The 68,623-nt window shown below is 43.4% G+C and overlaps 3 protein-coding genes across 5 annotated transcripts; 1 reads left to right on the top strand and 2 right to left on the bottom strand.

Moving 5' to 3' along the window:
- Positions 1–7,976: 7,976 nt before the first annotated feature.
- Positions 7,977–35,066, top strand: LOC118399914 (dnaJ homolog subfamily C member 16-like). Of its 3 annotated transcripts, XM_052473209.1 has the most exons (17): positions 8,623–8,643; positions 8,802–9,019; positions 13,135–13,201; positions 13,533–13,675; positions 14,042–14,220; positions 14,638–14,822; positions 17,574–17,678; positions 17,766–17,924; positions 18,069–18,199; positions 23,005–23,182; positions 23,295–23,477; positions 24,172–24,248; positions 30,241–30,321; positions 32,192–32,281; positions 32,382–32,552; positions 32,821–33,171; positions 33,231–35,066. In XM_052473209.1, the coding sequence occupies exons 1-17, from the start codon at positions 8,638–8,640 to the stop codon at positions 33,379–33,381; spliced, it is 2,475 nt and encodes an 824-aa protein (XP_052329169.1). In that variant the 5' UTR covers positions 8,623–8,637; the 3' UTR covers positions 33,382–35,066. The 3 variants fall into 3 exon arrangements, with proteins under 3 accessions (XP_035652026.2, XP_035652027.2, XP_052329169.1); XM_035796133.2 differs by lacking the exon at positions 8,623–8,643 and adding an exon at positions 7,977–8,115 and having other exon boundaries at positions 32,821–35,066; XM_035796134.2 differs by lacking the exon at positions 8,623–8,643 and adding an exon at positions 8,135–8,192 and having other exon boundaries at positions 32,821–35,066.
- On the bottom strand, positions 34,995–43,932 carry LOC118399915 (cytidine deaminase-like). The gene is made up of 4 exons (XM_035796136.2): positions 43,652–43,932; positions 42,584–42,695; positions 35,707–35,764; positions 34,995–35,530 (listed from the first exon to the last, which is right to left on the bottom strand). The coding sequence occupies exons 1-4, from the start codon at positions 43,839–43,841 to the stop codon at positions 35,390–35,392; spliced, it is 501 nt and encodes a 166-aa protein (XP_035652029.1). The 5' UTR covers positions 43,842–43,932; the 3' UTR covers positions 34,995–35,389.
- Positions 43,933–45,496: 1,564 nt separating this feature from the next.
- si:dkey-33m11.8 (trypsin) lies at positions 45,497–50,992 on the bottom strand. The gene is made up of 5 exons (XM_035796058.2): positions 50,888–50,992; positions 50,447–50,597; positions 49,907–50,048; positions 49,513–49,770; positions 45,497–46,367 (listed from the first exon to the last, which is right to left on the bottom strand). The coding sequence occupies exons 1-5, from the start codon at positions 50,940–50,942 to the stop codon at positions 46,215–46,217; spliced, it is 759 nt and encodes a 252-aa protein (XP_035651951.2). The 5' UTR covers positions 50,943–50,992; the 3' UTR covers positions 45,497–46,214.
- Between the last annotated feature and the right edge of the window lie 17,631 nt (positions 50,993–68,623).

The raw sequence follows: 68,623 nt of genomic DNA, 5'->3' as shown, positions 1-68,623 counted from the left end.
CTCAGTAAAAGACACATACTTGGAGTTTGCCAAAAGGCACCTAAAGGACTCTCAGACCATGAGAAACAAGATTATCTGGTCTGATGAAACCAAGATTGAACTTTTTGGCCTGAATGCCAAGCGTCACATCTGGAGGAAACCTTGCACCATCATTTCGGTGAAACATGGTGGTGGCAGCATCATGCTGTGGGGATGTTTTTCAGCGGCAGGGACTAGGAGACGAGTCAGGATCGAGGGGAAAGATGAAGGGAGCAAATTACAGAGATATCCTTGATGAAAACCTGCTCCAGAGTGCTCAGGACCACAGACTTGGGCGAAGGTTCACCTTCCAACAGGACAACGATGCTAAGCACAGCCAAGACAATGCAGGAGTGGCTTCGGGACAAGTCTATGAATGTCCTTGAGTGGCCCAGCCAGAGCCCGGACTTGAACCCGATCTAATATCTCTGGAGAGACCTGAAAATAGCTGTGCAGAGACATCCCCATCCAACTTGACAGAGCTTGAGAGGATCTGCATAGAAGAATGGAAGAAACTCCCCATATACAGGTGTGCCAAGCTTGTAGCGTTATACCCAAGAAAACTTGAGGCTGTAATCGCTGCCAAAGGTGCTTCAACAAAGTACTGAGTAAAGGGTCTGAATACTTATGTAAATGTGATATTTTTTTATACGTTAGCAAAACAATTCTAAACTTGTCTTTGCTTTGTCATTTTGGGGTATTTTGTCTAGATTGATAAGGAATTGTATTTTTTCATAAATTTTAGAATAAGGCTGTAATGTAAGAAAATGTGGAAAAAGTCAAAGGGTATGAATACTTTCCAAAGGCAATGCTTCAGTAAGGTTATCTTCTTAGCAATCATTGCAATGGTTATCAACTGTACTGCAAAAATTGAAAAAAAATAGATGTTGTGGTGGCAGCTGCAGAGAAGTACACTGCTCAAAACAATAAAGGGAACACTAAAATAACACATCCTAGATCTGAATGAATGAAATATTCTTATTAAATACTTTTTTCTTTACATAGTTGAATGTGCTGACAACAAAATCACACAAAAATGATCAATGGAAATCAAATTTATCAACCCATGGAGGTCTGGATTTGGAGGATCTGCCTTCTTGTAGCGCCTCAATGCTCTGGACACTACGCTGACAGACACAGCAAACCTTCTTGCCACAGCTCGCATTGTGCCATCCTGGATGTGCTGCACTACCTGGGCCACTTGTGTGGGTTGTAGACTCCGTCTCATGCTACCACTAGAGTGAAAGCACCGCCAGCATTCAAAAGTGACCAAAAACATCAGCTAGGAAGCATAGGAACTGAGAAGTGGTCTGTGGTTGTCACCTGCAGAACCCGTCCTTTATTGTGGTACTTCCGGGTTGGAGCGAGCGGTCGCATCGGCACTTCGCTCCGCAGGTAGTATAACTTTTTCATTACATTTCATTATAGTACAACGGTTTGATTTGTCTAATCTTAGCAATTTCTTCTTAGCTAGCTACATAGCCGTCTTTGTATCAAAGATAATTGCATAATTATCGTATTTCGTCGTCCTAACGTAGTCTTCACTGCTATTTGCCCAGCAGCTAGCCAGCTAGCCAGCTAGCAAACGCCCACCGATTAGCAGCACTGTAGTAACTATTACACTCAACTGAACGACTTGATTAGTGTAGTGTTAGCTAGCTACATAGCTGTCTTTGCTGTCTTCGTATCCAAGATAATTGTGTAGTTTAGAGTGTGTAGTCTTAGAGTGATTATCTTAATTTACAGAGGTTAGCTAGCCAGCTATTTGTCGTCCTTAACGTAGGAGACTCTGCTAGCTAGCCAACAGCTAGCCAACAGCTAGCCGACAGCTAGCCAACGTCTACCGAATAGGACTCAACAACCCGGTCGCATTCACAGGTAGTATCACATTTTCATTTCATTTCATTACAGTACAACGGTTTGATTTGTTTGATCGTAGCTAGCTACACAGCTAGCTACATAGCCGTCTTTGTATCAAAGATAATTGTGTAGTCTAGAGCGATTTTCTAGGTTAGCTAGCCAGCTATTGTCGTTCTTTTAACGCAACGTAACGTAAACAACACTGCTAGCTAGCCAGCTAGCCCCGAATAGCAGCACTGCAGAAACTATTACACTCAACGGAACGACTTGATTAGTGTAGTGTCAACAACGCAGCCACTGCCAGCTAGCCTACTTCAGCAGTACTGTATCATTTTAATCATTTTAGTCAATAAGATTCTTGCTACGTAAGCTTAACTTTCTGAACATTCGAGACGTGTAGTCCAATTGTCATTCAATCTCCTTTGCATTAGCGTAGCCTCTTCTGTAGCCTGTCAACTATGTGTCTGTCTATCCCTGTTCTCTCCTCTCTGCATAGACCATACAAACGCTCCACACCGCGTGGCCGTGGACACCTAATCTGGTGGTCCCAGCGCGCACGACCCACGTGGAGTTCCAGATCTCCGGTAGCCTCTGGAACTGCCGATCTGCGGCCAACAAGGCAGAGTTCATCTCAGCCTATGCCTCCCTCCAGTCCCTCGACTTCTTGGCACTGACGGAAACATGGATCACCACAGACAACACTGCTACTCCTACTGCTCTCTCTTCGTCCGCCCACGTGTTCTCGCACACCCCGAGAGCTTCTGGTCAGCAGGGTGGTGGCACCGGGATCCTCATCTCCCCCAAGTGGTCATTCTCTCTTTCTCCCCTTACCCATCTGTCTATCGCCTCCTTTGAATTCCATGCTGTCACAGTTACCAGCCCTTTCAAGCTTAACATCCTTATCATTTATCGCCCTCCAGGTTCCCTCGGAGAGTTCATCAATGAGCTTGATACCTTGATAAGCTCCTTTCCTGAGGACGGCTCACCTCTCACAGTGCTGGGCGACTTTAACCTCCCCACGTCTACCTTTGACTCATTCCTCTCTGCCTCCTTCTTTCCACTCCTCTCCTCTTTTGACCTCACCCTCTCACCTTCCCCCTACTCACAAGGCAGGCAATATGCTCGACCTCATCTTTACTAGATGCTGTTCTTCCACTAACCTCATTGCAACTCCCCTCCAAGTCTCCGACCACTACCTTGTATCCTTTTCCCTCTCGCTCTCATCCAACACTTCCCACACTGCCCCTACTCGGATGGTATCGCGCCGTCCCAACCTTCGCTCTCTCTCCCCCGCTACTCTCTCCTCTTCCATCCTATCATCTCTTCCCTCTGCTCAAACCTTCTCCAACCTATCTCCTGATTCTGCCTCCTCAACCCTCCTCTCCTCCCTTTCTGCATCCTTTGACTCTCTATGTCCCCCATCTTCCAGGCCGGCTCGGTCCTCCCCTCCCGCTCCGTGGCTCGACGACTCATTGCGAGCTCACAGAACAGGGCTCCGGGCAGCCGAGCGGAAATGGAGGAAAACTCGCCTCCCTGCGGACCTGGCATCCTTTCACTCCCTCCTCTCTACATTTTCCTCCTCTGTCTCTGCTGCTAAAGCCATTTTCTACCACTCTAAATTCCAAGCATCTGCCTGTAACCCTAGGAAGCTCTTTGCCACCTTCTCCTCCCTCCTGAATCCTCCTCCCCCTCCCCCTCCTCCCTCTCTGCAGATGACTTCGTCAACCATTTTGAAAAGAAGGTCGACGACATCCGATCCTCGTTTGCTAAGTCAAACGGCTGGTTCTGCTCACACTGCCCTACCCTGTGCTCTGACCTCTTTCTCCCCTCTCTCTCCAGATGAAATCTCGCGTCTTGTGACGGCCGACCGCCCAACAACCTGCCCGCTTGACCCTATCCCCTCCTCTCTTCTCCAGACCATTTCCGGAGACCTTCTCCTTACCTCACCTCGCTCATCAACTCATCCCTGACCGCTGGCTACGTCCCTTCCGTCTTCAAGAGAGCGAGAGTTGCACCCCTTCTGAAAAAACCTACACTCGATCCCTCCGATGTCAACAACTACAGACCAGTATCCCTTCTTTCTTTTCTCTCCAAAACTCTTGAACGTGCCGTCCTTGGCCAGCTCTCCCGCTATCTCTCTCTGAATGACCTTCTTGATCCAAATCAGTCAGGTTTCAAGACTAGTCATTCAACTGAGACTGCTCTTCTCTGTATCACGAAGGCGCTCCGCACTGCTAAAGCTAACTCTCTCTCCTCTGCTCTCATCCTTCTAGACCTATCGGCTGCCTTCGATACTGTGAACCATCAGATCCTCCTCTCCACCCTCTCCGAGTTGGGCATCTCCGGCGCAGCCCACGCTTGGATTGCGTCCTACCTGACAGGTCGCTCCTACCAGGTGGCGTGGCGAGAATCTGTCTCCTCACCACGCGCTCTCACCACTGGTGTCCCCCAGGGCTCTGTTCTAGGCCCTCTCCTATTCTCGCTATACACCAAGTCACTTGGCTCTGTCATAACCTCACATGGTCTCTCCTATCATTGCTATGCAGACGACACACAATTAATCTTCTCCTTTCCCCCTTCTGATGACCAGGTGGCGAATCGCATCTCTGCATGTCTGGCAGACATATCAGTGTGGATGACGGATCACCACCTCAAGCTGAACCTCGGCAAGACGGAGCTGCTCTTCCTCCCGGGGAAGGACTGCCCATTCCATGATCTCGCCATCACGGTTGACAACTCCATTGTGTCCTCCTCCCAGAGCGCTAAGAACCTTGGCGTGATCCTGGACAACACCCTGTCGTTCTCAACTAACATCAAGGCAGTGGCCCATTCCTGTAGGTTCATGCTCTACAACATCCGCAGAGTACGACCCTGCCTCACACAGGAAGCGGCGCAGGTCCTAATCCAGGCACTTGTCATCTCCCGTCTGGATTACTGCAACTCGCTGTTGGCTGGGCTCCCTGCCTGTGCCATTAAACCCCTACAACTCATCCAGAACGCCGCAGCCCGTCTGGTGTTCAACCTTCCCAAGTTCTCTCATCACCCCGCTCCTCCGCTCTCTCCACTGGCTTCCAGTTGAAGCTCGCATCCGCTACAAGACCATGGTGCTTGCCTACGGAGCTGTGAGGGGAACGCCACCTCAGTACCTCCAGGCTCTGATCAGGCCCTACACCCAAACAAGGGCACTGCGTTCATCCACCTCTGGCCTGCTCGCCTCCCTACCACTGAGGAAGTACAGTTCCCGCTCAGCCCAGTCAAAACTGTTCGCTGCTCTGGCTCCCCAATGGTGGAACAAACTCCCTCACGACGCCAGGACAGCGGAGTCAATCACCACCTTCCGGAGACACCTGAAACCCCACCTCTTTAAGGAATACCTAGGATAGGATAATTAATCCTTCTCACCCCCCTTTAAGATTTAGATGCACTATTGTAAAGTGACTGTTCTACTGGATGTCATAAGGTGAATGCACCAATTTGTAAGTCGCTCTGGATAAGAGCGTCTGCTAAATGCCTTAAATGTAAATGTAATTGTGGGTGTCTTGCTAATTGCCTATAATTTCCAACTGTTGTCTATTCCATTTGCACAACAGCATGTGGAATTTATTGTCAATCAATGTTGCAGAAGTGTGATTGACTTGGAGTTACATTGTGTTCTTTCAGTGTTCCCTTTATTTTTTTGAGCAGTGTATTTGGGTATACAAGATTTGACTTCAGGTTGTGTTGAGTGGTGGTGTGCTGTCCTTCCAGGCCATTGGCTTTGTGCAGGGGTAGATAGGGTCAAAGTAGTGGAATGGGGTAGTGGGTTTTTAATCAGAGTAGGTTTAATTGGAAGGGTGTATTTTTTTTATAATTATGTTTTTTTCTTCCCTTTTACCATTTTGTATCACAAAGTATAATGGTTATATAATATTTGTTTTTATTTATTGCAGAAAAAACAGTATACATACAAGAAGTATACAGACAATGGGTTCGATTCCCGGGACCACCCATACGTAGAATGTATGCACACATGACTGTAAGTCGCTTTGGATAAAAGCGTCTGCTAAATGGCATATATTATATTATTATATATTATATTCTCCAGAGTGATGACTCCAGCAGAGCATTCAGAACCATGAGAGAGCCATACATCATTACCCCACTGAGATCTCCAGAAGTTGACGTCGGTAGAAAATGAATGAGACTCTTGAAAAAAATATAAATCTGTTTTAAGCTGTTTGCCAAATAAAAATAATGCTTTGCGCTTGACATTATTTCTTAACCCCCTAGCCTTCACTGAAATTATAGACAACGACAAAGTGGAATATAGAACAGAAAGCACTACCTGCTAAACAGCAATCGAAAATCGAGTAAGAATGAAAAGAAACCAGCGTTGCACACCATATAGATATAAAAGATTCAGTGAGAGGTTTACCTCAGCAAAGATAACTGCCAGAACAAGAAACAACAGAGCTTGCTCACGGCCTATACTGCAGGTAAACATAGCAGAAGTGAGATTTCAACAACAACAAAGTAAATATCCATATTACTCCAGTAGTCCTGTGCAGTTAGAACGAAAGTTTAATCACCTTGGAGCCGGGAGTGAGATCAGCTCACATCAGAGGTAGCTATCTAGGTAGCCTATGTTGACCACCAGGCACAGTCTATGACAGTCCTCAGGGAGGAAGGTTGATTTCAGATCTGTTGATGAATGCGCGCACTCCGATGAAAAGTAAGCCGCTTTCCCCTATTTTCGTGCTTTTTTTCTCACAACTGGCCACAGTTTCTCTCTCTTTTCGAGAGGTCTTCAAAAAACCAACCAGGTTGTCACTAGGAAGGCAGATGCATTGTCTGCTTTCCAAGTGGCATCCCTGTAGATCTGTAATGTGAACTGGAGAATGACACCTCTGGGCTTGGAGTCACCCTGCCTTCTGTTAGAGTTGTGTCAATTCAAATCTGGTATCAGGATAAATATGACATTGAGTCACCGATTGTATACTATGTATTTTTTATTAGCTAAGCAATAAGGGGCAAATGCAATTTTCGTATATACGGGCTCTCTGTCACACCTCGCAGGGCAAACAGAGAACTGACTTGATCCTTACAAAGATATTATAATATACTCTTGACAGAAATAGTTCCTGCTTCCGAGCCGGCCTGTCAGAGTAGAGACTGGGCGTGGTTTAGACTCACCCAGCCTATCATTAATTGTTGGCGCAGAGCTGGTCCCATCCCCCGGGCGCTCCAGCAGTCAGTCGTTGTCGTTGTGTAGAATACACAGTTATCAGGCACCTGGCTCCTGTTATCTAACAAAATACTGTTTGTTCTCGCAACACTACATTCTGAATGTGCCGTTCCTGCCTTCATGTCATTCTGTATTTTTCCATCAAGAGAAAGGCCCATGGCCCTGAAACTGTCAAACAATGTCTCAAGTCAGCTATGTTGCATAACACATACATCCACACAAGCCAACAGCAGATAATATTCAATCACATATATGGTAACGGGCTAAAGTATACAACACAGAACCTCACACTTCTCGTGTCGAGGCGATGTACGGTGTCGACCACATCTGCAAGCTTAGACTTCTCCTCAGGTAGGATAGTTTGGCAGAGTTTGATGATCTCTGGCCACACGTTCTCCCCATCTAAGAGTCATAGAGTCTGTCAGGCCAGTATAGTTGTGGCAGTTGTCAATCAAAGCAGTTGCCTCCTGTGTAACGACATTGGATGATGCCTGAGCATTGCTAGCTGAGGAGGTATTAGATTTCTCTTTCTATCAGCGTGCTATGACATTTGGAAAAATATAATATTAAATCATCAATAGCCTGGGCGAACCCCACCTTCAGCGGCCCCGTGCTGTCCCCGGTAAAGATGCCGGCCAGGTCGCCCGTACCTCTATGTTTAATATAACACACATACATTCATTATTAATTTCAGTTGCCTATCCTGACGTGAAGTTTGTTCTATAGAACAAATGTGTGTGCCACATAAGTATTTGATTCGAGCCACAAAATTAAGGAAATTAGAAGGGGGGATTCTGGCAGAAGGAAGATTTTCTGCACAACACCTGTCAGGCAACATATTGGATGTCACCCCGTCGTTAACCCCAAAGAAGAACAAGAACTGGCACTCCAGTACAGTAGGTGGCGCTGTATACAAATGTGAAGAAGCAGCAGCATCTGTAAACGTGAACTAGTATCCAAAATCAAATTATATCAGTCGACATGATGACAAGTTGATTTTGTGACTGATTCAGGTTTAGTATTTTTTTAAACATATTTTGTAGCTATTTAGCAATATATTTTCACGTTGCATCGCTGTCTAGATAAATAGGTACTGTAGACATGACTTGGCCGTCTAACGTTGGCTAGCCAAAGTAAAGGCAAAAACTGCTAATACAGATGAAATATTTGCTGCTAACTGGGCAAAGAGCTGGAATAGCCAGCCACATTCATTATCTTTCACTCTGCCTTATTTAGTTAGCTAGCAGAGTAATGTGTATAGCTAACTAGTTATAAAAGCTACACTCGTATTTTGTTTGGCCAGCTGTCAGCAATCTTAACGTTATCTAGCAAAACATCGACCAAATGCAGCTAGCTATATTAGCTGCAGTAGCTAATGTTGATCATGTCAATAATTATACCGAGCTAACTTTGGCTAGATAGATTGGTACTAGCTGCTAGCCAGGTGGGGTCATTTATGCCAGCCTTAGCGAAACGTTTTGATTGTTGTTCAGTGCCACTCCGTGGCTCATTAGAGAAACTCATTGACCGAGTTGATGCAGGTGAAGTGTCTCAACGACACAACTGAAACCGTTTAACAACACCGCAGAACTGTATTGAAATGAAAGTGATTGCAAATATTTTCAGTTAGAGGTCCAACAGAACTGAGTCATATGATATGAATGTATCTTTTTACTTTCATTTCTTCCTCCTGACTCAGGTTGCAGATTTAGAGACGTTGGGACAGGGAGGAGAGGAGATGGGGGGATTGTGTAGGCCACTCCAGGCCTCTATGGTCTGGCTGGCCGTTCTCCTTCTGCTGCTGGGGGAGACGGTGAACACAGGCCAGGAGTTTGACCCCTACAGAGTCCTGGGGCTCACCAAGAGCGCCGGTCAAGCAGAGGTCAAGAAGGTGTACAAGAGGCTGGTCAGAGAATGGTGAGTTGGAAACACCCTGCTACTTTTTGTCTATCATACTATGAATAGGTTTGTGTAACGTGTGCGTGTGGGGCCTCTTACGGATGGATGTGTGTTTGTCTCTAGTAATGTCTGTCAATAGGGTAGGGCGAACTTACCAGACCAATTGTCGGTCTGCATAGTAGGGGCCATTAGCTTGGTTTCTGTCGGCACAGAGTGTTATAGGGACCACTAAGTACTTTCGGCCGGCAGATGCACAATTCTACACTGACCTTTTTTTACAAGCAGTTGGAAAAATGTATGCACACACAAAAAGAAATGTAGGAGCACAATGAAAAATATTGAAGGTAATAAAGCTGGAATCCTTCATTTTTTTAGGCGCACTGTTCCTAAATTAAAATTCCAGGTCACAGAGCAAAATATTTTGGAACATATGCGACTAAAATGGAAGCACTGTAGAGCCCTGTCTTTCTTTCTCTTGAAATATCACATTTACATAAGTATTCAGACCCTTTAATCAGTACTTTTGTTGAAGCACCTTTGGCAGCGATTACTGGCTTCTTGGGTTCAGTCTTCCTGGGTATGACACTACAAGTTTGGCAAACCTGTATTTGGGGAGTTTCTTCCATTTCTCTGCAGATCCTCTCAAGCTCTGCCAGGTTGGATGGGGAGCGTCGCTGCACAGTTATTTTCGGGTCTCTCCAGAGATGTTAGATCGGGTTCAAGTCTGGGCTCTGGCTGGGCCACTCAAGGACTGTTGGAGACTTGTCCTGAAGCCACTCCTGCATTGGCTTGGCTGTGTGCTTAGGGTCATTGTCCTGTTGGAAGGTGAATCTTCACCCCATTCTGAGGTCATGAGCGCTCTGGAGCAGGTTTTCATCCAGGATGTCTCTGTACTTGCACCGTTCATCTTGCCCTCGATCCTGACTAGTCTCTCAGTCCCTGCCGCTGAAAAACATCCCCACTGCATGATCCTACCACCACCATACTTCACCGTAGGGATGGTATTGGCATATTGATGAGCGGTGCCTGGTTTCCTCCAGACATGACACTTGGCATTCAGGCAGAGAGTTAAATCTTGATTTCATCGGACCAGGGAATCTTGTTTCCTGGTTCCCTTTGCCTTTCACTGAGGAGTGGCTACCGTCTGGCCACTCTACCATAAAGGCCTGATTGGTGGAGTTCTGCAGAGATGGTTGTCCTTCTGGAAGTTTCTTCCATTTCCACAGAGGAGCTCTGTCAGAGTGATGATCGGGTTCTTGATCACCTCCCTTCTCTTCCGATTGCTCAGTTTGACCAGGCACCCAGCATTAGGAAGAGTCTTGGTGGTTACAAACTTCTTCCATTTAAGAATGATGTAGGCCACTGTGTTCTTGGGTACCTCCAATGCTGCAGACGTTTTTGGGTACCCTTCTACAGATCTGTTCCTCGACACAATCCTGTCTGGGAGCTCTACTGACAATTACTTCAACCTCTTGGGTTGGTTTTTGGTCTGACATGCACTGTCAACTGCGGGACCTTATATAGACAGGTGTTTGCCTTTCTAAATCCTGTCCAATCAATTGACTTTACCACAGGTGAACTCCAGTCAAGTTGTAGAAACATGTTAAAGATCATCAGTGGAAACAGGATGCACCTAATCTCAGTTTCGAGTCTCATGGCAAAGGATCTGAATGCTTATGTCTTTTTTTTTTTTTTCACCTTTATTTAGGCTAGTTGAGAACAAGTTCTCATTTACAACTGCGATCTGGCCAAGCCAAAGCAAAGCAGTGCGACACAAACAACAACACAGAGTTAGACATGGAATAAACAAGCGTACAGTCAATAACACAATAGGAAAAAAAAGTTTGCAAGTGGCGTGAGGAGGTAAGGCAATAAATTGACCATAGTAGCGAAGTAATTACAATTTAGCAAATTAACACTGGAGTGATGGATGAGCAGATGGTGATGTACAAGTAGAAATACTGGTGTGCAAAAGAGCAGAAAAGTAAATAAAAAAACTATATGGGGATGAGGTAGGTCAATTGGGTGGGCTATTTACAGATGCGCTATTTACAGATGCGCTATGTACAGCTGCAGCGATCGGTTAGCTGCTCAGATAGCTGATGTTTAAAGTTAGTGAGGGAAATATGTTTCCAGCTTCAGCGACTTGCAATTAATTCCAGTCATTGGCAACAGAGAACTGGAAGGAAAGGTGGCCAAAGAGGTGTTGGCTTTGGGGATGACCAGTGAGATATACCTGCTGGAGCGCGTGCTACCGGTGGGTGATGTTATTGTGACCAGTGAGCTGAGATAAGGCGGAGCTTTACCTAGCATGGACTTTTATAGATGACCTGGAGCCAGTGGGTCTGGCGATGAATATGTAGCGAGGGCCAGCCGACTAGAGCATACAGGTCGCAGTGGTATAAGGGGCTTTGGGGACAAAACGGATGGCACTGTGATATACTGCATCCAGTTTTAAGAGTAGAGTATTGGAGTATTATTTTTTAGAGTATTTTGTAAATGACATCGCCAAAGTCGAGGATCGGTAGGATAGTCTGTTTTACGAGGGTATGTTTGGCGGCGTGAGTGAAGGAGGCTTTTTTGTGAAATAGGTAGCCGATTCTAGACTTAATTTTGGATTGAAGATGTTAAATATGAGTCTGGAAGGAGAGATTACAGTCTAGCCAGACACCTAGGTATTTGTAGTTGTCCACATGTTCTAAGTCAGAACCGTCCAGAGTAGTGATGGTAGTTGGGCGGGCGGGTGCGGGCAGCGAACGAAGAGTATGCATTTGGTTTTACTAGCGTTTAAGAGCAGTTGGAGGCCACGGAAGGAATGTTGTATGGCATTGACGCTCGTTTGGAGGTTAGTTAACACAGTGTCCAAAGAAGGGCCAGATGTATACAGAATGGTTTCGTCTGCGTAGAGGTGGATCAGGGAATCACCCGCAGCAAGTGACATCGTTGATATATACAGAGAAGAGAGTCGGCCTGAGAATTGAACCCTGTGGTACCATCATAGACTACCAGCTGTCCGGACAACAGGCCCTCCAATTTGTCACACTGGACTCTGTCTGAGAAGTAGTTGGTGAACCAGGCGAGGCAGTCATTTGAGAAACCAAGACTGTTGAGTCTGCCGATAAGAATACGGTGATTGACAGAGTCGAAATCCTTGGCCAGGTCGATGAAGACGGCCGCACAGTACTGTCTTTTATCGATAGCGGTTGTGATATCGTTTAGTACCTTGAGCGTGGCTTTCGAAGTCTTTAGAAAGGCAGGGCAGGATGGGTATAGGTCGATAACAGTTTGGATCTAGATTGTCACCCCCTTTGAAGAGGGGGATGACCGCAGCAGCTTTCCAATCTTTAAGGATCAGGTTTTGCAGATCTTTCAGAACGTCTGCTATCTGGATTTGTGTGAAGGAGAAGCTGGGGAGTCTTGGGCAAGTAGCTGCGGGGGGTGCGGAGCTGTTGGTTGGGGTAGCCAGGAGGAAAGCATGGCTAGCTGTAGAGAAATGCTTTTTGAAATTCTCGATTATCATGGATTTATCGGTGGTGACAGTTACCATCACTTTCCTTCTTGGTCAAATAGCCCTTACACAGCCTGGTGTGTTCTTGAAAGAAAAAAAAAAGAAATGATATCCCACTAAGCGCAAACCAGATGGGATGGCGTATTGCTGCAGAATGCTGTGGTAGCCATGCTGGTTACGTGTGCCTTGAATTCTAAATAAATCACTGACAGTTTCACCAGAAAATCACCTCCTCCATGCTTCACGGTGGGACCTACACATGCGGCAGTCATCCGTTCACCTAATCTGCATCTCATGGCGGTAGGAACCAAAAATCTCAATTTGGACACATCAGACCAAAGGAGAGATTTCCACTGGCCTAATGTCCATTGCTCTTGTTTCTTGGCTCAAGCAAGTCTCTTCTTATTGGTGTCCTTTAGCAGTGGTTTCTTTGCAGCAATTTGACTATGAAGCCCTGGTTGACTGATCTTCATGTCTTAAGGTAATGGACTGTCATTTCTCTTTGCTTATTTGAGCTGTTCTTGACTCTGGCTGTTTTCTTTCAGCTCGAAAAAGTGTATTTCTACTGGTATGGGCGTTTTTAAGTGTCCTTCTGCTATAAGTGTCTCTTTGCTCTGTGTTCAAGGCACCCAGACAAGAACAATGATCCTGGGGCTGAAGATATGTTCATCAAGATCACTAAGTCTTATGAGGTAAACTAGTTTCACTTACCAGACACACATGCAGACAATCTTAAATGTTTAGATTCTTGTTTATTCAACTAACATGGCTACATGGCATGCACTGGGTGTGTGCACTACAGATTTTAACACAGCACAAATCTAACACCTGGCGCAACTAATCAAGAGCTTGACTATGCTGGTGCTGAAGTGTTGTGTAAATGCTGGGCTTGTACAAAAACCTGCACATCCTGACCCTGTGGATCTCCAAGGATCTGAATTGTAGAACACTGCTCTATTTAAACTCTATAGTCAGGAGGAGGAGAGGAGTTCATAACAAAGTTTGATTGGATCCCTCCCTCAGATCCTGGGGAATGTGGAGCGGCGTGCTAACTACGACCGCTACGGACAGATGGAGGAAAACAAGCAGGGTCAGCACCAGCAGGGCTTCAACCGACACTTCCACAACAGCTTCTATTTCGACGAGTCATTCTTCAATTTCCCTAGGTCGGTGCAAAGGAAAAGATGCCACGCAATTTTTGCAACTCATTTGCCAATCATGTTGTCTTGTATCCCTTGCAATGACTGTGATATGTGCTGGTTTTTACATACCTTAATTGCACTGTCGCTCTGGGTAAGAGCATCTGCAGAATGACCAAAACGTAAATATATTCCCACTTTGAGGGGTCCCTGAATTGATTGGTCCCTGAGGCCATTTTGAAAGATACCGTATCAAAGCCTTCTTTATTTTTCTGTCTGGGGTATCCATGACGAAGGCTACATGCAAAACATGCATTGGGTTTAGTAGTAAAGAAGCATATTTAATCAACTTCCATTGTCCTCCAAGAGTGGCTAAATCTTCTCTTCCCCCAGGTCAGGCCGGGACTTCTCCGACAGCAAGTATCTGCTCGACCACGCAGGGTTCAACAGTAAGGTGCTGCCCGACAGCTTCAAGCGGCCCTACCTGATCAAGATCACCTCCGAGTGGTGCTTCGCCTGCGTTCACATCGAGCCAGTCTGGAGGGAGGCAGTACAGGAGCTAGAGCCACTGGGTACGAAGTCGGCAGACTTCCAGGAAGTCCATGGTTGTGTCCCAAATGGCACCTTATTCGCTATATACTGCACTACTTCTGACCAGGGACAATATGACTGTGGTCATAAGTAGTGAACTCTGTAGGAAAAGGGTGCCATTTGGGATGCAGTCCATGTCTTTCACTAAGAATCCGTTGGGGTCAAATCATGATTTGAAGGTTGTTAAATTTATTCACTGATGTGTGGTTTGTAACAGGTGGAGAAACTAACCATTGACAAGAGAACAACAGGGGAAATGGGCTGAAACCTATTAGTCAGTGGTGACTCAAATGAATCAAAACATACAGTACATTGTAATCTGTTTAATACAACTCTCTTTGCTTCCCTCTACTGTCCACTGGTATGTAACAACCTAATGAATGGTGTCCATCACTCAGGTGTGGGTATCGGCATTGTTGACATTGGTTACGAGCGTCGCCTAGCCAACCAGCTGGGTGTCCATCGCACGCCATCCATTCTGGGTGTGGTCAATGGTCGAGTGACCGTGTTCCACTACTCCGTGGTCAGAGAACACCTGCGACAGTTTGTAGAAGACCTGCTGCCTCAGAGGCTGGTGGAAAAGGTAGGCCTGCTGTTAACAATATTGCAATGTATTCAGTATGATTTATAGTAATAATAATGGGTGCTAGCGAGCATGCTAGGTATCAACAGCCAATCCAGTAGAGGCTAGAAGCTATAGTAGGCTTTGATTGGTCAATCCTGATGCGATATTGCTGAGAATTCAGCTTTCCCCAACTTAGGTCCCGCCCTATTCACACTCTCTCGCCCATGTTCGGATCGCCCAACAGTCTCCTGCCCATTTCACTTCCCTCCATTGAAAATGAATGGCTTCCGATGTTTTTTTTGCCACCTATCGTGTTCAGTTAATCAGCACCATTATAATAAATAGTCAGAAACACCTCAGACAGTTTATAGTGGACCTGTTGCCTCTGAGGCAAACGGGTCCAAAATAATAGCTTAAAGGGCAACTCTGCCACTTTTCAACTTAACTCATTATCTTCAGCACCAAACCAATGTCTACATATATGTTTATTTGATCTGTGTTAAAAGATAAGGTCCTAAAAAATGCTTCTCTGTGATGTCACAGGGTAAGGTTAAGTAAGAAGCATTTTCAGAACCTGCAATGATTTTTTTTCTAGCAAGAGAGAGGGTATTTCCTTGCTCCCCATGTCACTGTGAATCTCATCGTGTTTGAAAATACATTTTTTTTAATGTTACTTTTGATGTCATCGAGTAACTTTTTAACGTATTTTTCTACAAAGCATATACACTACCGTTCAAAAGTTTGGGGTCACTAAGAAATGTTGTTTTTGAAAGAAAAGCAAAAACAATTGTCCATTTTTAAAACAGCATAAAATTGATCAAAAATACAGTGAAGACATTGTTAATGTTGTAAATGACTACTGTAGCTGGAAACGGCTGATTTAAATTTTTAAAATTGGAATGGAATAGGTGTACATAGAAAGCCAGCATCCCGGAGTCGCCTCTTCACTGTTGACGTTGAGACTGGTGTTTTTTGCGGGTACTATTTAATGAAGCTGCCAGTGGAGGACTTGTGAGGTGTCCGTTTCTCAAATTAGTCACTCGAATGTACTTGTCCTCTTGCTCAGTTGTGCACCGGGGCCTCCCACTCCTCTTTCTATTCTGGTTAGGGCCAGTTTGCGCTGTTCTGTGAAGGGAGTAGTACACCGCGTTGTACGAAATCTTCAGTTTCTTGGCAAGTTCTCGCATGGAATAGCCTTCATTTCTCAACAAGAATAGACTGAGTTTCAGAAGAAAGTGCTTTGTTTCTGGCCATTTTTGAGCCTGTAATCAAACCCACAAATGCTGAGGCTCCAGATACTCAACTCGTCTAAGGAAGGCCAGTGTTATTTCTTCTTTAATCAGCACTGCAGTTTTCAGCTGTTCTAACATAGCTGACGGTTTTCTAATGATCAATTAGCCTTTTATAATGACAAGGAAAAAACAAGGACATTTCTATGTGACCCCAAATCTTTGAACGTATATGCTCCATCTTGACATATGTAGACACTGGTTTGGTACTGGAGATGATGAATATGAGGTTGAGAAGTAGTACAGTTGCTCTTTAATAAGCTACGGTGCTTTTCATTCCGAAGTTATGCAAAGGGATATGTGAATACTTTACTCGTATATTGTATATAATTGCTACAATTACTCAGTATCTGTAATGCGTATTGTATGTTTCCTTTTTTGCACTGCAAGCCATAAAATGCAGTGCATTTGCAAAGTATTCAGACAATTTGTTACGTTACAGCCTTATTCTAAAATGGATTAAATCGTTTTTTCCCCTTCATCAATCTACACACAATACGCGATAATGACAAAGTTAAAATAGGTTGTGGAAATACACAAAGTCCAAACAGAGGAACGTTTGACAATGAAAGTAAACATGCCCCTGTTGAATCCATTTTAAACTGAAATATCACATTTACATAAGTATTCAGACCCTTTACTCAGTTCTTTTTTGAAGCACCTTTGGCAGCGATTACAGCCTCAAGTCTTCTTGGGTATAACGCTTGGCACACCTGTATTTGGGGAGTTTTCCCAATTTTCTCTGCAGATCCTCTCAAGGTCTGTCAGGTTGGATGCGGAGCGTTGCTGCACAGCTATTTTCAGGTCTCTTCAGAGATGTTTGATTGGGTTCAAATCCGGGCTCTGGCTGGGCCACTCAAGGACATTCAGAGACTTGTCCTGAAGCCACTCCTGTGTTGTCTTGGCTGTGTGCTTAGGGTCGTTGTCCTGTTGGAAGGTGAAGTTTTGCTCCAATCTGAGGTTCTGAGCGTTCTGGAACAGGTTTTCATCAAGGATGTTTGTACTTTGCTCTGTTCTTCCCCTCAATCCTGACTAGTCTCACAGTCCCTGACTCTGGAAAAACATGACATGGACTGCCAACTGTGGGACCTTATATAGACAGGTGTGTGCCTTTGCAAATCATGTCCAATCAATTGAATTTACCACAGGTAGACTTCAATCAAGTTTTAGAAACATCTCAAGAATGGAAACAGGATGCACCTGAGCTCAATTTCTTGCTATGGCAAAGGGTCTGAATATTTATGTAAATACGTTTCTTTTAGTTTCTCGCTTTGTCGTTATGGGGTATTGTCTGTAGATTGAAGATTTTTATTTATTTAATACATTTTATAACAAGGCTGCAACGTTACACAATGTGGAAAAAGTCAAGGGGTCTGAATACTGTCCGAATGCACTGATTGAATATATATATAAAGCATTTGAATCTCTCCTGAACTTAATAAGTTGTTCCATTTGATCTTGTTTTATTTTTCTTTGTCAGGTAACAGATAAGAACTATGTGTCCTTCCTGGGCAGCTGGCATGTTGAGAACAATCCCAGTGTGTTGCTGTTTGACCAAGTGCCTGCAGTGCCCCTGCTCTACAAGGTAACACACACAGAGTGTGTCTGTGGAAAATGGTTATCTATCTAGTCATCAGTCCAACAGCTAACCCTCCTCTCTCCCTCTCTCCAGCTCACAGCGTTTGCCTTTAAGGACTATGTGCGGTTTGGTTACGTGGACCAGGGACTGACAGAGACATCCAGACTACTGCATCAGTTCAACATCAACAGCTATGCTCCCACAATGCTGCTGTTCAAGGAGAACACTGAGCAACCTGCTGATATTATACAGGTAAACTCATGGACCAGTCTTGAAATAGTTGCATGCGCTGGCTCTAGATGACTTATTCTGTTTTGGTGTCAGAGATGAATGGGTCAGAACCACAAGACTGCCTGTTGAATACCTGATCATTGCTCTCTCTCTAACCCCCCCCAGGCTAAAGGGATGAAGAGACAGATCATGGAGGAGTTTGTGTCCAACAACAAGTACCTGTGTGTCCCTCGGTTGGTCAACCAGCATCTGTTCGATGAGCTCTGCCCCATCAAGCAGTTCCACCGGCGCAGGAAGTAAGAACCAACTAAATCTGGCCTCTGATCTTAAAGGTCCAATGCAGCCGTTTCTATCTCCATATCAAATCATTTCTGGATAACAATTTAGTACCTTATTGTGATTTCTATTAAAATGGTCAAAAATGAACAAGAATAGCTTCTTAGCAAAGCTCAATTTCTCAACCAATAATTTTGCGAGGACTATATGGGAGTAGTCTGAGTGGGGAGGGGGAAACTGAAAACTCGCTGTTATTCGCAGAGAGGTTTGGAACTCTCTTTCTTATTTTCTATTAATTAACTTACCACCTGGTGATGTCACCAGGCTTGGCCCAAAACTCCATCCCTTCAAAACTGGGTGAAATTTTAGGATGTCTTTTCAAACAGCTCTCACACTGAAAGGGAATTATCATATTTTTTCAAATTTCACAGTATTATTCCAACCTCACTGTGGAAATATTCAATAAAATATACAGTTTATTTGGTACACCACCCTGTTCACAAATAGTTCCCTCCTAGAAACAGTGAGTCACATGGCCGTGGCTTGCTATATAAAGCAGGCAGACAGGCATCGAGGCATTCAGTTACTGTTCGATTGAATGTTAGAATGGGCGAAAGGACTTAAGCTGCTTTGAGTGTGTATGATCGTCAGTGCCAGGCGCGCCGGATGTAGTATCTCAGTAACGTCCCGCCTCCTGGGCTTTTCACACACGACAGTGTCCAGGGTTTACCAAGAATGATGCGACAAAAAATAAATAAACATACAGTCCTGTGGGCGAAAACAGCTTGTTGATGAGAGGTCGAAGGAGAATGGCAAGAATCGTGCAAGCTAACAGGCTGGCCACAAACAGGAACATAACTGCGTAGTAAAACAGTGATGTGCAGAACGGCATCTATTGCAGCAGACAACTACACTGCGTTCCACTCCTATCAGCTAAAAACAAGAAGTGTCTCCAGTGGACATGCAATCACCACCACTGGTCAATTGAGGAGCGGAAAAACATTGCCTGGTTCGACAAATCCTGGTTGCGTAATGCTGATGGCAGAGTCTGGATTTGGTGTAAGCAGCATGAGGCCATGGACCCATCCAGCCTGGTGTCAATGGTGTAATGTTGTGGGGAATGTTTCCGTGGCACACGTTCGGTCCCTTGCTAACAATTGAGCAACGTTTGAACGCCACACCATGTAGAATCCGCACCCCAAATAATTTGGGCTGTTCTGGAGGAAAAGAGAGGTCCTACCCGGTAGGTGAGTGTACCTAATAAACTTAAGAAAGAAAATCACATTTTTGACTGCACTGGGCTTTAATATCCACACTAGTACCACTTAGAACAGGCCTGGGAAATTATTTTCCATGGAGGGGCCACATTGGAATATATTTTTGCCATCGCGGGCCAGAATCATATAACAGGATTATACATCATGTGTATGATTTTGTTTACTTATCTCTTCTGTAAATCACATCCAGATATGCCACTTATTTTACTTTAACATGCACAGAAATAAACCACATCCATATTTTCCTTTTGGAAGGTATTTCATTATGAATCATGCAATGAACTACACGGAAGGAAAAGTCTCTGATGGGCATTGACTAGAGCAGTAGAGTCAAGTATAGTTTCGTCGCTTTGCGCAGGATTGCTGAGAGGTGAGAGTCGGTAAGAGAGGATCTGTGCCTTGGCTTGTTATATTTCATCACTGAAGATGTCTGTTCACATACATAGGTTGACCCAAACAGTACAAACATGTTCTGAGCATGACTCCTAATCTTTGAAAAGTTTTGTTCATCGAGAGATGCGAAGAACCTCGTCAGTGACATTGTTTTGAATAGTTCTCCAATCACTGCATCAGACCGAAAATCGATAAGCTCAAGTTGCAGGCCAGTGGGTGCGTGTTCCACATTGAAGGAGAAAGGAGAGGAAGCCAACAGGATGTAATTTTCCAATACTTCAAATCCTCAAAATGACGGGAAAACTGACCGTTCAAAGCACGCAGCAGCGATGTACAACTTCTCCCACTGGTCATCTGATAAGGAACAGACTAGTAGTGTCGGAAGGTGGGTGAGGTTGTTGACCTCTACTTGGTGGGTCAGGAGGAGTAGTTTTCCCTTGAAGGCTTTGGCAAGGCTGTACATCTGATGTGCTAAAAGGCCCTTCCCTTGCAGTTGGGAATTCAGTTCATTCATGAGGGCCATGATGTCCACGGTGAAGGCATAATCAGCCAACCATTCTTGATCTTGCAGTTTTTGCAAAAGAAAGGAAATCTGACTTCAGGTCCCCCACCCTTTTTAAGTACCTTCCCCAAACTCCGCCATCTCTCGTTTGCGTGGTAGGAGAGATCCGCATAACCCGACTCTCTTCCAACAGTGAGATAAACTGCCTGTAAGTTTAAAGATTTTGCTCTTATGAAGTTTACCACTTTAGTGACCGTATCCACATGGCTCATTTTCAGAACACATTTACAGAGCACCTCCTGATGAATAATGCAATGCAGGAAAATAGTTTTCTGATCTGGGTTCAGCTCTGCTACTTGATCTTGTCACCCATCAGAGGTCACACTGGATAACTTTTCAAAACTCAGTCCCAGCTTTGCTACACACGTATTAACCTCTTCCAATCAATCTTTCACTGTGGTTGTGCTATTCATTGACTGCACTGAAGCAAGCTCCTCTGTAATTTCAAAGTCTGGGGTTATGCATCGTAAGAATATCAACAACTGCGTGTCACGTGCCTCACTGCTCTCGTCCAGGGCCAAGGAGAAATAGGTCAAATCCTATACAGCAGGTGTAGACCATGCAGTGAAATGCTTACTTATGAGCCCCTAACCAACAATGCAGTACAAATAAGAAATGAAAGTAACAAATTATTAAAGAGCAGCAGTAAAATAACAATAGCGAGACTATATACAGGGGGTACTGGTACAATGTGCAGAGGCACCGGATAGTCGAGGTAATTGAGGTAATATGTACATGTAGGTAGAGTTATTAAAGTGACTATGCATAGATGATAACAGAGTAGCAGTGGTGTAAAGGGGGTGAGGGCAATGCAAATAGTCTGGATAGCCATTTGATTAGATGCTAAGGAGTCTTATGGCTTGGGGGTAGAAGCTGTTTAGAAGCCTCTTGGACCTAGACTTGGTGCTCTGGTACCGCTTGCTGTGTGGTAGCAGAGAGAACAGTCTGACTAGGGTGGCTGGAGTCTTTGATCATGGTTTGTTGGTGATGTGGACACCGAGGAACTTGAAGTTCTCAACCTGCTCCACTACAGCCCTGTTGATGATAATTGGGGTGTGCTCAGTCTTCTTTTTCCTGTAGTCCACAATAATTTCCTTTGTCTTGATCACGTTGAGGGAGAGGTTGTTGTTGTTGTCTTGGCAAGACACGGCCAGGTCTCTGACCTCCTACTTATAGGCGGTCTCGTCGTTGTCTGTGATCAGACCTACCGCTGTTGACATCGGCAAACTTAATGATGGTGTTGGAGTCATGCCTTCCGCGCAGTCATGAGTGAACAGGGAGTACAGGCGGAGTCTGAGCACGTACCTTTGACGGGCCCCTGTGTTGAGGATCAGCGTGGCGGATGTGTGCTTACCTACCCTTACCACCTGGGGGTGGCCTGTCAGGAAATCCAGGATCCAGTTGCAGAGGGAGGTGTCTTATCCCAGGGTCCTTTCGCTTTTTGGTGAGCTTTTGGAACTGTTGTTCCATATTCTCTGCGACCATATTCTCAACACGCCCTGTCACTGTTCGCCTTGACAGGGAAACATTTTCAAACAGCTCTTTTTTGTCGGGGCAAAGTATTGCTGCTGAGTCAATTAAACATTCTTTAATGAATTCACCCTCAGAATGGCTTGCTATGTTTAGCAAATTTGTGGGACAGTACATGGCTAGCTCTCGCAAGAAAGCAACTCTTTCAATGTACTTTGCCCTCTGCTCAGTAGACACATTCCTATATTTCTCTGCATGCTTTGTCTGGAAGTGTCGGGACAAGTTGTAGTCTTTCAAGACAGTGATGCTCTCTTTGCACACTAAGCACATAGCTTTCCCTGATACCTCAATAAATAAATATTTCAACGTCCACTCTTGCTGAAACACCCTACATTCATTGTCTACTTTCCTTTTCTTTGATAAAGCTTGTTTTTGCGCAATTTCTAGCTAGCTACTATTTGTAACTGTTACGTGTGTCAGTCACTGTTGGTCCTCGTGCAGTTGTTATTTATACGTGCCTTCAAGATAAATGTCCCACAAGCCATGGTAGTTAAATCATTACACAAAGGCGAGTTTTCATTGGGCTTCTAATTTGAATAACAAATACTTTTTTCAAAGCTTTACTATCACAAATTCTTTGATCTGAGCAGGATTCCACTGGCTGTATTGAATCAGGTCGCGGGCCGCATATGGCCCAAGGGCCATCGTTTGCCCAGGCCTGACTTAGAATGAATTCATGTTTTGGGCATGTTTTCTTAATTCTAAGTGGTATGCTAATGTGGACAGAGCTCGCCTCTGTCTTAGGTCGTTTTATTGCAGCCTCACTGTGCACTGCACATAGCAGAAGATTTCTATGTAACTTATTTTGTGGTTCCTGAGATGTTCAACACTTCTATATGTGTTGTGAGATCTTATCTTTGCAGTGTGACTGCAATAAAGACTCAGATATACTGTATGTCTGCGTTGGGATAATCCTAAGAATTAAGTATTGTATTGGCATGCATTCTAAGTGGTATGCTAGTGTGGTTATTGGAACAAAGCAGGAAGACACGTTTCTGATCCTTAAGGAAAATAAAGTAAACCTTCTTCCTTCCGCCCTTCTCTTTCTCTCTCTCTCACTCAGGTACTGTGTGCTGCTGATCACTGGTGAGGAGCCAGGGTTTGTCCCTGGTAACCAGGCCTTCCTGACCTTCGCTTCGTCCAACACTAAAGACGTCCTGCGCTTCACATATGTCTACCAGAGACAGCAACAACCACTGTGTCAGGCCTTGCTCCACAACCAGGCCCCACTGTTCGCACAGGTTAGTAATAAACACATGCTTTGCTTACAATACACACCCACACAAACGGGCAATAAGGTGTATCGTACAGTACGCACACATTATGCGCTCGTGTTTGATTGCACCATGACAGGTGGTGATACTGGAGAGGCGGAGCCCGGGAGGTAAGGCTGTGTACCGGTCTGTGATTGGTGGATGGAACGGCAGTGACGATGATAAGACCCGCCTCCACGAGCAGCTGGAGCTCCTGCAGAGGGACCCCTCCTACCTGAGCTATGACGCCACGCTACCTGAACTAAACAACGAATTGTCCCCCGTGAGTCTCGCACTCACACACCTGGAACACACACACACACACCTGCCTACCTGAGCTACAGGTAACTGCCAAAATAAAGGAAATAGGACGTTGGGCCACTGCGAGCCAGAACAGTTTCAATGCACCTTGGCATAGATGCTACAAGTATCTGGGATGCGATACCCATTATTCCACGAGCAATTCCATAATTTGGTGTTTTTGTTGATCGAGGTAGGAAACGCTGTCTTGGGCGCCCCTCCAGAATCTCCCATAAGTGTTCACTTGGGTTGTGATCTGGTGACTGAGACGGCATGGCATATGGTTTATATCATTTCATGCTCATCAAACCATTCAGTGACTTTGTGCCCTGTGGATGGGCGCATTGTCATCCTATGGGGGCATAGCCATGGTAGCCAAAATAATGGTTTGCCCAGAATTTGTATACATGACCCTAAGCATGATGGGTTATAATTGCTTAATTAACTCAGGAACCACACATGTGGAATCACCTGCTTTCAATATTCTGTGTACCTTTTATACTCAAGTGTTAACCATTATTTTGGCAGTTAATTGTAGGATCCTACACTACCTGAACTAAACAATGAACTGACCCCTGTGAGTCACACACACATGCACACACACACCTGCCTACCTGAACTATGACGGCACTCTACCTGAACTAAACCGCAATTTCTCTCTTCTTCCCCAACTCTAGATGTTTCTGATTCAGTGGATCAATGCAGCTTACGATTATTTCCTTCAAATCTATGATGACCTTCTCTTCTCCAACTGGTAAGATATTTCTGTATTTGATCCGTTTTCAATTGGGTTAGGTCAGCGGTTCCAAAAACTAGGGGATGTGACCCCGTATGGCAGTTGCCTGATATGAAAATGGGGTCACGGGAAAATGTCCAAAAGCCGGATGAAATTTAAAAATATATATATAATATTGTCTTTGTATCTTAAAGTCATTGTAATGTGGTTCACCTTAGAAATCCACATTTCAAATCTAAAATACATAATTCAACCACTGAGAGCAGCCTTAGATCATGGGAGAAGGCGGCACATGTATCATTCCGACAGTGAATGGCTAGGTCCGCTACGTTGCTGCAAAATGGACTGTTTCCTTACACTACCATCCTCCGTTAGTTCGGTGGCTACTACATTAAGTGAAGCCGAGGCAACTCGCCAGCACAAAAGCAGAAATCGTGCTCGAAAACATGATGAAACCTACCTCGAATAAACCTACCTCACTAGCATAATAATAGTAGAGAGATTTATTTCAGCTTTTATTTCTTTCATCACATTCCCAGTGTGTCAGGAGTTTACATACACTCAGTTAGTATTTGGTAGCATTGCCGTTAAATTGTTTAACTTGGGTCAAACGTTTTCGGTAGCCTTCCACAAGCTTCCCACAATAAGTTGGGTGAATTTTGGCCCATTCCTCCTAACAGAGCTGGTGTAACTTAGTCAGCTTTGTAGGCCTCCTTGCTCGCACATGTAATTTCAGTTCTGCCCACACATTTTCTATAGGATTGAGGTCAGGGCTTTGTGATGGCCACTGAAATACCTTGACTTTGTTGTCCTTAAGCCATTTCGCCACAACTTTGGAAGGATGCTTGGGATCTTTGTCCATTTGGAAGACCCATTTGCGATCAAGCTTTAACTTCCTGACTGATGTCTTGAGATGTTGCTTCACTATATCCACATAATTTCCCCCTCTCATAATGCCATCTATTTTGAGAAGTGCACCAGTCCCTCCTGCAGCCAAACACCCCCACAAGATGATTCTGCCACCCCTGTGCTTCACGGTTGGGATGGTGTTCTTCGGCTTGCAATCTTCCCCCTTTTTCCTTTTATACTTACTATATACTTACTATTGTCTGTACAGATGAACGTGGTACCTTCAGTCGTTTGGAAATTGCTCCCAAGGATGAACTAGACTTGTCGAGGTCTACAATTGTTTTCTGAGGTCTTGGCTGATTTCTTTAGATTTTCCCATGATGTCAAGCAAAGAGGCACTGAGTTTGAAGGTAGACCTTGAAATACATCCACAAATACACCTTCAATTGACTCAAATGATGTCAATTAGCCTATCAGAAGCTTCTAAAGCCATGACATCATTTTCTGGAATTTTCCAAGCTGTTAAAAGGCACAGTCAACTTAATGTATGTGAACTTCTGACCCACTGGAGTTGTAATTAACTGAAGTAATCTGTCTGTAAACAATTGTTGGAAAAATTACTTGTCATGCACGAAGTAGATGTTCTAACCGACTTGCCAAGACTACAGTTTGTTAACAAGAAATGTGCGGAGTGGTTGAAAAACGAGTTTTAATGAATCCAACCTAAGTGTATGTAAACTTCCAACTTCAACTGTAGCCTACTGCATATTAGAAAGTGTAGCCCTAGTCGATGCTGTTGGTTCATTGATTATGCAGGGCGGCTTACAATTGTAGTGAATTTGTATCTGATTCTGAATAGCCTAGTAATGAGTTTTTGTAATATTTTCATAATCAATAGGCTGACAGAATATCTCACCGCCATGCGTTTCCAACTCCTCTCTTTTATTCCTTTCTCAAGGGCGCAAAGGGTCTGTCAACAGTGAAATGTGCCTTGTTGCGCAAAACAAGTTACTATCGATGTTCCCAAACAGATTTTTACTTGGTTTCACAAATTAAGCACTGGGTAGCTACAGGAGCAAGGTTGGAGAGCCCATGGCATACGGAGTTTGGGCTGTATGTCACCTGTCTTATAGCGAGCGCATGCTCCTCAAAGCGGTTGACGCATGGAGTGAAATGAATGTTCTATTATTTCTCAGCTGCTCATATTATCCACAGCTCTAACTAATATACCGAAGTAGCCCATCGAGCATCATTGGAAAACGGACAGTCAGAAAAGCCCGCGGCCTCCATTCGCTATTTGAGTGCATACAGATGACATGTCTATTTTCCCCCTGTTCCTGCCAATTTGATAATGGGTAATTTCTAAATCTAGACTAATTTGACATATTAGTAAAGACAAAATTCAATTGAGAGTAGTCTGACGGGTGAAAATATCATCACTTGATGAGAGGAGCAGCCTGAGGCAAGCAACCAAGCCCCCCCCGACTTTCTCAAATCATCAATAGCATATGCAGCTGCATCATGCAGCTGTGGTGGAATATTCGAATCAAGTGAGCGAGACTTTGTCATTTCTTCAAACAATCATCTTGATTTAATATAAATTATTGCAATAATGAAACCGGCGACCCCACACTCTGAAGTGCGTGTTGCCGAGTGCTTAAAATCAGACATATAGTATACAGGGGCTTTTTTATATAGGGGACCTCAAAATGCTTTAATCATGGCTGAACCCCCCCCTATTCAGATTGGGCACCATCAACCATTCTGGGTTCATCGTGTCGTTTATCTGCACAGGGGTGTTAATTTACTCCTCGAAGTTTCCCATGAGCATGGATGAGAGCCAACACTGAAATGTTTGTTCTATTCCTTCAGGCTATCTCGGGTCACACACACACATCTTATCTATGAACGCAGGCTTAGTCCGACCAGAGACATATGTCTCACATGCACCACTGATCACAGAATGGAATGTGGCTGGAAAGTTTATCACCAAGCCATCACTTAATCAGTTGCCAATCCAAGCTTCAAAGTCTCCTCTCAGTTCAAACAGAATGAAGAGAGTTCTATGAAAGTTACTCCATTGCATGAAAACAACCATGATTTAAAACGGTATCATAATATTGTAATTTTGCTACCACACAGCCCATATATGTTTTGATGTCTAAGACATTGGCTACTTAGCTTATTCAAGCCTGTCTCAAAATACAACACTGCCCCTTTAAGACAAAAAAAAGGCTCTTTACTTGACCCGCTTTTCAAAGATGTCTAGAAATCTACACCTTTTTTGTTCTTGTAGGAAGCAACCACTCCCCTTTTGCTGACTACAAATGTTCTATAACTGGACTAATAACTCTTAGCTGGCAAAGGATATGAACAAAATGTGCACACATGGCTACATTTAGCTCTCGCTTTGATCTCAAAACAAGTGCATCTATTCACAACCACCGCTGTAAACACAGTCCAGTTCAAAGTAAATGACACATCCATATATGCCTATTGCTTATTTGCATATAGGCAAATGGATTGGTTATGAAAAAAATTGTTATGCCATACTGGTCTGTGTAGAGGACGGCCTGAGTCGTGGGCAATAGAATCCTACTCCGATGCCTTCTGCCAAAAACAAAATCTCTTACGTAGTTTGTTTTGGTATGTTGCATTGAAACTGGCGTTCAATCGATAACATTTATAATAACTGACAGGGAAAACTCTAGAAAGTTGAGTTCAATCTCGTGCTTCTCTCCGTGGGCTGATATTTCTTCTGCACTCTGCTCTGCGGTCCCTGGGAGCTGCGCTGCAGTCTCGGGGCTCCTGCGTGTCCGTGCAAGTGCGCAGCTTAGAGGGAACATTGTTCAGAACTAAGTTGCCAAATAACTCTAAATCTAGCTTACAGGACCTGTTTCAAATTATCACTTTTACACTCAACATAGTCACTTCATATGCGGTCTTGCTCCAGAATGGGGGAAATATCCTTTCTATTATATTCTTCTTATTATAAAAATCATATGAAATAATGGCACGGGACTTATAGGCATACAGTGGAAAGTGAAAAGTATTCAGACCCCTTGACTTTTCAATTTTCCCACATTTTGTTACGTTACAGCCTTTATCTAAAATTGATAATGTTTTCTTTCCCTCGTCAATCTACACACAATATCCCATAATGACAAAGCAAATAGTTTTTTTTGTCATTTTTACAAATGTATTAAAAAATAAACTGAAATATCACATTTACATATGTATTCAGACCCTTTACTCAGTACTTTGTTGGAACACCTTTGGCAATGATCACAGCCTCGGGTCTTTTTGGGTATGACGCTATAAGCTTGGCACACCTGTATTTGGGGAGTTTCTCCCATTCTCTGCAGATCCTCTAAAGCTCTGTTAGGTTGGATGGGAAGTGTCGCACAGCTAGTTTCAGGTCTCTCCACAGATGCTTGATCAGGTTCCAGTCCGGGCTCTGACTGGGCCACTCAAGGACATCCAGAGACTTGTCCCGAAGCCAATCCTGTGTTGTCTTGGCTGTGTGCTTAGGGTCGTTGTCCTGTTAGGTGAACCTTCGACCTCAGAGATCCTGAGCGCTCTGGAGCAGGTTTTCATCGAGGATCTTTCTGTACTTTTCCTCAGTTAATCTTTCCCTCGATCCTGACTAGTCCCTGCCGCTGAAAAACATTCCCATAGTATGATTCTGCCACCACCGTGCTTCACCGTAGGGATAGCGGGCTGTCAAGTGCCTTTTACTGAGGAGTGGCTTCTGCCTGGCCACTACCATAAAGGCCTGATTGATGGAGTGCTTCAGAGATGGTTGTCCTTCTGGAAGTTTCTCCTATCTCCACAGGGGAACTCTATAGCTCTGTCAGATTGACCATGGGGTTCTTGGTCACCTCCCTAACCAAGGTCTTTCTCCCCCGAATGCTCAGTTTGGCCGGGCGGCCAGTTCTACTAAGAGTCTTGGTGGTTCCAAACTTGTTCCATTTAAAAATGGAGACTGTTCTAGGGGACCTGCAATGCTGCAGAAATATTTTGGTACCCTTCCCCAGATCTGTGCTTCGACACAATCCTGTCTCTGAGCTCTATGGACAATTCCTTCAACCTCATGGCTTGGTTATTGCTCTGACATGCACTGTCGACTGTGGGACCTTGTATAGACAAGTTTGTGCCTTTCCAAATCATGTCCAATCAATTTAATTTACCACAGGTGGACTCCAAGTTCTAGAAACATCTCAAGGATGTTCAATGGAAACAGGATGCACCTGAGCTCAATTTCGAGTCTCATCGCAAAGGGTCTGAATAATTATGTAAATAAGTGATTTAAGTATTTTATTTTTAGAAAATATGTAACCCGTTTTCGTTTCATCATTATGGGGTATTGTGTAGATTGATGAGGGAAAAAATACATGTAATCAATTTTAAAATAAGACTGTTTACGTAACAAAATGTGGAAAAAGTCAAAGGGTCTGAGTACTTTCTGAGTGCACTGGTATCTTGTTAGCTAAATGAACAATCATACAGCCCTATGGCATGGAGTTTAGCCAGATAACATGCAGTAGGCCAACTCCATTTTCTGTTCTTCTGAAATAAATGTTCTTCATATCATATTGTTTCTTTAGACCTGGCTAAAAAAAAATGGATTTATTGTGATGGTGTACAGTATATTAAATTGATTTATGAGGCTTTTTAAATGTAGATGTTTCAAAGGAGCACATCAGCTCAGCGGCTTGAATGCAGCTTTTATGCGTGGTGGCCTGGATATGCTAAACGTTTTTATGTTAATTAATGGTCAATTACAGTGAGACCGGCAGACAATAACTGGCTGACACATTTTTATGACCTCCACAGCCCTAATCATAGTTGCAAATGTAAAAGTATGAGAGCGAGTGAGTTGAGGAGACAATCAGAAATACTGGCAATGTTTTGCAGTTGACTGTCATAGCCCAAAACAAATATAAGTAAACATTGCCTGTTGATTATAGTTTTTTTTTTCACATGGTTGTTGATGTGGACCAAAAAGGTTTATCTACCTCTGGGTTAGATGGTGATTGCCACAATTCTGCAACACATTTATTAAACCTTTTGTTGGTGTTTTATGGTAGAACAAAATAATTGAGTGAAGTATCATATACTATAAATCTATCATCTAAACTTGTTGATGTTTGTCTTCTAGGCGGGAGATGATGCCCATCCTGTCTCTCATCTTTTCTGCTCTGTTCATCCTCTTTGGTACTGTCATCATCCAGGCCTTCAGGTGAGCATGGGAATCAAAGTTAGTTTACATACCGTAGGATTGCTAACTGGCCTAAATATGTAAATATATACATGAAAAATTAGCTTGAAATAGTCATGGTCTAAATGACCAAAAACGCATACAGTACCAGTCAAAAGCTTGGACACACATGCTTATTCCAGGGCTTTTCTTTTTTATTGCTATTTTCTACATTGTAGAATAATAGTGAAGACATAAAAACTATGAAATAACTCATGGAATCATGTAGTAACCAAAAAAGTGTTCATCGAATCAAAATATATTTGAGATTCTTCAAAGTAGCCACCCTTTGCCTTAAGGACAGCTTTGCACACTCTTGGCATTCTCTCAACCAGCTCCATGAGGTAGTCACCTGGAATGCATTTCAATTAACAGGTGTGCCTTGTTAAAAGTTAATTTGTGGAATTTCTTTCCTTAATGCGTTTCAGCCAATCAGTTGTGTTGTGACAAGGTAAGGGTGGTATACAGAAGACGGCCCTATTTGGTAAAAGTCCATATTATGGCAAGAACAGGTCAAATAAGCAAAGAGAAACCACAGTCCGTCATTACTTTAAGACATGAAGGTCAGTGAATCCGGAAAATTTCAAGAACTTTGAAAGTTTCTTGAAGTGCAGTCGCAAAAACCATCATGCTCTATCTATGGTGAAACGATCTCATGAGGACCGCCACAGGAATGGAAGACCGAGAGTTACTTCTGCTGCAGAGGATAAGTTCAGTAGAGTTAACTGCACATCAGATTGCAGCTCAAATAAAAAGTAACAGACACATCTCAACATCAACTGTTCAGAGGAAACTGCGTGAATCAGGCCTTCCTTCATGGTCGAATTGCTGCAAAGAAACCACTACTAAAGAACACCAGTAAGAAGAGACTTGCTTGGGCCAGGAAACACGAGCAATGGACATTATACCAGTGGAAATCTGTCATTTGGTCTGATGAGTCCAAATGTAAGATTTTTGGTTCCAACCGCAGTGTCTTTGTTAGACGCAGGTGAACGGATGATCTCTGCATGTGTGGTTACCACCATGAAGCATGGAGGAGGAGGTGTGATGGTGTGGAGTGCTTTGCTGTTGACAACTGTCTGGGATTTATTTCAAATTCAAGGCACACGTAAACCAATATGGCTAACACAGCATTCTGAGGCGATACGCCATCCCATCTGGTTTGCTCTTAGTGGGACTATCATTTGTTTTTCAACAGGACAATGACCCAAACACACCTCCAGGTTGTGTAAGGGCTATTTGACCAGGAAGGAGAGTGAGGCATCAGATGACCTGGCCTCCACAATCACCTGTACTCAACCCAATTGAGATGGTTTGGGATGAGTTAGACCGTAGAGGTAAGGAAACAAGTGCTCATGATATGTGGGAACTCCTTCAAGACTGTTGGAAAAGCATTCTTCATGCAGCTCGTTGAGAGAATGCCAAGCCTGTGCAAAGCTGTCCTCAAGGCAAAAGGTGGCTACTTTGAAGAATCTCACATATAAAATATGTTTTGATTTGTCTGACACCTTTTTGATTACTACATGATTCCGTATGTGTTGACTAAGTTGAGCTTTTTTTGTGAACCAGGAAATCAATAGCTAACTCATTAATTCTTCTTTGTAGGCTCCACAAGCCCGACATATATATATTATTTTATCAGGATTTGTTGAGACAGTATTTACAATAGAAACATGTAGAATCCCATTTGTCTTTCTGAAATATACTTGGAAAGCACCTGATGCTGCATATTTATATGTTTGGATAGTTAACTCAGACTTTTCAGTCAGTGTCAGTAGTCGAGCGATAAGTCATATGTCCTCTGATAGCGGACAGACATACAGCTGCTCTCTCACCGTTTCTTCGTCACTAGTGACTCGGGTGAAGAGAAGCCTCCCCAAAAACCAAAGCCAAAGAACCCACCAAAGACTGAAGACTCACCTGGTAGAGCCAATACTTCCAGGTAACAATAAAATAATGCGTGCATGCATGCGCAAGGATATTTCTCTTCGGTAACATAACGAGTATTCACCCTCTTCTCTCCTCTCTCCCCACCCTGCCAGTCGTCCTCCTAAGAAGGACTTTGTGGAGGTGACGGAGCTGACAAACATCACCTACATCAGTAACTTGGTCAAGCTGAGACCTGGTCACATCAACGTGGTCCTAGTCCTCACTGACGCTTCCAAGAATGCTCTGCTCAGGAAGTACGCCAAAGAGGTTTTCTCCTTCTCCGGGTAAGATGCTACACACTGCTTAGCCTCTCGTGCAAAATATATACATTTTTGTCATGTATAAATTAATGAGACAAAAATGTATAAATAATGGTTACAGGAAATGTACTGCTTTAGAAAATAACCTCAACACTTTATTTTGTCAGAAATTAAATGCATTCTGTATTATATTGTATTATGCCACACTTGCGCTAGTGATTAGTGTATTTTTGTGCCACACCCACTCTGTCTCTGTCTGTGATTGTGTCTGTCTCTCTATGCCTACCCTCAGGACCCAGACCCTACACTTCTCCTTCCTGAATGCAGACAAACACAGCCAGTGGATGCCTTCTCTCTTGGAGTCTTGTCCTACTGCAGCCCGGGTCCTGACCCATGGAGAGGAGGAGGGAGGAGGAGAGGGGGATGAATACTCCTCTCCCTTCTCAGGTCGTCCCAGAGACTTCACAGGCCATGTTCTGGCACTCAATGGACACAAGAAGTACTTCTGTCTCTTCAGACCTGTCTTCACTGGGGACACGGACACTGGCGGAGAGAGCTCAAGCTCATCATCTTCATCATTTGACGAAGGCTCCAGGAGAAAGTCTCGGTCAAGGTCGCGATCCCAGTCGAGCTCACGTTCAAGGTCCAGGGAGGAGGGGGTTTGTCGGGTAGGGGTGGGAGGGGTGGTGGGCGGGCCTCCAGGGCTACCAGTCTGGAGGTGCACCATAAGCTGGACAGGCTGGGGCTGTGGATGGAGAGGCTGATGGAGGGGACTCTGCCCAGGCACAGTGTCCCTGGCTGGCCTGGGTTGGACACCACCTCCCCAAGCTCCAGCCCCGCTCCCCAGAACTGAGGAACCACACTGGACTGGACCCGACCGGACCCATATGAAGTGTAAATGAGATTTCTGCAGCTTAAACGTAGCCAGTAGTCATTATGCAAAGCCAATGAATAATACAGAAGATTAATATAACCCTATAAAGTATACTAACCTTGTCCCAGATCTGTTTGTGCATTCTTGCGAATGCCAACTTCAGATGTGACAATGGTCATAGGAGTTGGTCAGATGGCACAAACTGATCCGGGACCAGGCAAGAAACTGAAGCTCCATTTACCCTATCACAACAATCATTTTTTACTTTAGCTTTAGGGACTGTAGTAGGTGAAGCTTCAAATGCACTGATCTTGCCATTGTCTTTCATGGTTAACCCGGAATTAGGGCTTGAGACAATTGACGTGTTGCACTGACTACTGTATGTTTAGATATTTTGTTGTAAATAAAAACCAAGGACCCTATTCAATAACCACCGGCTCTTAGGATTTAAAGAAAGGGGGTGGGGGGGCGGTATATTATGTGCAATTCAGAGGAGGCTGGTGTGGGGTGAGCTATAGGAGGACAGGCTCATTCTGATGGTTGGAATGGAATCAATGGAATGGAGTCAAGCGTTGTTTCCATGTGGGGGAGGGGGGGTGGGATTATGTAGGTTAGGATCCATGTACTGAACAAAATGATGTGAAGCAAAAAAAAAATATCATGTACAGTTTTAAACTAGGGTCCTGCTCAAAGGAATACATGTTTGAAACAGGAAAATAACTTGTTTTTGTAGCACAAATTCAGGTATGACCTCCCTTTTCACGACATTTCCTCCTATTTCATGCTTACTGAACTTTTACCACAGTAACACTGGACTAGGGTCAGTTTGGCTTATTCTGTCCTAATGGTTAGGACTTGGGAGTGATAAACTGTTCCTAGCTGGTTGAATAGAGCCCTTGGTGTTCTCTGCTGCTGCTCAGGGCCAGGTCCCCAAGCTGGAGATCTCCGTACAACTCTTTTTATAAATATTTATTCCCCTTTGCAGATCAGGCAGAAAGGTTGAATCATCCTTCTGTCTCGTTTCTTTAATTTTACTTTCGTTTTGAGTCCGTGCCCTTAAATATACCGCTATGGATTTTATTGCATGTCTTTGTCAGAAGAATATTCTGTGTTTTGTCACCGTGAGATTTGCAACGCTCCATCAACTTTATTCCACAACTCTTTCCTTCCTGTACCTCATGATGTGCTTGTGAACCAGGCTTGTGATGGTGAGTAAAACCTTGCCTGAGACCTGAAGACTTTGGTTTAGCGGCTTTAGCTTAGCGAGCTAAACAGTCTGTGCTTGAAACCGTATGGTCCATGGTTCAAACCCAGTCGGTCACACTTGCACACAAGGTTTGCATAAGATGTCCTTTACTTGCATTCTTGCTACAGAATGATTTCCCGCTCGCTAAGTTAATAGATATAAACTACGTAGATATTTCACTTTGCCTGCCTTTTTCATTTGAATGCGTTTCTCATGTCCATGTCCAATATTGGTGCTGATGAGAGATTTAATCCAACGTAAATTTGAGGAGTTGAACTGTTTGGGAGAGTCTGTAGTACTGTAGTCCATTTTAAACGATTAGTATGAAATGATGTGAAATATAGAATTATTTAATGTGCTGTTATTTATTTGATGTAACTATGCTTCCTAACATTAATAAACATTTTCTAAATCTTTATCACTCACAGTAATAGATTGATGTGGAATAAAGATACCAGCAAATTGTGACAAAATATTATACATGAATACAAATTGATCAATGTACTGTCAATAACATACTGAAATCTCGATTACACATGAACAATGAAAATACATAAATATACATTGTTGACATGGCACTACTGTCCAGTCCTCACGTGCTACATAAAATTTAATTTTTCTGGATTGGAGTTCTCCATCCCGTTACCCCCAATCTACCTCATATCAAAGAATTGTGTCAAATATATAGATAATTTAAAACTTAAGTATATTTATCCCCCCTCCAGTGGTTGTTATAACGGGTTAATACTCGTTGGGGATCTTGACGACTTTCTTCATGGATAGGTCTTCTGGACCGAAGGAGACAGGAAGCAGCTCGCTGACTTTCATCTCTATGTATGAGCCGTCTGGCTTGGTCAGGTACACGTCCCAGTTGGCCCCAAACTGGAGAAAAACATGTTGTATATGAAGCATCAGCAAAACTTTACATTAAGTTTCCTGCTCTAACTACTTTGGTCATCAGAATGTAGGCTTTGTAACAGAAGTAGACCTACTACACCTACACTAGATGACAGACAATTTCTCTTCCTCCTAGGATACCAGGCTTGAATGATGCTTACCTCTCTCATGAACTGTCTGCAGCCACCGCATGGTGAGATGAACTGGTCATGTAAATCACTGCAAACAAATTGATATGAAGACATTTTACAACACCGTCAATGAGAAGAATGCTATTGTCCTTGCGCTGCACTATGCAACACGCAGGTTGGCATTTATTGGCTCATGACTCATACTGGAGGCAGCTCTGCAGAGTGGTCACTAGCTGGCACAACCGCAAAGTCATATATAATCTCATTTTAAACCCAACTGTAACCTTAACCACACTGTTAACCCTAAATGTCAACCAATTTGTTTTTTTTTCTTAAATTAATTTTTACAATATAGCCCATTTTGACTGCAGCTGGCCCATCTAGCGGAAACTGCTCAGTTCTGCCTCCAGGGCGAGACTCGTGACGATAAACGTCAACCTGCCTCGAACACATTTGTATAAGAACATTGATAGTTACCAAGATGTTATAACACTATCCTGACACTAGGAGTCAGCATTACACTTGAATTATTGAGATGAGGAATGTACACATATCAAAATGTATTTATCACATCCGCCACATACAAGTCTTTGAGTTTACAGTGAAATGCTGGCTTATTAACCTTACCAACGATGCAGAGTTGTAATTTTTTTTAAAAAATCTAAAATAGTAACTAACATAAGGAATAAAATACTCAAGAATGGAGCTACATACAGGGAGTACCAGTATCGGGTCAATGAGCAGAGGTACTCGAGGGAGATCCATGATACAGTGCATTCGGAAAGTATTTAGACCCCTTGAATTTTTCCACATTTGGTGACATTACAGCCTTACTCTAAAATGGATTAAACACATTTTTTCCTCATCAATCTACCTAAAACCCCATAATGACAAAGCAAAAACTGTTTAAAAAAAATTGTTGCGAATTTTTAAATCATGGAAATATCACATTTACATAAGTATTCAGACCCTTTACTCTGTACTTTGTTGAAGGGCCTTTGGCAGCGATTACAGCCTTTGGTCTTCTTGGGTATGACGCCACAAGCTTGGCACACCTGTGTTTGGGGAGTATCTCTCATTCTTCTCTGCAGATCCTCTCAAGCTCTGTCAGGTTGGATGTGGAGAGTCGCTTCACAGCTATTTTCAGGTCTCCAGTGATGTTTGATCGGGTTCAAGTCCTGGCTCTGGCTGGGCCACTCAAGGACATTCAGAGACTTATCCCGAAGCCACTCCTGCATTGTCTTGGCTGTGTGCTTAGGGTCGTTGTCCTTTTGGTAGGTGAACCTTCCTGGTCCTGAGCACTCTGGAGCAGGTTTTCATCAAGGATATCTTTGTGGGCTATACTCGGCCTTGTCTCAGGATGGTGAGTTGGTGGTTGAAGATATCCCTCTAGTGGTGTGGGGGCTGTGCTTTGGCAAAGTGGGTGGGGTTATATCCTTCCTGTTTGGCCCTGTCCGGGGTGTCCTCGGATGGGGCCACAGTGTCTCCTGACCCCTCCTGTCTCAGCCTCCAGTATTTATGCTGCAGTAGTTTATGTGTCGGGGGCTAGGGTCAGTTTGTTATATCTGGAGTACTTCTCCTGTCCTATTCGGTGTCCTGTGTGAATCTAAGTGTGCGTTCTCTAATTCTCTCCTTCTCTCTTTCTTTCTCTCTCTCGGAGGACCTGAGCCCTAGGACCATGCCCCAGGACTACCTGACATGATGACTCCTTGCTGTCCCCAGTCCACCTGGCCATGCTGCTGCTCCAGTTTCAACTGGCCTGGGCCCTAGGACCATGTCCCAGGACTACCTGACATGAGGACTCCTTGCTGTCCCCAGTCCACCTGGCCATGCTCCTGCTCCAGTTTCAACTGTTCTGCCTTACTATTATTCAACCATGCTGGGTCATTTATGAACATTTGAACATCTTGGCCACGTTCTGTTATAATCTCCACCCGGCACAGCCAAAAGAGGACTGGCCACCCCACATATGCTCTCTCTAATTCTCTCTTTCTTTCTCTCTCTCTCGGAGGACCTGAGCCCTCAGTGCCCCAGGACTACCTGACATGATGGCTCCTTGCTGTCCCCATTCCACCTGACTGCTGCTGCTCCAGTTTCAACTGTTCTGCCTTATTATTATTCGACCATGCTGGTCATTTATGAACATTTGAACATCTTGGTCATGTTCTGTTATAATCTCTACCCGGCACAGCCAGAAGAGGACTGGCCACCCCACATAGCCCGGTTCCTCTCTAGGTTTCTTCCTAGGTTTTGGCCTTTCTAGGGAGTTTTTCCTAGCCACCGTGCTTTTACACCTGCATTGTTTGCTGTTTGGGGTTTTAGGCTGGGTTTCTGTACAGCACTTTGAGATATCAGCTGATGTACGAAGGGCTATATAAATACATTTGATTTGATTTGATTTGATATCTCTGTACTTTTCCCATTCATCTTTCCCTCCATCCTGAATAGTCTCCAAGTCCCTACTGCTGAAAAACATCCCCACAGCATGATGCTGCCACCACCATGCTTCACCGTAGTGATGGTGCCAGGTTTCCTCCAGACGTGATGCTTGGCATTCAGGCCAAAGAGTTCAATCTTGATTTCATCAGACCAAAGAATCTTGTTTCTCATGTTCTGAGAGTCCTTTAGGTGCCTTTTTGGCAAACTCCAAGCGTGCTGTCATGTGCCTTTTTACTTAGGAGTGGCATCCGTCTGGCCACTCTACCATAAAGGCCTGATTGGTGGAGTGCTGCAGAGACGGTTGTCTTTCTGGAAGTTTCTCCCATTTCAACAGAACTCTGGAGCTCTGTTAGAGACCATTAGGTTCTTCCCTGACACCTCCCTGACCAAGGACTTTCTCCCCCGATTGCTCACTTTGGTCGGTCGGCCAGCTCTAGGGAGAGACTCGGTTGTTCTAAACTTCTTCCATTTTGAGAATGATTGATGTCACTGTGTTCTTGTGGACCTTCAATGCTACAGAAAATATTTGGTACCCTTCCCCAGATCTGTGCCTTGACACAGTCCTGTCTCGGAGCTCTACGGACAATTGCGTCAACCTCATTGCTTGGTTTTTGCTCTGACGTGCACTGTCAACTGTGGGACCTTTCCAAATCATGTCCAATCAATTGAATTTAGGTGGACTCCAAGTTGTAGAAACGTCTCAAGGACGATCAATGGAAACCGGATGCACCTGAGCTCAATTTCGAGTCTCATAGCAACTGGTCTGAATAGTTGTGTAAATAAGGTATTTATATTTATAATAATAATAATATGCCATTTAGCAGACGCTTTTATCAAAAGCGACTTACAGTCATGTGTGCATACATTCTACGTATGGGTGATCCCGGGAATCGAACCCACTACCCTGGCGTTACAAGCGCCATGCTCTACCAACTGAGCTACAGAATTATGTGTGTCATTATGCGGTATTGTGTGTAGATTGATGAGGAATTATTTTTTAAATCCATTTTAGAATAAGGCTGTAACATAACATCTGGATAAAGTCTAAGGGTCTATATACGTTCTGAATGCACTGTATATACACAGGTATGTGGACACCCCCTTCAAATCAAATCAAATCCAATTGTATTTGTCACATACACATGGTTAGCAGATGTTAATGCGAGTGTAGCGAAATGCTTGTGCTTCTAGTTCCGACAATGCAGTGATAACCAACAAGTAATCTAACAAACAATTCCAAAACTACTGTCTTATACACAGTGTAAGGGGATAAAGAATATGTACATAAGGATATATGAATGAGTGATGGTACAGAGCAGCATAGGCAAGATACAGTAGATGGTATCGAGTACAGTATATGCATATGAGATGAGTATGTAAACAAAGTGGCATAGTTAAAGTGGCTAGTGATACATGTATTACATAAGGATGATATAGAGTACAGTATATACGTATGCATATGAGATGAATAATGTAGGGTAAGTAACATTATATAAGGTAGCATTGTTTAAAGTGGCTAGTGATATATTTACATTTCCCATCAATTCCCATTATTAAAGTGGCTGGAGTTGAGTCAGTGTCAGTGTGTTGGCAGCAGCCACTCAATGTTAGTGGTGTCTGTTTAACAGTCTGATGGCCTTGAGATAGAAGCTGTTTTTCAGTCTCTCGGTCCCAGCTTTGATGCACCTGTACTGACCTCGCCTTCTGGATGATGGCAGGGTGAACAGGCAGTGGCTCGGGTGGTTGATGTCCTTGATGATCTTTATGGCCTTCCTGTAACATCGGGTGGTGTAGGTGTCCTGGAGGGCAGGTAGTTTGCCCCTGGTGATGTGTTGTGCAGACCTCACTACCCTCTGGAGAGCCTTACGGTTGAGGGCGGAGCAGTTGCCGTACCAGGCGGTGATACAGCCCGCCAGGATGCTCTCGATTGTGCATCTGTAGAAGTTTGTGAGTGCTTTTGGTGACAAGCCGAATTTCTTCAGCCTCCTGAGGTTGAAGAGGCGCTGCTGCGCCTTCTTTACGATGCTGTCTGTGTGAGTGGACCAATTCAGTTTGTCTATGATGTGTATGCTGAGGAACTTAAAACTTGCTACCCTCTCCACTACTGTTCCATCGATGTGGATAGGGGGGTGTTCCCTCTGCTGTTTCCTGAAGTCCACAATCATCTCCTTAGTTTTGTTGACGTTGAATGTGAGGTTATTTTCCTGACACCACACTCCGAGGGCCCTCACCTCCTCCCTGTAGGCCGTCTCGTCGTTGTTGGTAATCAAGCCTACCACTGTTGTGTCGTCCGCAAACTTGATGATTGAGTTGGAGGCGTGCGTGGCCACGCAGTCGTGGGCGAACAGGGAGTACAGGAGAGGGCTCAGAACGCACCCTTGTGGGGCCACAGTGTTGAGGATCAGCGGGGAGGAGATGTTGTTGCCTACCCTCACCACCTGGGGGCGGCCCGTCAGGAAGTCCAGTACCCAGTTGCACAGGGCCCAGGGTCTCGAGCTTGATGACGAGCTTGGAGGGTACTATGGTGTTGAATGCCGAGCTGTAGTCGATGAACAGCATTCTCACATAGGTATTCCTCTTGTCCAGATGGGTTAGGGCAGTGTGCAGTGTGGTTGAGATTGCATCGTCTGTGGACCTATTTGGGCGGTAAGCAAATTGGAGTGGGTCTAGGGTGTCAGGTAGAGTGGAGGTGATATGGTCCTTGACTAGTCTCTCAAAGCACTTCATGATGACGGAAGTGAGTGTAGTCGTTTAGCTCAGTTACCTTAGCTTTCTTGGGAACACGAACAATGGTGGCCCTCTTGAAGCATGTGGGAACAGCAGACTGGTATAGGGATTGATTGAATATGTCCGTAAACACACCGGCCAGCTGGTCTGCGCATGCTCTGAGGGCGCGGCTGGGGATGCCGTCTGGGCCTGCAGCCTTGCGAGGGTTAACACGTTTAAATGTCTTACTCACCTTGGCTGCAGTGAAGGAGAGACCGCATGTTTTCGTTGCAGGCCGTGTTATTTAGTCTGCCTGGAAGCAAGACATCCTGGTCCGTGACTGGGCTGGATTTCTTCTTGTAGTCCGTGAATGACTGTAGACCCTGCCACATGCCTCTTGTGTCTGAGCCGTTGAATTGAGATTCTACTTTGTCTCTGTACTGACGCTTAGCTTGTTTGATAACCTTGCGGAGGGAATAGCTGCACTGTTTGTATTCGGTCATGTTACCAGACACCTTGCCCTGATTAAAAGCAGTGGTTCGCGCTTTCAGTTTCATGCGAATGCTGCCATCAATCCACGGTTTCTGGTTAGGGAATGTTTTAATCGTTGCTATGGGAATGACATCTTCAACGCACGTTCTAATGAACTCTCACACCGAATCAGCATATTCGTCAATATTTTTATCTGACGCAATACGAAACATATCCCAGTCCACGTGATGGAAGCAGTCTTGGAGTGTGGAGTCAGCTTGGTTGGACCAGCGTTGGACAGACCTCAGCGTGGGAGCCTCTTGTTTTAGTTTCTGTCTGTAGGCAGGGATCAACAAAGTGGAGTCGTGGTCAGCTTTTCCAAAAGGGGGGCGGGGCAGGGCCTTGTATGCGTCGCGGAAGTTAGAGTAACAATGATCCAAGTTTTTTCCACCCCTGGTTGTGCAATCGATATGCTGATACAATTTAGGGAGTCTTGTTTTCAGATTAGCCTTGTTAAAATCTCCAGCTACAATGAATGCAGCCTCCGGATAAATGGTTTCCAGTTTGCAAAGAGTTAAATAAAGTTCGTTCAGAGCCATCGATGTGTCTGCTTGGGGGGTATATATGGCTGTGATTATAATCGAAGAGAATTCTCTTGGTAGATAATGCGGTCTACATTTGATTGTGAGGAATTCTAAATCAGGTGAACAGAATGGATTTGAGTTCCTGTATGTTTCTTTCATCACATACAGGAACTCAAATCCTTCTGTTCACCTGATTTTAGAATTCCTCACAATCAAATGTCGACCTGTTTGAGCCTTCGTTTGTATTCAGGAAGCAGGAGAATGGAGTCATGGTCAAATTTGAGGGTCTTGTATGCGTTTCTGTGGGAGAATAAAAGTGGTTCTAGAGTTTTATCCCGCGCCAATAGGGGAGCTAAGTGAGGTAGGATTGATTTGAAGTCTCCCTGTGTTATTCACCACACACCAGAAACGCTGAGGTGAGCGGTTTCTTGTTTGTTTATTGCCCCATACAGTTTGTTGAGTGCCAGAGTGGTGTTGGCTTGTGGAGGAATGTAGACAGCCGTGTAATTACGGATGAGATCTCTTCTTAGTAGATAAGTCTGCAGTTTACCGTGAGATATTCTTTATCAGGTGAGCAAAAGCTTGAGACCAGTTGTTATTTATGAAGAAAAAAAAACACATACTGTCTCCTTTCGTTTTCTGTTAAGTCTATGTCATAGGAAAGAGCAGGTGTTCTTAAATCATTTGTACACTCAGTGTAGAACTACCTGGCGATAGCGATGGCCTTGAAGCTACGGCGTCCCTCTGACACTGCTTTGGCGATGGCGTTCCTCTCTGCACACACGCCCAGGTTGTTACACGCGTTCTCCACATTGCAACCTGAAGAGACGACAGATCACATTTACTGTCATGCACAGCGCTTTTCACTTGGTTTCAAAGAGCTTAAAACAAAAGGTAAAAAGCAGACGGAGCTGAAGACGTCTCCCCTGTTCCCTCTAAAGATCTTATATGATTGGTCAATTGATGGATTGGTTGATTTGAAAATACCAAGCATCCTCTTGAAAAAAAATGTGTTTTTATTCCAAGGAGATTACTTGGTTTCGATAGTTTTCCCCTAATTAATCATTAATAGGTTATGCAAAACCAGTCAGTCGAGAGCACAGTGTACTCAACAAAGTTATTGAAGTCCTTTGAATTTACTGACTGTTCATGTATTGCTAAATAACCTAGTTATGCTTGTGCACAAAAAGGCTTCTTGCCCACTTGAGCTAAATTCCTTTCTGACTAGATTCTAACGGACTAACTGATTAATTTCTGACTGAGTAAATTCCAACGCTGAGGGAACAAGTGTGAATAATCTACAGAACTGTAGAACACAGACAGTTACATCATTCTGAACATCACAGGCCTGCTTCATATGTGGTTATTCCTTGGTACAGGAACGTTGAAACATTGGATTTTACACACGTCCATATTCCTGCTCGTGATTAGAAGCAATCTTTGTCACACGTTTTGCAGTGTTAATGTTACAGGGTAATGTATTTTTCAGAGTGTGGGATATGCCTATTTCCTGGTCTATTCTAAAATTCTTGATTTAAAATGTAGAGGTTCTGTACATTTTTTACTTTACTGTAACACGTGCATCTAACGTCGGATCCTTCTCCACTAAGTCTTCCCAGTTCAATGTTGTAGCTAAACGACAACGCGTTCCCAGTCAACATACCTGGTCAAATAGATCGAACTAAACGTATACTGATTGTCAGCTGTAGGTATTTTCTTTTAAGAAGATCAAGTAAACTCAATCAATAGATTTGAAGTGATGGATGATATCTCACCTGTGAACACTCTGTCGTCGTGGGCCAGGAGGGCAGCCCCGACCCTGAAATTGCTGTAGGGACAGTAGGAAAACTCCTTGGCCTCCAGAGACTGATGGATAAGCCCTTCTACCGTTACCCTGTCTGGGTGGTGGAGGAGCTGCGACCCCTGGTCCTTACCATGGAGCATCTCGATCTGCAGGTCTCCCATACTGGCTCTGAGACTGTCCGTGGTGTGAATCTGTGGGTGTTGGTGCCTGTGTGTGTTCTTGTTGAGTTTCTCTGACTTTCTGTGGAGGTATGAGTATGTCTTGTACTGTAATAAATTGGGGGAGGGTAGCTGGGGGGTGGTTTATTTCTTTATAGCCAATCCCTGTTACTTGTATATCCTCCCCCTCTCTGATGAATCTGGGTGGGTAGGGTGTGTGTGTAGAGGGAAGGGGGCGAGTCAGCTGCGTGCTGAGCTGAGTGAGCTTGTTGCACAACCAGTAGGATGTTGCATATTGTTGCCTTAGCTTACTGTAAATGTTTTCTTTGTGGCAGTGTATAAAGTTCACAGAAGGAGGTTTGTTGTGCTGGTAAAATATATATATTTTTGTAGATGAGTAGCTCGTGATTAGTGAAGAGACAGCTTGGTAAAAATAATTATCTTTATTGTTTCGCTGGGAAAACACAGAGAAAACCCCAAATAACCTTACAAACGTTATTTATCCACAGATGAAATGGATAAGAAGTACAGTGAGGGAAAAAAATAATTGGATCCCCTGTTGATTTTGTACATTTGCCCACTGACAAAGAAATGATTAGTATATAATGTTAATGGTAGGTTTATTTAAACAGAATAATAACAAAAAAAATCCAGAAAAACGCATGTCAAAAATGTTAGAAATTGATTTGCATTTTAATGAGGGAAATAAGTATTTGACCCTCCCTCTGCAAAACATGACTCAGTACTTGGTGGCAAAACCCTTGTTGGCAATCAGAGGTCAGACGTTTCTTGTAGTTTAGGAAGGATTTTTGTTGTTGTTTTTTGTGGTTTGAATTTGACCCCTTTTTCTCCCAATTTCATGGTATCCAATTGTTAGTAGCTACTATCTTGTCTCATCACTACAACTCCCGGACGGGCTCGGGAGAGACTAAGGTTGAAAGTCACGCGTCCTCCGATACACAACCCAACCATGCCGCACTGCTTCTTAACACAGCGCGCATCGAAGCCGGCCGCACCAATGTGTCGGAGGAAACACCATGCACCTGGCAACCTTAGTTTAGCGCGCACTGCGCCCGGCCCGCCACAGGAGTCGCTGGTGCGCGATGAGACAAGGATATCCCTACCGGCCAAGCCCTCCCTAACCAGGACCTCGCTAGGCCAATTGTGCATCGCCCCACGGACCTCCCGGTCGTGGCCGGTTGTTTTCTTGGTGACTATGGTCCCAGCTGCCTTGAGATCATTGACAAGATCCTCCCGTGTAGTTCTGTGCTGATTCCTCACCCATGATCATTGCAACTCCACGAGGTGAGATCTTGCATGGAGCCCCAGGCAGAGGGAGATTGACAGTTATTTTGTGTTTCTTCCATTTGCGAAAAATCGCACCAACTGTTGTCACCTTCTCACCAAGCTGCTTGGTGATGGTCTTGTAGCCCATTCCAGCCTTGTGTAGGTCTACAATCTTGTCCCTGACATCCTTTGAAAGCTCTTTGGTCTTGGCCATGGTGGAGAGTTTGGAATCTGATTGATTGATTGCTTCTGTGGACAGGTGTCTTTTATACAGGTAACAAACTGATATTAGGAGCACTCCCTTTAAAAGTGTGTTTCTAATCTCAGCTCATTACCTGTAGAAAAGACACCTGGGAGCCAGAAATCTTTCTGATTGAGAGGGGGTCAAATACTTATTTCCTTCATTAAAATGCAAATCAATTTACAACATTTTTGACATGCGTTTTTCTGGATTTTGTTGTTATTCTGTCTCTCACTGTTCAAATAAACCTACCATTAAAATGATAGACGGATCATTTCTCTGTCAGTGGGCAAACGTACAAAATCAGCAGGGGATCAAATACTTTTTTCCCCCCTCACTGTATGTGTTTGACAAGACATACAAAATAACATATTAATGCAAATATGATATAGAGGGAAATATGTCAGCTAACAGTGCGGACACAGATGCTTTAGTGTGTCTTAAACTCTCTTTCTGTTTTGGTGACCGGACAAAATAAACCATGTTTTTCAATGGCTGTAAAGTGTACGTGGGTTTTTCTTATTCAACAAATGATTACATGGGCTGTAAAGGTTGATCACATCTATACAGTACATCCATCTGTCTGCTGATAACACTATTACCGAGATGCTTTCTATCAGCAAAAAGACTATCACTCACTTTTGACATATTCAGTACAGCATTCAGTAGCCATAAGACAGATGATAGACCTGAGTGTATTTTTTTCTCTCGTGTTTTCTATGTAGTAAAGAAAACTGGTGGTAATGGTTTACAGTGGGTAGTTCGGTATCTATGTCCCATATCGATACACTAACAGTTTCTGTACATGGTATCCCATTGTGATCCTTACGAATGAGGAGACGGCGTCGCTAGCTGTCGTTCTGCATGATCCACTTGATCCAGCTGATGTACTTCCTGACCTTGGTGTAAACGCCAGGGAAGTAGGGGTTGGCACAGCTGATGCCCCAGGACACGATGCCCTCAAAGTGCCCATTACAGATCAGAGGGCCGCCTGAGTCACCCTGATGGAATTGATGTGCCTTAATATCCGCATCAAGGAATGTGCTTGCCGTACAGATATACTTGGCATTAGCACATCACAACATATGTCCAGACCTGGGTTCAAATACATGTGTTTTTTTATCTAATTATTTATGGTCACACTTTATTTGGATAGTCTGGATTTTTGTCTGTAGATGCTCTACAGATGGTCATACTATCAACAAACTATCTGTTGATAAGCAACTGCTTGCTAAGGTTAGGGTTAGCTTTAGAATAAGGGTTAAGGTTCAGGCGAGGGTTAGGGTTAGTGGATAGGGGCGGTCGGTGCCGTTTACTATGAGGGAGGAACATGAACATGGCCTTGTTTCTATAACAGCACATTGGATGACTGTCATTCATATTCCATTCACCCAGCTCAATGTAACATCGATAGGTTCAGGCTACTACATGATACTCGTATTTTCCCTCTATCCATCATGAGGTTGCTACAACCTAGCCGATGAATGAAAGTTTACACGATTAAGGTTAAGGTGTCAGACAGTGACACATTCAATAATACTTTGCACACTTAGCTGCGTCTAGCTGGTCAAGGGTGTAACCATTAGTCATCTCATAGTCAACATAGCTACTAAAACTAACACGTTAGTAAACCCTCTACAGTCAGAAAGCAGTTTAACAGTTACTCTGGTGCGGCCCAGTAGCAAAAAATGGATTAAACCAAAAGCTGACTCGGAAGAGTTCCAGTGTTGTATAGCCAGCTAGTTAACATAGCATCCCTCTCTGTTTAAGCTCTCTGAGTAGGCTAAACTAGCTAGCTGCATTGATGCTAGCTAAGTGAAGGTGGAAAACAAATATACTACGAAATATAGCTAGCATTCTTTCTATCTTGCTTCTCCTTAATTTTGGAAGGAATTAACTTGTTCAAATCTGTTAAACTATTGTCTTTCTCTTTGATTCAACTAAACTCAGCAAAAAAAGAAATGTCAACACTGTCTACTGTTTATTTTCAGCAAACTTAACGTGTAAATATTTGTAGGAACATAAGATTCAGCAACTGAGACATAAACCAAACAATCTTCACAGACATGTGACTAACATAAATAGAATAATGTGTCCCTGAACAAAGAGTGGGTCAAAATCAAAAGTAACAGTTCGTATCTGGTGTGGCCACCAGCTGCATTAATTACTGCAGTTCATCTTCTCCTCATGGACTGCACCAGATTTGCCAGTTCTTCCTGTGAGATGTTACCCCACTCTTCCACCAAGGCACCTGCGAGTTCCCTGACATTTCTGGGGGGAATGGCCCTAGCCCTCACCCTCCGATTCAACAGGTCCCAGACGTGCTCAATGGGATTGAGATCCGTGCTCTTCGCTGGCCATGGCAGAACACTGACATTCCTGTCTTGAAGGTAATCACGTACAGAACGAGCAGTATGGCTGGTGGCATTGTCATGCTGGAGGGTCATGTCAGGATGACCCGTCAGGAAGGGTACTACATGAGGTAGTGGGATATCTTCCCTGTAACGCACAGCGTTGAGATAGCCTGAAATGACGACAAGCTCAGTCCGATGATGCTGTGACACACTGCCCCAGACCATGACCGACACTCCACCTCCAAATCGATCCTGCTCCAGAGTACAGGCCTCGGTACAACGCTCATTCCTTCGACGATAAACGCAATCCGACCATCACCCCTGGTGAGACAAATCCGTGACTCGTCAGAGAAGAGCAGTTTTTGCCAGTCCTGTCTGGTTCAGCGACGGTGGGTTTGTGCCCATAGGCGACGTTGTTGCCGGTGTTGTCTGGTGAGGACCTGCCTTACAACAGGCCTACAAGCCCTCAGTCCAGCATCTCTCAGCCTATTGCGGACAGTCTGAGCACTGATGGAAGGATTGTGCATTCCTGGTGTAACTCGGGCAGTTGTTGTTGTTGCCATCCTGTACCTGTCCCGCAGGTGTGCTGTTCGGATGTACCGATCCTGTGCAGGTGTTGTTACACGTGGTCTGCCACTGCGAGGGCGATCAGCTGTCGGTCCTCTCTCCCTGTAGCGCTGTTTTAGGCGTCTCACAGTATGGACATTGCCATTTATTGCCCTGGCCACATCTGCAGTCCTCATGCCTCGTTGCAGCATGCCCAAGGTACGTTCACGCAGATGAGCAGGGACCCTGGGCATTTTTATTTTGGTGTTTTTCAGTGTCAGTAGAAAGGCCTCGTTAGTGTCCTAAGTTTTCATAACTGTGACCTTAATTGCCTACCGTCTGTAAGCTGTGTCTTAACGACCGTTCCACAGGTGCATGTTCATGAATTGTTTATGGTTCATAGAACAAGCATGGGAAACAGTGTTTAAACCCTTTACAATGATCTGTGAAGTTATTATTATTTTTTTTCAAATTATCTTTGAAAAACTGGGTACTGAAAAAGGGATGTTTCTTTTATTGCTGAGTTTACTCACCACATTTTATGCAGTGCTAGCTAGCTGTAACTTATGCTTTCAGTACTACATTAATTCTCTGATCCTTTGATTGGGTGGACATGTCAGTTCATGCTGCAAGAGATCTGATGGGTTGGAGGATGTCCTCCGGAAGTTGTCATAATTACTGTGTAAATATGGAAGGGGGTGAGAACCATGAGCCTCCTAGGTTTTCTATTAAAGTCAATGTACCCAGAGGAGGACAGACTGCTAGCTATCCTCCGGCTACACCATGGTGCTACGCTACAGAGTGCTGCTAAGGCTGCTGTAGACCATTGCAAAACAGTGTGTTTTAATAAATGATTTATTTGGTCACGTGAAAATATTTACTATAGTTTTATCTTAAAGGGTAACTTTTTGATGTTTTTTTAAAATACTATTTTCAATTACCTGTATTAATTTCATGAGAGTGTATTTGAGTATTTTCAAATACTTTCCAAGTGTATTTTCAAATACATTCCAATATTCAACTACTTAATAATTGAAATACCTTATAGTATTTGAACCCAGGTCTGCATACGTCACGACATAAAGTACCTTACAGTCTGACATTCAGAGACAGGCTACACATTCCTGTCTCCATACTAGCATTATACTTAGAATGTACAGTATGCCGATACATTACTTAATTCTAAGTAGTATAGTAGTCTGTATTATGGACACTGAAATAGAGCCACAGATCTCTTCTCTCTCACCTGACAAGAGTCCTTCCCTCCGAAGGGAGAGCCGGCACAGAGCATGTTGTCTGTGATCCTGAAGTAGTAGTAGTTCTGGCAGTTGGTGATAACGTCAACATCCACAGCTTGGAGCACGGGGGACAGGTAGTAGCTGAAGATATTGGTGACCCCCCAGCCGCTTACCGTACAGGTCATTCCCTGTTGTAACGGGGGCATGTCCACTCTGGGCAGGATGGCGGGCTTGATGTTGGCGTTGAGATTCACGGGCCTCTCCAGCTGATGGAGGGATGGAGAGGGAGAGAGAATTGATTCACTTGTTCATTAATTTATCCATCAATTAATCAGACCAATAGATAATATACAGAGAGGGAGTACAGGGAAACCAAAGCTACTGTCCATCGTATCATCTTACTTTGAGCAGCATGATGTCGTTGTCGAACGTCCTGTAGTTATACATGTAGTAGACCAGCACATTGGAGACGTTGAACTCCTGCTCAAGGCCTTCCACTCTGGATAGACTGTGCTCACTCAGTACCACTTTGATCAGGTATGCCCTGTGGATCGAGAGAAGCGGAGGTTAGGACTCCAGTCTGGCAACTAGCATGAATCATTCCACTTAATTCTAAAAAAAACACTCTGTAAGATGTCCTGCTGTTCAATGGTTATTTCAATAAATAGTATATCTATTGATTCTTGAAGAATATACATTAGAAATGCCCTACTCTATCCCATCATAACCCCAAATCTAGTGGGTGTAGTACAAGAGGTTGTCTCACTTGCAAGAGGACTCTAACCCCGTCCCCAGGCTCAATTGTTACCGCATAGGTTCGGAGAGAGAGCCAGCTGGTGGACCAGATTAGCCAGACTCACAGAGCTCCAGACACAGTGGCCGTGGGAAGCTACTGTCCATCAAAGAAACTGCACAAGGTGAAATAGAAGTTGAATTACTCACGGTCTCCAGCAGTGGGCAGCAGACACCACCCACTGAGGGTGTATGAGGGTCCCTCCACAGTAGTGTAATTTGTTGTACTGGATGGAGGCTTGGTAGGTTATAGAGTAGGGTGTTACCTCCAGACCCCCAATGATCCTCTGGCCCAGTACTCCTAAAAGGAGAGGGGGAGGGATGGTGGAGGAGGGTCAAAGGAAAGGGGGCAAGAGAGAGTGGTGGTGGGGAGGGGGGGGGGGGGGGGAGTAGTGAGGGAGGGGTAGGTGGTCGGAAGGAGAGGTGGGGGAGGGAGGAAGAGAGGATATGGGGTGAGGAGGGAAGAGAGGTGGAGCGAGAGTGGGAGATGAAGGACGTTAGGAGGGGAGAGAGAGAGAGGAGGTTCTTAAAGGTAAGATTGACATCTGCCGAACAATTTCTATGCCCAGTATCATACATTGGGTTCTATACCTCTGATTGTGAGGATGACCAGTAGGATCAGTGATACATGACATGATTCTGCCATGGTTATCTGGTCTGATCTGGCTTGTCTGGTCTATTTGGACTGGATTGGTCGGTTCTAAAGCAGACAGAAAAGCACACTGGGAAATATTTTACTCCATTTTTTTTACTGCCATTAAACATTCAGGAACATGCCACATTAAAGACTATATATTTCTAAATGTACCACTAATGTAGACATAACATATTTGTGCAATTCGGTAGCACGTAATAAAAACTCCACGTATGAAAGCATTTTTATTTGGTTAGTAAATAGTTTATTTATTTATGGACCATTTAATTGTAAACGTTAGTAACCTTATTCACACATTTATAGTATAAACAGCTTTTAAAGTATTTAATAATGATTCACAAGTTCATTCATAAGATGTTTAATATAGGTCCTTATAAAACATTTGCTAATCATTAGTAAAGTACTTTTGGGTAGCCTCATCTAAAGTGTGGGCTATTTATACTTTGGTCACTTTGGTCACAAAATAATTTTTAAATGTCATTTCTTACAAAAAGATGGACATTCCATTGCTAAACGTTCCAGCAGTACTTTATGCTCCTAGAACATATCAATGGTTAAACAATAAGCACACAATACAGAGGATGTTTCAAGAAAATATATTGAACTTTTTTTTCTCCAAAATAGTCACGCGGTTGTAATAGTGGGATGTGTAACTTCAGACACCCTCTTTGCTGAGTAAAATAGCAGGGTTTTTTGTCCAAAAAGGCTAACATAAGCAGTCACTCTTTAGAGCAGTGTAATCTTGGTTAACCCAGAACTAAAATGGTGTGTAAAGTTCAGAGTCCATAAGTGAAATCATAGTTTATCAAACTACCAATTACTTCACACTAGAAGAAGTTAAGATACACCAAAGCGACTCTTAAGAAAAATATAGTTAGAGCTACTTTAAAAAAAGTAGTACACTACATCCTAGATACTTCGGGAAAAATTCAGTGGAGGCTGCTGAAGGGAGGACGGCTCATAGTAATGACTGGAACTGAGCAAACAGAATGGCATCAAAACACAAGTAAACCATGTGTTTGATGTATTTGATACCATTCCACCTATTCTGCTCTAGTCATTACCACGAGCCAGCCCTCCCCAATTAAGGTGCCACCAACCTCCTGTGAAAAATGTATCATATCTTAGTCAGAAATGTCAGACTGCATATTGAATGAACAGATCACTCTGGAATCAGATGTTAAGAGAATGTGTCTATTAAACACAAAAACTATGTTCCAGTGAGGATTAGGCATGCCGAAAAAGAGAAATGCCGAAAAAGAAAGGAAATTCTTGCCTATTTCACCCTTCTCTTAGTGTGTAGTTCCAGTAGTTAGCTTCCCTGCTACATAGCAACAAAAACAACTATTAACTACTGAAAACACTACCAAGATTTGAATTAAGTTCAACTACCACTAAGCTTCTGCAAAATAAAGTTTAATTGCTAGTTGAACAACACGTTGTTCACTACTTCCCAACACTGGTTGGGAGTTGGCGTCTCCACCCTCGCAAAAGGGAACTCTGTCAAAGCCGCCCCCCCCCCCACTTTCGCTAATTTCACCACACATGCGAAGCACCTCCCTCGCCAATTAATATATCCAATTAATCGGTGATGATAAACCCAGGTTTGGGGTTAATGAAGCGATGGCTGGAAGTAGGTTACGTGTTTTCAGATGAAGCTAGCAGTAGTGACAGAGATGTGGGGCATCGAGGAAGATAGACTTCAAGCCCAAACAGAATGAGCTCTTCTCCAGTAGCTCTGGAGGTGAATTAGAAGAGAATGAGGATGAAGTACTTGAGGTGCTTTTTTTTTTCAAGTGGACCCATACGTGGTTTCAGGTTGAGTGAAAAAGGATTTGGGCACTGTTGAATCGGTGAAGGTAACCCGAAGTGGACTGTTTCTTCCACCCAGAGGAAGCAGGCGCTCTGCGCCACGTAAATTGTGAAAATACCTGTTACTTACTTTGCTTTCAGCAAAAGGGCGCTATTGGAAGGAGTGATTTACTGGGGTGTGGGTGGAGGTTGAGCAACTCAAGTTGAAGATTCTCGGTGTCAGTGACGCCTGCCATTTGGTGGGATGCAGGCCCGGTGGCAGAGTGGTTGATGAAATATTAGTGTTCATTGTCATGGCTATGAACTGTACCACCGAAATGGAACATAAATCACAGGACATAGGTGTGGTGGTGGCGGCAGCTGTGAGAGGTACTTGGGATTACGAGATTTGACTGCAGAGGAGTTACAAGGAGTGTTGAATTGTAGTATCCCGTCCTCCCAGGCTGTTGGATCAGAAAGGGTCAAAGTAGTGGAATGAGGTGGTGGGTTTTATTTAGTTTGTTTAATATCAAATCGAATTATTTATATAGCCCTTCGTACATCAGCTGATATCTCAAAGTGCTGTACAGAAACCCAGCCTAAAACTCCAAACAGCAAACAATGCAGGTGTAGAAAGGTGTAATAAAGTGTAATAGATTTACACTCCAGTCCAGTTGGTGGCAGTAATGCAAATTTTGGTTGCCAACCTGCATTTAAAACAAAGCAGAATAAGAGGAGAATATGCACAATCTGTCCACAAGACATTAAGAGCAGTCCATATACTGCTTTCCTGGTATGTTTAAAGAGCGTGTACCTTTATAAAGGTCCAGTAAATGTGCTGCCAAACAAAGCCACGTGTGAAAATAGTCTGTGGTTAAACGACTGAAGCCCTGGAAGCGTCTAAATGTTACCCATGTAACATTTCTATGATCTGTTTTGTGTCGGCTACATCTTCCTTTTTTCATGATCAGTTCGCCTTCGAGGTTCACAACATCATCATGACTATTCTGAGACCTTAACGAGCATCAGGTGCTGCTGGAATGTCTACCTTTCTTTTGTGAGAAATGACACCCGGGTCGCTCAAAACATTTCTGAAGCATAAATAGCCCACACTTTAGATGAGGCCATGCAACACGACTTAATGAGTAGTCAATTGTTCATAAGGACCTATATTAAACATATTATGAATGGAGTAATGAGCAATAAAGTATTTACATTATAAATGGTTTATTACATGGAGTTATTACAGTGTGCTACCTGCAATTCTCATATCCATAAAACCATACGACCACATCCATAAATTGTCACATTTTGGAGATAATAGAACATTCTGGGCATGCTCAGACTCCGTGCATCTAGAAAATACAGTAATTGGGATCCATCTGTGGTGCATTCAATATTATATCAATAACGTGTTCAGTATTCTACAATTCTGTAAGATTTCACCCAAGACCAAACAACAGAAGTTATATTGTCTTCAAGCCTACTCACCTTTACGAGATTAAGCCAAGCACTGCAGACAGGTTCATGCACACTCCTCTCACACCCCAGACACAACACCTGAAAAACCTCCACCGCCTTTTATATTGTAACCACACCTGCTCCCCCCTATTGTTAGTGCTTTTGTCCACCTTACACCGTATCTACCTACCTTACACCGTATCTATCTACCTGTCCTGTTCATCGGGGCACACCGTAGCAAAATGTCGTTTGCAACGATAAACAAACGTTTTTGTTTCCTATTAGACAAGTGCGGGTAGGTCCTCCCTGTTTCACTCTGTTTTCTCCCGTTTGGTGCCTAATGAAAATGCCCCTGGGTCTGAGATGGTTATGTGACGGGCACAAAACGGAGACTGACCTAGTACATCACAAAGACAGCCATATTCTCCTTTTATTATTCCTCCCTGTCCTTTCTAGGAACTCACCTTTGATTGCTTGTGTTCTGACTTTCATTGTCTGCTATTTAGTGAGGAGAAAAATAGATTCTTTTAGAGAGGTGGAACTGAATACGGCGCCTCAGTCTCCAGGCGTGTTTGTTTATTGTGTTGTTTGGTCGGATGTATGAGTGTCAGTGTGAGAGAGAGGAGGGGAAAAGGACAGTGGCGTTATTGGGTTAATTAATTGCTGTTATCGCGTTTGCACGCCCCTCATTTTGATCCAAGGAGGAGGTTGAGTTGTCACAAATCTGGAAAGACGTGGAGAGGGACCACAATACAAACTAGCTGGCTGTGTGCAAGCCGTGTCGTGTCCTTAAGTGTCTTCCTTACAGTGAAGGTGAAAGGTGACAGTGTGTCCCCCTCTCTCCTCAGAGAACTTCGCTACAGGCAAAAACAGGGTGTGTGTATGTGTCACGTGCTACCCTCCCTTGTTTCCCCCCCAATCGGAAACGAGACCCCTTTTTGTGTGTGTTTATTACTTATTTTGAGTTTTCAGTGATCTTTTATTATGTCTACCTTATTCTAATTTGCATGAATTTCTATGGTGTGCTGTGCCTCTCCCTCCTTTTGTGTTTTCTAATAGATTTTTTGTAGACTCCTCCGTCTGGGCTTGAAGACGGGAGTTTGCCCAGGTCTGCCTGAGAATCTTAAAATGGAGCATCCAGTTCACTCTTGGCCTGAGAAGCTGAACTAGCGAGAGATCATGGCGGAAGTTGATGTCGAGGGCGAAATGAGTCTCGTGTGTGTCGGACCAAGGATACGTTTGGATAAGGATGTTTACCAGGGAGATCTGTTTTTGAGGTGAATCTTGTGTTGGGAAAAGTGGGATCAATCGGAGTGACCAAGAGTGGACTAGAGTTGATTCAATTGTGTGTCTGAGGGAAAGAGGAAGAAGGCAGTGGGCATCACGAGAATCGTGTCATCCAAAGTATCGTGTTTCCAACTCTGGACTAAGGCACCTGCTAAGGGAGTCATCTGTGGGTTGTTGGTGGAAATGAAGAAGGGATTTCCTGTGACGAGAGTCCCAGGTGTGGTTAGTGCCCGTCGCATGACCTGCATGGAGAAAAATAAGAAAGTTTGTCTGGGCTATTTAAAAAAATATATATACAGTGAACACCTCCCTATGCATGTACAGATAGGATATATGAGGTACTAAGTACGAGGAATAATCCCCAAACCACTGCAATGCAAAAAACTGTAAAGAATTTGGCCATGTTTCAAATGTGTGCAGACGGAAGGCGTATACTGAAGATAAGAGTGAAGAGTGGCCGTGTTGTAATTGTAGTGGGGACCATGACCCAGTCTTTGTGGGAGTGCCCTGTAAGGATGACGGGGGTTGAGCTGGGGCAGCGCACAATTGGCCCAGCGTCGTTAGGGTTTGGCCGGGGTAGGCCGTCATTGTAAATAAGAATTTGTTCTTAACCGACTTGCCTAGTTAAATCAAATGAATAAAGGGTGGCAAAAGTGAGGGCGGTCCATCGGATCTCTTATGCGGAGACAATTAACAGAGTTGAGGGAGCTAGTGACACTCGTGTTGAAGATAATGGTCAGGGATGCACCACAGCCTTTAGTGAATGTGTCAACCAAAAGAACAGGACAAGCTGTATGTAAAGAAAGTGGATTTTGTGGTGTTCATTGCAACTGCGATTAACTGCACGGCTCAAGTATCAAGTGCAACAAAATTGGTCATCGTTTTGGCTGCGGCAGAAAAGCATCTGGGGCTCACAGGAATTCAGACCGGAAGATTTGCAAGGGATATTGGCCACGGAAGATGTGACACCCTCCCAGGCTCCTGAGTCTGTGTAGGGATCATTCATGGAGTATTGTTTTAACCGAGGAAGTAGGGGAGCATTTTTATTAGTGTGTTTTCAGATAGTTAATTAGTATTTTTATCCTTATTTATCCTTATCCTATTTTCATCCTGCACAGTTGGGATGTCGTCCGCCATAAAACCCCAACGAAAAAGAAGACTCTTGGTCTGCTGCTGTAGGGATAACACCAACTCCGAACCCCTACTGCTGCTACTGTAGCCCCGTCCCCGAAGTCACTTATCAGCTGCATGCAAGGATTCCTTTGTGTTGTCTTAGCAATGCCTCATCTCACCACCCTCACTGTCTCGCCTCTGGGTAGCAGAGGTTCTGTTGTCATTGCATCCTGTAGGTCTGATATCTGATTAGAGGTTAACTTTAAAGTAATGCTATTGGTCAGCAACTCAGATTTTGAATATTCAGATATTATAAAGGGCCTCATTGTCTGTTTCTCTTTGTTCCTGACCTGCTGAAATCAGATACATCTCTCGCTCTCCCTTTCTGTCTCTCTCCTCCCCCTTGTAATGCTTGTTAATGCTTCATTTTACAAAGTAATTAAATACACTTTTTAGAATTCCACTCAGACATTTCTTGACCTTCCAACTTCCTGCAACTCAACTATAGTCTCTTGCATGTTGCAAAATCATCTTTATGGAGTTAGATAAACATTTTAATAGGCTAATTGCACAGTCTTATTACGAGTTGCATGTGAGGTGTACATATCAAAGATTACCTCACCACACTACTGCCGCTACCGTCACTGGGACCACATCACAACCAGCCGACGATGACCTTGCAGCCAGAGGGGGACCAAACGTGTGCGAGTGTGGTCGAATACGTCTGTTCAGAATGGTTCCCTGCTCTAGAGGAGGCTGGTGGGAGGAACTATAGGAGGACGGGCTCATTGTAATACATGGAATGGAATAATTGGAACAGAGTCTTATGTGGTTTCCATGTGTTTGACTTCGTTCTATTTATGGCATTCCAGCTATTACAATGAGCATGTCCTCCTATAGCTTCTCCCAGCAGCCTCTACACTGCTCAATACATGTTTTCCTCTCGTCTTCTGTCGCCTTCACTGGACCAGACCATGGGCTGGGAGCCAACCGACTGTTGAGGACAACAGATGGCGAGGAACGACTGGCCACCGACTACCAATGGATGAATGTTGGATGGGCAACGAGCGACTGATGGGTGGTGGACCTCCAGCAGCATTAACTTATCACTGGGACTGAGCGTTTGGACAGTGTGGAGTGTGTGGGTGAATGTTGTGAACCTGATATTTTATACATTAAAAATCTTTGAATAGCCTTGAACCTTTAACCTTGTCAGTGTGGTGGCCTGGGATGCGTACGTGTGTCGAACACTATTTCAAATCAAACTTTTGTTGGTTACTTACACAGTTTTGAAGATATCACAGTTGCAGCGAAATGCTTATGTTTCTAGCTCAAACAATGCAGCAATATCTCAATACAATATCCACATAATCCCAAAATGTGTATAAAAGAAAAACAACAATATTAAGACAAATATATACAGTGGGGAGAACAAGTATTTGATACACTGCCGATAATGCAGGTTTTTCTACTTACAAAGCATGTAGAGGTCTGTAATTTTTATCATAGGTACACTTCAACTGCGAGAGACGGAATCTAAAACAAAAGTCCAGAAAATCACATTGAATTAAGTAATTCATTTGCATTTTATTGCATGACATAAGTATTTGATACATCAGAAAAGTAGAACCTAATATTTGGTACAGAAACCTTGGTTTGCAATTACAGAGATCATACATTTCCTGTAGTTCTCCAGATCCTTCAGGTTTCGGGGGTGTCGCTGGGCAATACGGACTTTCAGCTCCCTCCAAAGATTTTCTATTGGGTTCAGGTCTGGAGACTGGCTAGGCCACTCCAGGACCTTGAGATGCTTCTTACGGAGCCACTCCTTAGTTTCACTGGCTGTGTGTTTCGGGTTGTTGTCATGCTGGAAGACCCAGCCACGACCCATCTTCAATGCTCTTACTGAGGGAAGGAGGTTGTTGGCCAAGATCTCGCGATACATGGCCCCATCCATCCTCCCCTCAATACGGTGCAGTCGTCCTGTCCCCTTTGCAGAAAAGCATCCCCAAAGAATGATGTTTCCACCTCCATGCTTCATGGTTGGGATGGTGTTCTTGGGGTTGTACTCATCCTTCTTCTTCCTTGTCTCATCAGACCACATGACCTTCTCCCATTCCTCCTCTGGATCATCCAGATGGTCATTGGCAAACTTCAGACAGGCCTGGACATGCGCTGGCTTGAGCAGGGGGACCTTGGGTGTGCTGCAGGATTTTAATCCATGACTGCGTAGTGTGTTACTAATGGTTTTCTTTGAGACTGTGGTCCCAGCTTTCTTCAGGTCTTTGACCAGGTCCTGCCGTGTAGTTCTGGGCTGATCCCTCACCTTCCTCATGATCATTGATGCCCCAAGAGGTGAGATCTTGCATGGAGCCCCAGGCCGAGGGTGGTTGACCATCATCTTGAACTTCTTCCATTTTCTAATAATTGCGCCAACAGTTGTTACCTTCTCACCAAGCTGCTTGCCTATTGTCCTGTAGCCCATCCCAGCCTTGTGCAGGTCTACAATTTAACCCTGATGTCCTTACACAGCTCTTTGGTCTTGGCCATTGTGGAGAGGTTGGAGTCTGTTTGATTGAGTGTGTGGACAGGTGTCTTTTATACAGGTAACGAGTTCAAACAGGTGCAGTTAATACAGGTAATGAGTGGAGAACAGGAGGGCTTCTTAAAGAAAAACTAACAGGTCTGTGAGAGCCGGAATTCTTACTAGTTTGGTAGGTGATCAAATACTTATGTCATGCAATAAAATGCAAATTCATTAATTAAAAATCATACAATGTGATTTTCTGGATTTTTTTGTCTTTTTTTCTCACAGTTGAAGTGTACCTATGATAACAATTACAGACCTCTACATGCTTTGTAAGTAGGAAAACCTGCCAAATCGGCAGTGTATCAAATACTTGTTCTCCCCACTGTAGTGCCTTCAGAAAGTATTCACACGCTGTGCACTGCTGCTCATGCTCCCAGGTGATATTTATAACAACATTTCGACACTTAGGTCTTCTTCAGGGATTTTTTTATTATGCTAAGTAGATTTCCGTGGGGGCGCGGACATCGACCTAAGTGGGTTAACATGATTTAACATGAATGGCTATATCATCTCTGTGCCCGACACATCTGTAAGGTCCCTCAGTCGAGCAGTGAATTTCAAACAGATTCAACCAGAAAGACCAGGGAGGTTTTCCAGTGCCTCTCGAAGAAGGGTACATCCCTTTGAGCAGGGTGTAGTTAATAATTATACTTTGGATGGTGTACCAATACACCCAGTCACTACAAAGATACAGGCATCCTTCCTAACTCATTTGCCAGAGAGGAAGGAAACCACTCAGGGATTTCACCATGAGGCCAAGGGTGACTTTAAATTTTAAACAGAGTTCAATGGATGTGATTGGAGAAAAATTAGGATGGATCAGCATTGTAGTTACTTCACAATACTAATGTAATTGACAGTGAAAATAATTAAGCCTGTACAGAATAAAAATCTTCCAAAATATGCAACTTGTTTGTAGCGCTCTTCATACTTTCAAGCATAGATGACTGCATATGGGTATGCTTGTAATCGTTAAGGACTGGGGAGTTTTTCAGGATAAAAAAATAAACGGAATGGAGCTAAGCACAGGCAGAACCCTAGAGGAAAACCTGGTTCAGTCTGCTTTCCACCAAACACTGGGAGATGAATTCACCTTTCATAACCTAAAACACAAGGCAAAATCTACAGAGTTGCTTACTGTGAAAACAGTGAGTGTCTGAGTTACAGTTTTGACTGAAATCTACTTGAAAATCTATCGCAAGATCTGGAAATGGTTGTCAAGCAGTGATCAACAACCAATTTGACAGAGCGGGATGAATTTTGAAAAGAATAATGTGTAAATGTTGCACAATCCAGGTGTGGAAAGCTGGTGACTTACCCAGAAAAATACACAGCTGTGATCGCTGTCAAAGGTGCTTCTACAAAGTATTGACTTATGTAAATGTATTTTTCTGGATTTCATTTTCAATATATTTGCCAAAATGTCTAAGAACATGTATCTTGGTTGTCTTGGGATATTGTGTGTAAATGGGTGAGAGAAAAAAATTGATCTGGAATAAGTCAAGGTGTATGAACACTTTCTGAAGAAACTGAATGGTCCAATCTACCACATTTGGTTCCATGGATGTTGTGGGAATGAATGTTTTTGGTTTCCCATTAGTTCTGGGAACAAAGCCATAAGTTTTCTGAGAACAGAAGTGAACATTTCACCTGTTCTGGGAAAGTACATCTTCAGGTTGCAGGGAAGTTCATTTTACTACAGTTCCCTGAAGGTTTTCCTGCAACGTTTTAGTAGCATTCTGAGAGCAAAACATTTTGGTTATTTGAAGGTAATTTAAATAACTTTCTAAAACCATGTTTCTATAAGACTTTCAGGTCCACTGTTAGCTTATTTTAACTGTTTAGAACTCCAAGCACAGATATGACACATGGAAACGAATTTGCTTCGACATTAACCATGCAAATATATGTATATATTTTTTTGTGGAATGGCATCAATGAGATTTAGAATACAGGACCTTCTGTTCTCTATCCATGGAATTAGTCCAGTGCACCACCAGGATGGAGCTAGCTATGTTTTTATTACTCGTACAAAGCTGTTTATCATCTCCAGCACCATCCCCAACATCAACATACAGTTGAAGTCGGAAGTTTACATACACTTAGGTTGGTGTCATTAACTCGTTTTTCAACCACTCCACCAATTTCTTATCAAACTATAGTTTTGGCAAGTCGGTTAAGGACATCTACTTTGTGCATGACATAAGTAATTTTTCCAACAATTGTTTAGACAGGTTATTTCACTTATAATTCACTGTATCACAATTCCAGTGGGTCAGTTTACACACAGTTTACACACACTAAGTTGACTGTGCCTTTTAAACAGCTTGGAAAATTCCAGAAAAGTATGTCATGCCTTTAGAAGCTTCTGATAGGCTAATTGACATCATAATTTGAGTCAATTGGAGGAGTACCTGTGGATGTATTTCAAGGCCTACCTTCAAACTCAGTGCCAAAAAAAGAAATCAGCCAAGACCTCAGAAAAAAAATTGTAGACCTCCACAAGTCTGGTTCAACCTTTGGAGCAATTTTCAAATGGCTGAAGGTACCATGTTCATCTGTACAAACAGTAGTACGCAGGTATAAACATCATGGGACCACGCATCCGTCATTCCGCTCAGGGAGGAGATGCGTTCGGTCTCCTAGAGATGAACGTACTTCAATCCCAGAACAACAGCAAAGGACCTTTACAAAAGTATCTATATCCACAGTAAAACGAGTCCTATATCAACATAACCTGAAAGGCCGCTCAGCAAGTAAGAAGCCACTGTTCCAAAACCGCCATTGAAAAAAAGCCAGACTACGGTTTGCAACTGCAACTGCACATGGGGAAATGGAGAAATGTCCTCTGGTCAAAAATAGAACTGTTTGGCCATAATGACTATCGTTATGTTTGGAGGAAAAAGGCGGAGGCTTGCAAGCCGAAGAACACCATCCCAACCGTGAAGCACGGGGTGGCAACATTATGTTGTGGGAGTGCTTTGCTGCATGAGGGACTGGTGCACTTAATAGATGGTAACATGAGGGAGGACAATTATGTGAATATATTGAAGCAACCTCTCAAGACATCAGTTGGAAGCTTGGTCGCAAATGGGTCTTCCAAATGGACAATGACCCCAAGCATACTTTCAAAGTTGTGGCAAAATGGCTTAAGGACAACAAAGTCAAGGTATTGGAGTGGCCATCACAAACCCTGACCTAAATCCTATAGAAAATGTGTGTGGCGGAACTGACAAATCGTGTGCGAGCAAGGAGGCCTACAAACCCGATTCAGTTACACCAGCTCTGTTAGGAGGAATGGGACAAAATTCACCTAACTTATTGTGGGAAGCTTGTGGATGGCTACCCGAAATGTTTGACCCAAGTTAAACAATTTAAAGGCAATGTTACCAAATACTAATTGAGTGTATGTAAACTTCTGACACACTGGAAATGTAATGAAAGAAATTAAAGCTGAAATAAATCATTCTCTATGATATAATGATTATAATGAATAATGGTTTATTCTGACATTTCACATTCTTAAAATAAAGTGGTGATCCTAACTGACCTAAGACAGAGAATTTTTACTAGGATAAAATGTCAGGAATTGTGAAAAACTGAGTTTAAATGTATTTGGCGAAGGTGTATGTAAACTTCTTACTTCAACTGTATGTATCATGAATAATATTGTAATATTTGCTGAAGTATTGAAATTTCCACAGAACAACATAACTTTAAAAAGAACCTCGAGGAAACCTGTAGGAAACCTTATGCTGATGTACTGAAATTCCCACCTAAGAAACATATGGTTCTCGGAACGTTATGTGCTGGCTGGGTATCCTGCACCATTCCCAGAATGGACTAGAGACAGGTGTTCCTCATTCTCTCTCTCAGAATCACAAATAGGACTATTGATACATTATAAACTTGTTCCAATTATTAGTGTTTACATAGCCCATTTAAATCTCACTCAGTGTCTCTAGTCTTTCTAGTGAGGGTGATCAGGCATCACCAGAAAGTCAGAACAGAGGTCAGTCAGCCCTATTAAGTGAGTGTTTCTTTCCCTGTACCCCAGACATTATTTAAAGATATTTCAAACATTTTGTGTATCAGGTTTACATGGGTTTTTTCAGTACATTTCTTATCACGAGAATGTATATATGTGCAACCAAAACTCTGACAAACTTCAGAGAATTTCATTTGTGTACCCTTTTAAGTTGCATCCATTCTAAACTGTGAAAAACCCACTGAAACAAAAATAAAAAGATCCCACACAATAAATCAAACAGAGTATTAACCGCTAACAAATATTCCTTAACAGGTGGGTTGTGTGTGGGTGCTGGCATATGTGTGTGGTAAAAATCCCAGGGGAAAAAAACGAATAAAATGACCAGGCCTTACCCGTCAAGCTGAATATGCACCTTCTAAAGTAAACAAACCCAGAGCCCCTCTCTTGTAATCATTGTCATTTTGACCTGTTCCATTGACATACAGTTCTGTACAAACTGTCCCGGGGACATAAACTAGTCAAAATAGGAAACATGTTGTTTAACAAATCTGCTAGGACCTTCAAAGAGTTGGTGCTGGCTTATCAGCTCAATATTCAGTATTAAAACATTTACTTGGATGTACTTATTCTGGACACAGTTCCATGTAATGGAAACAGATTATTGTTTTAGATGACATGACATGACATTCTTACTTAAATCACCGGTGCTACCCAAACTATATAATTGAGTAGTAAATTGTCAAAAACGTGTCTTTTTCAATTATTCATACCTCTGTCCCAAATTCCCCCACTGCCTGTTTGAGTTTAGTGTGTACTGGCGGCTATCTATTGTTCCACAGGAAGCTTATCTCTGACCCAAACACCAGATGGCGGCCTCATTTAATATCAGTCCCAATGCTCAATCCCTCTGTTCATCATGTGACCTAGTATTGAAACATTTCATTCTTCAAATTACTAAGACATTGCATTATTAGAGTGCTATCTGAAAGCCAATTATCATTCATTTTGTTACTTCACACTTATTGAATGTCTATTATTTTAAAATGCATATGTAATGCCTTGGAGGGATCAATATCTTTTAACTGGGCTGGCACTTCTATCAGTCCCCTGTAGATGGCATGGTGCTCTGTCCATAATAAGTCTCTACCTAGAAAGTTAAACAGTTGAGTAGGTGAACACAGAACATTATTGCGGATTTTTAACACGGCATGTGGATTATTTCCAAATCTAATAACAGGGTGGAGGAAATCTCATAAGAATGTATAGTTTTTATTGGTTAGGTGTAAGTCAAGTCCCGTAAAATGCTTTAACCTTATCATACAAATGATCCATAAAGAGACCACTCTGAACATTTCTCAGAATACTTTTTACACCACTTACATACATATTTTTACACCACTTACATACAAGCTATATTTGTACCAATACAAAAGGTCCAAGGCAAAGTATTATTATTTTTTAAAAGGACACTACTTTAAAATATATGTGTGTGTGTGCAAAGTGTGTATTGTTATACTTTTTTCTACTGTTACTTCATCAGATCTCTAGTAACCCATTATACTCAATGTTGTCTTACTTTATCTCTAGTAACCCATTATGCATAATACTTCATATCCAATTTTCAATCAATCATCTTCTTATCCAAATTTCAATCAGCTTGATACATCATATCACACAATCACACAACTTTCACATACAGTACCAGTCAAAAGTTTGGACACACCTACTCATTCAAGGGTTTTTCTTTCTAAAAAAAATTGTGAAAACTCTGAAAAAAACAACAGCACAAAAACACACATTGTAACCAAAAAAGTGTTTAACAAATCAAAATATATTTCATATTTGAGATTCTTAAAAATTAGCCACCCTTTGCCTTGATGACAGAGTTGCAAACGCTTGGCATCCTCTCAACCAGATTCACCTGGAATGCTTTTCCAACAGTCTTTGATGGAGTTCCCACATATGCTGAGCACCTTCTTGGTCAAATAGCCCTTACACAGCCAGGAGGTGTGTTGGGTCATTGTCCTGTTAAAAAAACTAATTATAGTCCCACTAAGTGCAAACCAGATGGGAGGGTGTATAGCTGCAGAATACTGTGGTAGCGATGCTGGCTAAGTCTGCCTTGAATTCAAAATAATTCCCTGACAGTGTCACCAGCAATGCACCCTGAACACCATCACACCTCCTCCTTCATGCTTCACGGTGGGAGCCACACATGCAGTGCTCATCCATTCACCTACTCTGCGTTTCACAAAGACACGGCGGTTGGAACCAAAAATCTCGAATTTGGACTCATCAGACCAAAGGACAGATTTCCACTGGTCTAATGTCCATTGCTCGTGTTTCTTGGCCCAAGCAAGTCTCTTCTTATTATTGGTGTCCTTTAGTAGTGGTTTCTTTGCAGCATTTCGACCTATGAAGGCCTGATTCACGCAGTCTTCTCTGAATAGGAGACTGCGTGAATCAGATGTGATTCAGATATGTCTGTTACTTGAACTCTGTGAAGGATTTATTTGGGTTGCAATTTCTGAGGCTGGTAACGCTAATGCCTGACAAGCAGTTGATGAATGGGACTGTTAATAAATCAATGCTACATAGGCCTACTTTCGTTTTAAAAAAGTGTCTCAACGCTCAATATTAAGACACTGTTGGAAAGCTGTGATTCCCCTCATGTAATTCTCCACTGGCTTCCAGTTGAAGCTCGCATCCGCTACAAGACCATGGTGCTTGCCTACGGAGCTGTGAGGGGAACGGCACCTCAGTACCTCCAGGCTCTGATCAGGCCCTACACCCAAACAAGGGCACTGCGTTCATCCACCTCTGGCCTGCTCGCCTCCCTACCACTGAGGAAGTACAGTTCCCGCTCAGCCCAGTCAAAACTGTTCGCTGCTCTGGCCCCCCAATGGTGGAACAAACTCCCTCACGACGCCAGGACAGCGGAGTCAATCACCACCTTCCGGAGACACCTGAAACCCCACCTCTTTAAGGAATACCTAGGATAGGATAAAGTAATCCTTCTCACCCCCCCCCCTAAAAGATTTAGATGCACTATTGTAAAGTGGCTGTTCCACTGGATGTCATAAGGTGAATGCACCAATTTGTAAGTCGCTCTGGATAAGAGCGTCTGCTAAATGACTTAAATGTAAATGTAAATGTAATGTAATTCCGATAACAAACAAAAAAAATCTTAGAATAGACTAATTGACAAATATCTTCCATGCTGTCAATAGATCTTCCCCGAAACATGAATATTGTTGCCTTAAAATGTTATATACGTGTATATTGTCTTATTCATGGGCTTTTCCTCCGCCATTTCCTCAGTGCAACCTTTCCTGCTACTGAAATGCCTTAGTGACCTAAATGTCAACTCAGGCTTGGTGCTGTGGATCCAGGAAGTCCTGAGGGAGTGATCCCAGAGTGTCAATTCCCTGTAGAGTTGATTTATGCAGCAGTGCAATATTCATTTTGAATACTTAATAGCTCGCAGTGTGTTTATGCTAGACTTACCGTTTATTGCAGTTGCTGCAGCTCAATCGCCTCTTTCTGCCAATGTTAAGTGTGCCCCTCTTCCATAACATGGGGCTTGTAAAAATGGTGTTTTCTAGACATTAGAGGATCCAGACAAGACAATTATTGGATTATAATTACGGCAAAACGATGTGAGTTTGTATTTTGAATTTCGTGGTCGCACTTTCAGGTTTTGCAACTGTGTAATTTAATTTTGCAACCTTGTGATTTGTGAAAGATTTAACAACGGTTGCAAACTTGTAACTTGACATTTTAATACATTCTATAATATTTGCACGCATAATTTGTTTTCCGAATCATTGGAAGTCCGAATCATTGGAAGTCCATTCACAACTATGAGTCTTCTGCTGTGGATCAAAAATACACGTGCAGATTTTCAATCCGTGGGCGCTCGGGAGTTCTGTCACTAACGTTTGTACATTTGTTGGATGGGCTTCCTGGATTTCACTGTTAAAGAGTTTGTCCCACCTCCATTAAGGTGTTATACATTCCAAACAATGGGACATGTAGCGTCTCTGTGCAAAGGAAGGAAAAGACGTGTCAAATGCGTAGGGGAACATGATTGTGGTGAATGTGGAAACAATGTCAACGGTAGAATGTTGTAATCGTGGGGGGAACACAGTGCAGCATTTGGTAGATTCCAGGTGCAGGAAGAAGCCAGAGAGGCCCAAAGATAGAAAATCACTCATAATGTCTCTTATGCAGAGGCTGCCAGGCAGATTGGTGGAAGTATTAGGCAGAATGATGTAGATAATAGGATTACTCCTGGAATAAGTGGATCGACTGTAGGAAAGGTTGCTTATGCTAGTCCTGACATGGTTACGAAACCTGTTCAGAAATCTTGCTCTCGCGAATGTGTTGTTTCAAAGACACCTCAATAGTTAATCAAATGTACTTTGTAGCCTTCATTGGAAAGGTTATCAACCTGACTGCGTTTGTGGAAAGAACAACTGTCTAGTTGAAGATCACTGTGGAAGCAGCAACAGAGTTTTTAGGAGTAACAGATGTTACTGTCACCATGATTGCTGGTATGTCGACTCCTAATAATGCTAATGATGGAATGTCTCAGTATGATAATTAGAGTCATGGTTTTTGTCATCCTTCAGTGGAATGCCAAAAGCCTTATTGCTTACGGTCAGGAGTTTAAGAAATATGTAAATAGATTTACAGAACAAACCTGATGTGATATGTGTTCAAGAAACATGGCTTAGACCACATCTTGATTTTATTATTCCTGTTTGTTGTTCAATCAGAACTGATAGATCAATTGGACAGGGTGGTGGCTGTGCTACGTTCATAAGAGAAGGCCTTGTATATCGTAGTATAACTGTCCCATCTGAATATGAATGTGTGATGGTGGATATCTACAGTGCCGGAGGTAATATTTAGTTACACAATTTGTACAACCCTTGTCGTCCACTATCTGTAGAGATGTTTGATGAAATATCAGGAGAATTGGGCTCTCTTGCCGCGACTTTAATGCACATAGTAGTTTCTGGGGAAGCAGACATACAGATGCTAATGGTACTATTGTGGAAGATAGGATGGAAACAAAAGCATTAGTATGTCTTAACGACGGACGTGGTACAGGAGTTGATGCTGTTAGATGGGTTTGATCCTGCTTGGACCTCACAACGGCTTCTGACTCTATTGTGTCTATGTGTGAATGCAATGGAAGGAATGATTCTACTGTTGGAAGTGATCATTTCCTGATTTGGTGTACCATGAACTGTGATGTACGATTCCAGATAGAGTACCATTCAGAAGATGGGGCTTTCACAAAGCAGACTGGTAAAAGTTTGGTGGTCATTGCTTAAAAGTCTTTTCGACAGTTGTCTTCCGAGAGGTTGATTGATGTGATGTATGTGCTGCCTTTGTGACCTCTCTTGATTTTGAGTGCTGCAAATGTAT

Source organism: Oncorhynchus keta, chromosome 21 (genome assembly GCF_023373465.1).
Source record: "Oncorhynchus keta strain PuntledgeMale-10-30-2019 chromosome 21, Oket_V2, whole genome shotgun sequence".
Lineage (NCBI taxonomy): Eukaryota > Metazoa > Chordata > Actinopteri > Salmoniformes > Salmonidae > Oncorhynchus > Oncorhynchus keta.
Note: the sequence above shows the minus strand (reverse complement) of the source record. Positions and strands in the feature narration are given on the sequence as shown.

Bases quoted from the DNA above. Each gene is read 5' to 3' on its own strand.
- LOC118399915 (XM_035796136.2), bottom strand. From the start codon at position 43,841: ATGGGAGACCTGCAGATCGAGATGCTCCATGGTAAGGACCAGGGGTCG. The intron at 42,696-43,651 runs GTGAGATATCAT...TCGTCTCTTCAG, and splicing joins CGACGACAGAGTGTTCACAG to GTTGCAATGTGGAGAACGCG. The intron at 35,765-42,583 runs GTAGTTCTACAC...ATTTGTTTGCAG, and splicing joins AAGGCCATCGCTATCGCCAG to TGATTTACATGACCAGTTCA.
- LOC118399914 (XM_052473209.1), top strand. The intron at 17,679-17,765 runs GTAACACACACA...CCCTCTCTCCAG, and splicing joins CAGTGCCCCTGCTCTACAAG to CTCACAGCGTTTGCCTTTAA. The intron at 23,478-24,171 runs GTGAGTCTCGCA...CCCCAACTCTAG, and splicing joins TAAACAACGAATTGTCCCCC to ATGTTTCTGATTCAGTGGAT.
- si:dkey-33m11.8 (XM_035796058.2), bottom strand. From the start codon at position 50,942: ATGGCAGAATCATGTCATGTATCACTGATCCTACTGGTCATCCTCACA. The intron at 50,598-50,887 runs GTATAGAACCCA...CTCTCCTTTTAG, and splicing joins GGTCATCCTCACAATCAGAG to GAGTACTGGGCCAGAGGATC. The intron at 49,771-49,906 runs GTAAGATGATAC...TCCCTCCATCAG, and splicing joins ACGACATCATGCTGCTCAAA to CTGGAGAGGCCCGTGAATCT.